Source organism: Daphnia magna, linkage group LG4 (assembly GCF_020631705.1).
Source record: "Daphnia magna isolate NIES linkage group LG4, ASM2063170v1.1, whole genome shotgun sequence".
NCBI classification, from domain to species: domain Eukaryota; kingdom Metazoa; phylum Arthropoda; class Branchiopoda; order Diplostraca; family Daphniidae; genus Daphnia; species Daphnia magna.
In genome coordinates, this window is record NC_059185.1 from 9006383 (window position 1) to 9071049 (window position 64667).

Below are 64667 nucleotides of genomic sequence, written 5' to 3' on the forward strand. Positions count from 1 at the left end.
TTTATAAGAAGACTGTTCTGTTCTCGGTGTGTATCACCGGAATAAAACGCTGACAACAACGGTTCTGAAAACTTGTGAACTATTTATTTCAATCATTTCAGTTGGGAATTTAGTGGACGGTTTTACCTAGGAAATGTCCAGGTTTAGACCAATATGAAAGGGGTGTATGACACGCAGTTTCTTGGCAAATAACAAAACATGTTTTTTAATGGGAATAATGCGTTAAAGTAACTCGCACCCTTTTTACACTAGAAATAAAGGGATTTAAATGAGTGCATCACACCACACCACTTTGAACCCAAAAAGCTTTACTAGGGAAAGAACAAAACACTTGTTTTATTCGTTTCATCGATCAAGCGCACAATTGTAATCAACCGACTGAAGCAAAAAAAAAATTATGGAATGAAATTGATTTTTGACTTTCTGTTTTATTTCATACGCCCATTCCGAGTAGAAGGAGCGTAACAGAAAATCGAGCATCGACGCCAACAGCACAAAAATCGGGGCTCAAAAGCTCCAGGTGAGCGCCATATGGTCGATATTGCCCCTTATGTTTTTCTTCTTCGTTTATTTGCTGTCCGTGTAGTTGGCACGGGGAATTTTTTAGTTTCTGTCTACATGTGTTACACATTTTCTGCTGTTTTAGAACCCAGCCAACTCTCCCCAACTCATTTATAGTTGGTGTGTGTATGTTCCACTTGATAGAAGCGCCAAGGCCAAAAAGGAGAAATAATCGATTCATCTGCCAGTGGAGGTTTTGATAGGTAGATAGATGTACAGGGGTGAGTTCCTATAGAAAACGCCTGTAGACACAACAACACGGTGTTGTTGTTGTGAATAGAAAAAAAAAATGAAGATAACACGACCGCGGGATTTTATTTCGTACCACTCCATGGCGCGCGCTCGATTGTATATGGAGAGGTCCAATCAGATGGAAATCAAATATGCATACACTTTCAGAAAATCTATAGAAAAAAACATTTTTAACGTGCTTATTGTTTAATATTGGATCAAATTCCTTTGAATTAATTGAATGGAAAAAAGGTTCGGAGGACCTTGTGTTCATCAGAGACATTACGTTCTTCCACCGTTTTTAAAGCTATCAGAATATTTCCTCTTTTCTTTCCCAAATTTCTACCTTTACGTTTATAGTTACTCTTTTATTATTCCAATTTATTTAGTTTTAAGAAACCCACATGATAAAGTAGAATACTTGGCCATAAGGTTGTTTCCATTTTTATTTTTCCCTGTATTGTGTCCCCTATGTCTTCGCGTGTAGTAATGTCGTCAATACCATTTCTACTGCTATTATTTCTTTACTATCTACACACGCGCGCATTTCAAACAACTGTATGTGATTGCGCTGAACCATCAAATATGGGAATTATTCAATTTTCCGATGCTGACTGCAAGCCGAAAGTGAATACTACGAGTGCTGTTCCAGTGAGATATGTTGTCTACAGTGATGAACGCGCCGCAGTGAAATTTCCGGATTTTATTTGTGCAAAATGGAGAAATATTCACCATGGGACTATGAACTTTTTCGGTCAAACAGTGATCGTGCCTGAGAAAATTCCTATCGACACAACAGCTTCTGAGTGCTATAACATGATCAAAATTAAAAGTTGCGGAGGATATGAAATTATTCTTTCGGACGATAAACATGTATTTTCGCATGAACCTCGATCTGACGCGGTTACTGGATGCGAACCGTCGATCGGGAAACTCTCAATTGTGCGCTTGAACAAGTACAGTATCCTGCACAAAAATCCGAACACCGATTTAATTTTTTAATGCCACCTATTGGCGGGGTAAAGGGTTCTTTGTTTGTTTTTCTTTAAGAGGGAGGGTAGATGGACACATAGGGATGGACACATAGGGCAGGGTTGGGTAAGTCTAGACATTTTTTTATGCCTTAAGGTATTACGCTTTAAGGCAAGTACAAGTCGGGACCTTTTTGCAACCCCCAGGGTGGTGTGTTTTTTTTACGACAGTTGGAAATGTTGGACTTAGGCTGTGTAATATTCCTTACCCAAATTAATTAGATAGCTGCCTGTGCACAATGATGTAAATACCGATGGCATATGTGTAGAGGCTCTGATTGCGATGCCGTAGATCATTGTTCAATTCCCAATACGGAATTGCGTAAATATTTGGTATCGTTATAACATTCTTCAATCGAATTTGTAGGGAATATTAATTACTTCAAAACGAAGGGATTTATTATTTTTTAAAATATAAAATAAAAAAAAAGCACATATTGCTCGATAAAAATGTTTTTCATATATAATCGAGAATTTCTCGTAAGGGAACCACAATTATTCAACACATCATCTGGAATTGATCACCGATCAGCAGCATCACATTCAGAAACGCTACACCTACGCCATTGACAACGACATAAATGTTCACAGGCAGCTGAAACATAAGCTAAATTATTTCGGTAAGAAACATTACTAAGCCCAAGCCCTAAATTTCCAATTGTCGTTTAAAAAAAACACATCACCCTGGGGGTTCCAAAAATGTCCCGACCTGTAACGTAGGTGTGTTGCCTTAAAGCGTAATACCTTAAGGCATAAAAAAATGTCTAGACTTACCCAACCCTGCCCTGACGTGTCCATCACCCCGTCTACCCTCCCCTTAAAGAAAAACAAACAAAAAACCAACTACAGTAGCGGTCCACGAAGTGGGACAAGTCGTGCGAGGGGAGAAGCTTCCCACTTTGCCGGTTTGTCCCACTTCGTGGCACCCTTAAGAACAATACAAGAAGGGTCTTGCAACTGCTAGAGAGATGTGACCTTGTTGCCCTCAGCACTGTTCCCGTGGCCCAATATTTGTTGCTGAACCCGATACATGAAGTTTATCATTAAGAAAGTGTGTACGTACGCACTTTCTGTTTCTCTTATTCTTCACAGCAAAATATTACGTATATTACATCAATAGAAGAAGATTACAAATAAAAAAACATTTTCTAGGTTTAATCGTAATAACATAGAACACATGAAGTAGACTAGAAATCACAAAATTTTGATTGAATTTCACAATGAATTTTTAAATATGATTGGCGAGTTATCTCAATAATTAAAGGGTTTTTAACTCGGCAATGATTTCCATCATATATTTAGGGCAGAAAACCGGTTAAAAAGGGTTTGAAGTTTAAACCCCCGCGCAAGTTCAAAGAATACAAGGCTAAAGGGGTCTTTTTGGTGCAGGCTCCACCCCTTCCCACTTTGTAGGAATTCCCACTTTGCGAGCCTCCCACTTCGTGGACCGCTACTGTACCTTGCCAATAGGTGGCTTTAAAAAATTAAATCGGTGTTCTGATTTTTGTGCAGGATACTGTACAACTGTTTCAACAAGTGGAAGATGAAGATTTTCCAACACCGATGGGAAAAGCTTCCGCAACCGCTGAAACCTTATCTAACAACCACTTAACTTTAGTTTGGGATACAACATAAACCCATAAGATTCAACATGAACTACGTACAGTTGAATTTGGAACCGGAACTCTTATGATAAAAAAACGGAAAAAGAAAAATATTTCCGCTTTTTGGACGACGATCGTCAACTAGATTTTCATTTGACTCTTCAACCGTCAATTTCGTTGATTTGGAGTACACCTTGTACTCCAAATCAACGAAATTGCAACAACCAAAAAATGACTTTTACAATCGTCGACCAATTCAAATTAATTTTGGTAACGTGGCACATCGTCGATAAGTCTCTACCACTCACCGCCGAGTCGGCGGCCATCAAGGAAAAGGCCCCACCAAGCGTCACTATGGAAACCACCTCGCCATTTAGTTGCCCAGATTTGGATAGATCGGCTAATAAACAATATATTCAAGATCCTGCTATTGATCGTGATAATGAATTAGCGCGTATGTTACAAACAATTGAATTTGATGTTCGCAAAGCTACAAGGTGTACTCCAAATCAATGAAATTGCAACAACCAAAAAATGACTTTTAAAATCGTCGACCAATTCAAATTAATTTTGGTAACGTGGCACATCGTCGATAAGTCTCTACCACTCACCGCCGAGTCGGCGGCCATCAAGGAAAAGGCCCCACCAAGCGTCACTATGGAAACCACCTCGCCATTTAGTTGCCCAGATTTGGATAGATCGGCTAATAAACAATATATTCAAGATCCTGCTATTGATCGTGATAATGAATTAGCGCGTATGTTACAAACAATTGAATTTGATGTTCACAAAGCTAAAAATGAACGAGCAATTATCACCGCCCAATATAATGGTTGGCTCGCCGCTTCACTATTGAAATTACCTCGGTGCGCAAAGTTACAAGCTTTTGGACATACCGCCGTAGTGATTCAGTGTTAAGTCGTGAACGCCACATTTGAAACCGTGATCACGCCTTTTGGACCACAACCGAAATTTAACAATTATACCATTAATCTTGATGGCTGGGAATTAGTGAAATTTTCCCCATGCTATTGTACAAATGGTTTCGTCCATTTCAACGATAAACTTTACGCCTTTCGCAACAACACTTGGACAAGGATCGACCCAAATATTGTACTGCCAGAGCGTACATTGGCTCATTCTTTCCGCTATGAAGACTTGAAATCCTTCGACTATGACCATCGCAGCAATCCAGCCTATAACGACAATTTACTTAACCACATGAACGTTGTAGCCGACATCATAGCCGCCATGAATGAACAATCACCTGCTGATTTTCCATTGAATCATCGTCCTCATGCAGCTGATGTTCTATTGACAGCAGCGAGAGTCGAGAGATATACCAACTGGTGGGAGATCATCAAAATCTCTTTGGTTATCGCCATCATTTCCATTTTTTCCCTCATCGTTTTACGCTGCTGCTGCTGCTGCTGTCTCGGTCTCTTCGGTTTTTGCTTTCCTCCAATTGAAGAAGTTAAAACTTTTCATCACGACCGTACCGCTACTCATGCAGTTTGATTACGAGACGTAATCTTGCACCGCCCGGAGCGATGTAGCGAAGGCCTAAAAATATATTTGATCGTGATCAAATATATTTACTGCTAACAGCCGCCAGCTTTCACAGAATATGGTTTCAATTTGAATCTTAGTTCCATTAGAAAATAAACAATGAAATACGCTATATGCGATGCGAAAATGAAAATAATCAGATTTTTTTTTATATCTTGTGTGCCCCTCATCGCATTGGCGCAGCAACAGCCCGAATCTTGCAGTGCCTCTGGTGGTGACATCGCCAGTTTTGATTTTGCCGTAAAAATGTTGAGGGGGGTAAACTTCGGGGTATAGAGAAGGGTTCTTTTAATTGGTTTGACTGTAAATCATACTTCAGATTAGTATAGAGTGAAGAATTGTGCATCTTTTAGCACAAAGAAAAAGATTTTAGCTTTATTTTTAGTATTTTTTGTATATTTTTGAAAACGCCGTATTTAACACGGCGCATATGGGGGAAAACGGGGTGTACCTAATAAAGTGAACGATACCGTAGCGCCGTGGGGGTTAATCCTACGACGACTTCATGTGTATAAAAAATGTAGATCATCATTAGACCTACTCAGGTAAAAAAGGAAAAAAATCTAGCCCAAGCGGTTCAAGAGTTATTGCATTTTTTCTAAGACACGTAGTGCCATAAGAATGCACTGAAAAAAGGGGGGTGTACCTAATAGTTTGGTGGGTACTGTATGCTTCAGCTTTCCGGTAGGGGTTGATAGGGAAAATGTTTAGTAATTTTTCCATTTTTCTATTGATTTTGTGTTTTACACAACACAGGGATTACGAATAATTCAATTAGCCGGATGTGTTGGTTAAAATACCTTAATTTTATATAGCCCTTCCGCATACACCATGAACTATTTCATAATACTTGTAGAATTTATGGTTTTTTTTAATGCTTCGTCTAACCCCACTAATCCTCGAGAATCACAACAAACAGTGTTGGGCGAAACTCTTAAGCAAGGCTATAAAAACAGCGAAGAAACGGTTAGACAAAATATTTAAAAAAGACACCCTAAAATCTACAAATATTATGAAATTATTTGTTGTGTATAAAAAATGGACTATATAAAATTCAGCCATTTTAAACAAAAAATGCGGCTACGTAAATTATTCGCAATCCTTGTGAGTGAAGCACGTAACCAGAAGTAATGGAAAACTTGCTGAAAAATATTCCATAAACCCCTAGCAGCAAGCTCAAGCATAGCTTTTCCGATTCTTCGCAGCCTTGTGTTCTTTGCTTCGTATTCTGTAGTTAAAATAAATGAAGGTCGTTTTTCTGTTGTCATAAACTGCTGTAACATAAAATTGAAATTCAACTAGCTTTTCAAGAAACTTGTTCATGCAATAGTTTTCCAAAAGTTTTTGGATTTGATTTGGATTTGATTTGGATTTGCAGTTTTTGCAATGACTTGATTTTTTAATTTAAGCCTTTGATTTGATTTAGATTTATCTTTCTGTTTTATTTGCTGATTTGTTTGAACCATTAAAACACCAAATCATATACACTGTATGATAAGTTAAAAAATTAAGAATATAATAACAATAATAATATAACCAGAGCTCAAAGAAGCTCACAGATTTGGGAGCGCACTCAGAGCTATCTGCTCCCACTCCCAAAAACGAGCGGCTTGCGCTCACCACTGCACTCATAATTTTTTAAAAAACTTGAACAGTTGACAGTTAACATTTTTTTAAAGTGTTTTCTTTAGAAAATGAGAATTTAAATACACCGCATTTCTGAATACTTGAACTCTACACCAAGAGTTAATTTATTTGGACTAAAAGGACTAGTTTTCCTATTTCTAGAGCAATGACCATTCTGTTTCAAGAAAACCAATCGATCAAAATTCCCGTCTGATAAATTTGCTTTGGTACGAAAATCAACCCAGCCGAGCTAAAGAGACGTTATCCCTGAGAGATTTTCCTTGGGAAAGATTGAAGGCTATCCCGTGGTTATGGGCCCCAAAATGTTTATTGTTTCTCCAGGGGTTCCAGCCGGGTTTTGATTGGTTGTCAATTGGAGGGAATTATCGCGTGTAAACTGGGGAATTTTTCGTTTTTATTTATTTTTTATTCGATTCGCCGTATTAAACTACGTGTCTGGGCAAATTTTCAAGTCTGTTGGTGTTTTTCTTTATTTTGTATATTTATTTATTCGGTCGAAATTCAAAATTTTGAGGTTCCCGCCGGTTTGTGATTGGCTGCAAAATTGGGGGGAATTATCGCATGTAAACTGGGGAACTTTTCGTTTTCATTTATTTCTTATTCGATTCGCCGTATTAAACTACGTGTTTGAGCAGAATTCCAAATCTGTTGGTGTTTGTGTTCATTTTATATATTTATTTATTCGGTCGAAATTCAAATTTTTGAGGTTTCCGCTGGTTTGTGATTGGCTGCAAAATTGGGGGGGAATTATCGCGTGTAAACTGGGGAGCTTTCTCGTTTTCATTTATTTCTTATTCGATTTGCCGTATTAAACTACGTGTCTGAGCAGAATTTGAAATCTGTTGGTGTTTGTGTTCATTTTATAACTTTTATTTTGTGTTTGACTGTTTGTTTACAAATATCGTAGGCGGCTGCCGTTTGTCATTTGTTCTGGAGAAACTGCACCTTAGGAGGAAACAAAAGAAGGTGGTATTCCGTTATCCCCCAGTAGCAGTAGCCATCTAGGGAATTTCGGTGGTACGGAGATTTTCAAACTAGGGTGGTACGGAGAGTGTTTTATTTCGAACGTTAAATAAAACACTCTCCGTACACCCCCCGAGACCAGGCTGCTAGAGAGAGGAAAAACGGTGAGCGAAGCGAGGGGTCGCATTTAGGGGTCGGCCCCGGTTCTCAAAAACCCGGTTTACCCGCGGTTTGTCGCCAAAAAAAGTCGCCCATGAGCGATGCGGGTAGTCTATTTGCCACTGTGGGTAGGCTGGGAGGATTTGATGGGCAAACCGGGTATACCCACCACCATCTTGGAAAATGGCGGCTTGCAAAGCCCCAAGTTAAATTAAAAGGAAGGGTAGCAAAAAAATTTTTGTGGTGGGAAATTCAAAGGGCGTCACTTGATTTCAGGGTAAAACTCGGGTAATCGGGTAGGAAATCGGGGATAACCGGGTTTTGAACCCGGACAATGAAAACGGTTTTCGAAATTGTGTTACCCACATGATACCCGGGTAGGTAGTGGGCACAAAGTCTTAGGAACCGTTACCCACCGGATCCAATTTTTTTGCCGAGAAGACCTACCCATTCGCCCAAATACCTACCCATTAGACACGGGGCCGAGCCCTAGTCACATTTTCAACTTGGCAACACACCAACGGTTCGCCCAACGCAGCCGCACATAAATCTCGAAGGCCGACACCCAGGGCCGACACCCAGTGGCGTTTTTTCTACATGAATATCTCTTTAATGGTTGGGTTGCGATTGAGATCCTCAAGAACACCGTAACTGTAAATGATATAGCGATCCATTTCGTATTTTTTTGTTGAGGATTTCCTTTTCAACCCATCCAAGAACCGGCTTTTTTTCCTTGGTGGTGAAACAGTTTCACTAAGACCAGACTTTACAATAGCTCACCGACTAACGAGCGTCGCTCTCGCTTTCGCTCATTTAGGAACATTCGAGCGTCGCTTGCTCATTCGCTCGGCAAAAATTTAACGAGGGATAGCTTGTGCTTGTGCTTGCAAAATCGCTCAAAAAATCTTTGAAGATATTAATTAAACAATAAAAAATTTCTTTTTTTTTTGTGTATTTCCACACACTTCAGTACGGCAATTAAGCAAAACTATGATGTTGAGGGATTCGTTTTCCAGTTATGGCACACATTTCGATTTAGTTTCATAAACGTGAGCTTATCAAAGTTGCTGTCACAGAGAAGTGATTTTTTACCAGTGAAAATAAGGCCAGCAGTGCTGAGAAGGTTCTCACATGCGGCTGAAGAGGGAAAATGACAAGGGGTTCGACACTCAAAAAATACCCACACGCATGTCCCTAAAAAAAATATAAAAACGCGCGAAACGGTTTTTTCCTCCCTCTTTTACCAGATTTTCTTATTGTTTTCTTGCCTCCAAAAATTTCCATAACCACTTTTTGTCTTCCAAATTCCCAGCTTCTTCCCCAAAAAGTGGAAAATAACTTTTTATTCTCCATTTTTACTTTTTTTCGCTTTTCCCCCTATTTTTCACTTTTCTAATTTTTTTGTTTTAAAATAAGAGACCAGCTGAAGTGTAGTGAGTCGGAATAGTTTATTTAGTCCCTTGATAATGTCATGTCCTTGAGAAAATTTGATAGTTGGTTAACTGTTGCATTGGTAAAAAACAATTGTTTTGAACCTTGGGCATCAAACGTAAATGTTGGAGAAGGACAACTACAAATATACGAAACACAAGGGTGAAAACCATGATGGACATGTACTTCGATTAATTTTCCCGAAAATATAGATTGATTTATATCTAGTTTATACCATATGCAGAGTACCCCAACCTCATGGTCTTTTTGATCAACTATCCATTCAAACATGGAAATAGATTTTTTAGTGCTGTTAAAGTATGCAAAAGAGAGAACTCGCCCCAAAAAAAAACCATTCCCTTCCAAATTCCGAAAAAGACACCAGTCTCCAATTTGTACAACTTTTCGAGTTGAAACAGAAGTTATTTTTAATTTTCTTCTTTCGGAAAAATTTGCCAACTGCATGACTCGTAAAGTGCGATCATTGCTTAATCGCCGAACTGAATTTTCACAAAACCACACGACCGCGCTTTTTTTAACGACAATTTGCGATCCATTATTACAAATGATACTAGCAAAAGCGCTAGACTCAAGCTGGCGAGAAACCAAATGAGAAAAATCTCTTAGCTGGGCCATTCCAAGAGACTTCAGTACATCTATGTCATATTCATCACCCGCGTCAGGACATGGCTGGACGTTTTCCTCGACCGCTGTTTCTTCTGCACCGGAGTCATCCAACTCCAACAGCAAGTTGCTATCAATCAATGCTGCAGGGTGTTCCTTATCTTTTCGAGACACATTGATTCGTTGAACTAGTTCTTGATTGAACATAAATTTCTTTTTTCCTCTCATTTTCACACCTAAAAATCCAATCATATAAGAATATTACAAAATGTTTTATTGTCTCGAGAATTTTTTTACCTAATAATTGAAACTGATGGTCAACATCTACCATGGCCTTGCGAATTATACGTTCGATTTCCTCATCGGAGGGTAAATGAGAAGGAAGATTGAAAGAAATATTTTTGCCATCGTCTTGGCTCTGGTCTTCAAAAGCATGAGTAAACCTCGGGAAATAAACTCCATCGTTTTCTCCTTCTCCCAGAAGTTGGTTTGCGGCATCCGCTCTCTCGCTACGACTGAAAAAACCTTTTCCACTTAAATTTACTTGGGTCGATTCTGTTGAAGTCAACGACCGGACAAGTCGAAAAAAAGATTCGCAGCTCTGACTCCCAAAATGCCACGGCCGAAACAGATGAGGAGTTCCATTCTCTCTTAGTCTCCTTGATATGAGGACTAAGGAGTGGGCATTTATCTCAACACACATGTACGCGTTGAGGGTGATGAAATTAATATCTAGTTTGTATCCGTTTTCTTGAAGCCAATGTCGCCAATACCGTAAAGCGAGACAAGAATACCATATTCCATATATTCTGTCTAGTGGTGATAAGCTTTTATCCAAATAACTTGCTGTTATTAGTCTCATTAGCTTAAGATAGAAGCACGTTACTTCTGAACCTGATGAAATAATATACATACAACAAGATATATAGTTGACGTCAGACCATTCACAATTTTCTATTTTCTAACTATGATTTTATAAAAAAGTTATACCTGCTACTTTGTCGCACAGAATATCAGTGACACAAGGGTCACACAGTCTTCTTACAGCATCGTAATTCATTTTGTCGTGCAAATTTAGATCACCATTTTTTAAGTGGTGCTGCCCTTTGGTAACTTCTGTTAAGAGTTGTTCAAGGTCAGACACCGAAGCAATCCCTTTACCTATTGTGAGAAATGTAGCTCGGTCTCTTTTCAGTAACCGCGTTCGAAATTTTGCGCCTGTATGCGAACAATTGAAAATAAGCTCCGTCTGCATTATAAATACTAAGAAAATGTTCGGCGTTCGGAATTGTACCTATGTGAACTGTGTCTTGTACTGGCACTGCACTGTTTATTACATCGGCGGCGAAAAAATCCCATTGTCGTTTCAGTAGCCAACCCGTTTCGTCAGCTATTTGTTGTGCTGCATAAAGAGAAAATACTTGCCATCACATTATTTTACTTTTCTTAAAATAACTACTTATATACCGTACCGCTTCTGCCTTTTTTTTGTCGTGAGAGACGGGGGGAAGCGCACCTAAATTCAAAACTTGGCGCATCATTTTCATTTCTCTACTGTCTCCGTCTGCGGAATATGTAAGCATTCGGATTCCCAACTTGTTTAGTTCGGCTTCAATATAATTAGCCCTGTGCTTAACATCGTCTGCCGTAAATCTGTTGTTTGAACAGAAAGAAGCAATCCGGATAGCCGGGATTTGCTCATCCATGGTTTGCGCCATAACAGTGATAACCACAGCTGCACGTTCATATTTTTCGAATAAATTAACAATATCCTCGGCGGTCCTGACAGAAGAAGCTAGCGAATCGGGAAATCCTGCGAATATTTAGTTTTAATGAAAACATTCATAATACATAGAAAAGAACAGAAAATTAATACCATTGCATCGCAGCGGAAGACTAAATCCAATGACTCTGTTTGTCCTTTTATCGTATTCTCTCTGTCCGACGATGGCTGTTCCGTCTTCCGCAATGGAAACGACTGGTGGCAGTCTATGTTTATCCAAAATTTCTTTAAGTAACGCAACATTTACTTCTCCTTCGGGTACTGATTTGTGAAACGAGGATAATTTTCTCTCAATAGTTCTGCAACTAGGAAATATTCCTTCAAAATTAGCACTTAACACTTCATAAAATTTACGACCACCCTGAATATAACTGTACATGGCAAAATGTAATAGTCCAATATCCTTGTCGTAACGATATCCACCAGGTTTTTTTTAATTTGAACGCTAGCTTGAATGTTCAAGCGTTGAAGCAATGTTCTTCTTGAGCTTGAGTCTTTTGATTGCGTTTTCTGGACAGAGTACGACTCACTACTGCTGTCCGTTACTGAAAACCTGGCTCTCATTAGAAGGCAAGTTAGAAGGTTCCGACCCGACAGTTTCTGATGAAGATGCTCCGGAGCAAAGTCTATTAGGTTGTGATTGTGAAATTTGGGCTTGATTACTTTGACCACTGGTTCCTGGGGTTGCCCCATGACTTGTAGCATCATGACCGTGCTTCCTTTTGTGGAAATTATTGATGTGATTCACATAAGCAGAAAATTTCCAGCCGACATGTTTGTCACCATTTACGTTAAACGGCGCTATTTTACACGTAGAACAAGTAATTTTAGGCTGTTCGCTTTCATGATTGTCAATCGTCCATTTAATAGACGGTAAATCCCACGTATCACGAAGTTTGCTTTTTGAAATCCAATTGAATAAGTATTCCTGTAACGATTTTCCCTTTCGTCTTATCACGCGTGTAGTATTTTGTGTTTCTTCAAGTGTTCCTTCTAACGTAACGTTTGTCATATCACTTTGGCCTTCTGAAACATTTGCAGCACGACTTACGACTCGCATCACAGAATCTATGGGAAGAACATTAGTAGGGCTAACTTCTTGTAATCCTCCATTCACAGGCATATCAGCCAAGCCATCAGCACTGTTATTTTTTTTCTCCCTGACTCTGATGAACTGAAGGTAGACACTCTCTTTCTTTTGCGTCCTGATGACGGTAAAATGTCATAGGAAAAGTTTTCTTGACTTCGCGCTGTTATTTTTTGAGCAGTGTCAACAACATCAGCAATTAAAGCTTTTTCTCCTGGCATAAAACTAAACTTCGAAGGAATTTTTGCAAACATTTCTCCAAAAATGCTGACTTTCTCAGCTTCGGGTAAGTCAGCAACGTAATCTACATCAGCAAGGATTGTTCTTACAAAATGTTCTAATTCAGCACAATCGGGATTTATTCGAGCCAAAGTACGAAAAGAACTATAACCGAGCTTTAATAATATGCACTTGATTTTTGGGGTAACATTTATGTCAAATTCTGTATGCAGAATAGAAAAAACACAGTTTTCCCCCATTTTCGTCACTCTTGGCACTAGATCGCAGATACAGGTGTTCAGAACCGCACGACAAAGTAGTCTACATTCAACTGAAACAAACCAAATATGCGAAAATTCTACTTTTTTCCGAAAAGATTCATTTTTTTCACTTTTTTCAATTTTTTTTCACTTTTTTACCTCTTACTTCTCAAAGTGACGAAAAATAAATTTTTAGTCGCCACTTCCCCTTTTTTTCTCATTTGGACTATATCATATTGGGGCGTTTCAAGCATCTTTTTCTTCTCTTTTATTTGTAGAACTGATTCCCGCGCATCAAATTTTTTCATTTTCTAGTCCTTTTTTGAGTGTCGAACCCCTTGGAAAATGACGAGTTTCGTTCTCTGCATAAAAATTAAACAACCACAATATTAGAAATTGTATAATTAGTATTTCTAGTATCTATTTACATGTAAGTCGATTTGATTGTGAGAAATCTTTTTAACTGACCGACGTCCCCGACGCCTTTATTCAAACAAGGAATGTGCTCTTCAAGCTCGTTAGAATTTGCCGATGATGTACAGTATCCTGCACAAAAATCCGAACACCGATTTAATTTTTTAAAGCCACCTATTGGCGGGGTAGTGGATTTTTTGTTTGTTTTTCTTTAAGGGGGAGGGTAGACGGGGTGATGGACACGACAGGGTAGGGTTGGATAAGTCTAGACATTTTAAAAAGGTGCCTTAAGGTATTACCCTTTAAGGCAAGTTACAGATCGGGACATTTTTGCAACCCCCAGGGTGGTGTGTTTTTTTAAACGAAAGTTGGAAATTTAGAGCTTGGGCTTGGTAATGTTGCTTACCAAAAAAATTTAGCTTATTTTCCAGCTGCCTGTAAATCTTTATATCGTGGTCAATGGCGTAGGTGTAGCGTTTCTGAATGTGATGGTGGAGATCGGTGTTCGATCCCAGATGAGGTGATGAGTTAATATGAATAACTTACTAGAACTTCTCGTTTATATATAAAACAAATTTTCATCGAGCAACATGTTCTTTTTTTGTTTATTAAATAATTTTAAAAATAATAATCTCCTTCGTTCTAGAGAAATTATTCCCAGCAAATTCGAATAAAGAATATTATAACAATACCAAATATTTTGCAATTCCTTATTGGGAATCGAACACTGATCTACGGCGTCGCAATCAGAGGCTCTACACATATGCCATCGGTATCGATATAATTATGCACAGGCAGCTATATAATTAATTTGGGTAAGGAGTATTACACAGCCTTAGTCCAACATTTCCAACTGTCGTTTAAAAAAACACACCACCCTGGGGGTTGCAAAAATGTCCCGACCTGTTACTTGCCTTAAAGCGTAATACCTTAAGGCATTAAAAAAATGTCTAGACTTACCCAACCCTGCCCTATGTGTTTATCACTCCGTCTACCCTCCCTCTTAAAGAAAAACAAACAAAAAACCCTTTACCCCGCCAATAGGTGGCTTTAAAAAATTAAATCGGTGTTCGGATTTTTGTGCAGGATACTGTACGTTCTTTGTAGGCATCCAGAAAGCTTCTTTTCTTCTCACTATTTTCATTCTACTCGACATTAGCAGAAGCACTACCGTCATCTTAAGAAAAACTTGTGTTGCTTCTAGAAGTAAATAATAGGAATGTTAAAATGAATAAAAAATTACTATTCAATTGATCAGCACTAGAAGTTTAGAACTTACAAGACAGAAAAAGATCTATTGTTATTATTAAGACAGATTTAGCTATATTTTTATCGATATCAGACCTTTCATCGCAGTCAAGAAGCCTGGTTTTTTGGGACTCTTTGGTCAACTTGCTGTTAACCCGAAGAACAAATCTCCATCCTTTTTTTGTCAACCTTTTAGACAAGGAGTATCATCAAAAGAAAACGCTTCTCATTGAATCTCTTCAAGCGGCCAAATATTTTTCAACAACAGCTGATTGGACAGCTCACCAAAGAAGTTTTCTCGGCATGACTGTGCATTGGATTGGTGAGGACTTGGGGCGTAGAAGCGCTTGCCTGGTGGTCATAGAAAACCGCGACAGCCATAAATATTAAGTTCTCGGCCATGCGATCGAAAATATTATCTCTGAATTCAAGATCTCTAGTATAACTACAGAAACAACGACCGATAATGGAAGTAATTTTGACAAGTCCTTTGACCTTTTTGATCGAAAAACCTCCAACTTGGAATCGGAATCTGATGGACAGACTGATGGTGGTGACAACGTTTCTGAAGACAAATTTGGCGAGGAAATGCAGTTCATAAATTTGGGTGACATAATTGAAGATGCTCGCAATGATCTTCAGCGTTTTCAATTTACTGATAAAAAACCAAAAATTCTGGTGGTGTGGACTGCAACGTGCGTAAAACCATCGAATGAAGGATTCAACTTCGTTTTTAATTCGACGATCGTCATCAGAGACGCAAAGAAGACCAAACCATACGTTTAATAACCCCACCTGTTTTATACACTGCATGGATTCTTTCTTTGCAGGCGCTTCGATAAAAAGCATAATTTTAAAATATTATTTTTTAAAAATTGTGCTATTTAGAGTAATCTTAAAATAATACCTGCGCAAATTGAACCCAGCATCTGCAACTTCTTGCGTTTGGAAAAATTGGTGGCATCATCTCTATTATTGCTTATTCGAAATCTGAAATTACTTTTTCAACTTCAAAGTGATCGCTATCGGTAGTCTTTTAAATATACTCCATAATGGGACCCGGTTAATCGTGTACGCTTACTGTGTACCACGTACTTGTACATCGTAGAATACGATCGTAGAATGACTCCCCCCACCCCTCTTGGGCGGGGCTTAGCTACGTGGAATCGATCTTTTTTTCCCGGTATATCGTGGAATAAGATCGTGTACCACTATCTACATTGTAGCAGACAAGGTAAACAAAGTTTCAAGTTTTAACGCGTGTGTTTTGAAAAAGTGATACGTTATTTTAATTTAGAATAAATGATTAGTTTTTATTTCTATTCATAAATCAAATTGTTTATGGTTAGATGTCAGGGCGTAAAAGCAAGAGAAGACAATTTCTCAAGTATGAAACATTACAATTACATTATTTAAAATTACTAAACTTTTCCTTTACCTAGGAGTCTGATGTATGCAGAAGGAACCTTCATCGCCCCCCACTGAGTGTGATTTATCCACTCAGAACTCCAACATGCAGCCGTAGCCTGCCATACTGAAAATTCAACTTTGACAGAAGAAGTGAATACTTTGCTGCTCGACAAAGCCACCCTACAGGACCAAGTAAAGAAGTAAGAAGAGATGAACCAAACTTTGGTGGGCCAAAAGATTGAATCGGTTCAGGTAATTTATACATTAAATTTATTGCTTGGGTTTAATTTAAAACATTAGTTAGCATTAGTAATCGATGGAATGTCTACGCAAAGCATTTAAGGAGGGAGACGAGTTTATAGCCAATGTAGCCAAATCCTACAATGATATGGGAGAAACACCTTTGCTGGTGGCAATAAAAAACAGAACTTCCAGAACAGTCAAATTCTTGGTTAACAAACTGAAAGTTTCTGTCATCGAAGTTGGTCCATTTACATGGGAAAATGTTGATTATACAGATGTGCCTCCACTGTTTGCTGCTGTTATATCTAATCAGCTACCTATAATTAACTTTCTGGTTGACAGCGAACAATATAATCCTCCAGTTGATTTATCTCAACATCCTCTGATCTTGAGTAGCCAAACCACTAGACTGCAAAAAATTAGCATATTGGAGCTGATAGGTGCAGCCTATATTTTTGTTGGAACCAGGGCTTCGTTTTTGCACGGATATTCTTGCTGGATGCGAGCGTTTCTTTTGCGCCAATCTACAACTGACGGTGGTTCGATAATTCCAAAAAGTCCATTGCAGCTCTAAAACCGAGGTGGAACTGCAATGAATAATTTGAATAATTTGTAAGACATAAATATTTATCAATTTTGAAATCAGGTTGCTACTGGGTGAAAGGGAGAAATTTTTGTTGCACTCAACTCGTACATTCGTGGAATTCAATGGTATTTTACGAAGATCTGCAGACTAGACGGAAGGTTGTCGATAGGAAGTCGATGCTTATTGATGACTCTAGCACAGAAACACGATAGGGGACGTATAGCCTGTAGAAAGCCATTCAGTAGTGACTGGAACTCGACATCGGGATATACTGCGTGCATCTCCAAGAATTTGATACATTCCAGAGCAGTTTCACCCTGCTCGTTAATTTGGTCTTCATGGTATCCGGCCTCTAGAAATGCCTGAACAGTGGTGCTGAAGTGTCGACCGTGAAGTGGGTTCCATCTTGTATCATTCCACGGGAAAAGCGCACACTCTTGTAGGGCCAGTAATGAAGAGGACTATTCCGTTTTTCGTCCACGTAGTTGGGATTTACCCCCATCTGCAGCAGCAGCTTAATCATTTCAAACGTTGAGTCGGGTTTAATCCGGACGGTACAAGCTTTTAGAAGAAAGTTCGATTTCTCATTCTGCCACTGTCCGTAAAGATAAACATGTTGTGCAATTAGTTAAAACACAGTTACTTTTTATAGAAATATCAGTGTTGCAGGCCGAAAGGGACCGGTTGGCGTACCTGCTGAGCGTCGTGGATGTTAAGTAAACCCTTGCACTACATTTTTACCTTAAAATCACATTAAAGTGCATTAAGTATGTATTTTAAGAAATTTCATAGGTATAGTTACTATATATATAATATATATATATAATACATATATTTATTATATATAGCGCCCCTAGTGACCGAAGGCGATATTAACATTTTCACTCTCGAAGTGTATAGGGGGTAAACTTCAAGGGATAGGAAAGGTTTCCTAATAAAATAATTTTTTATGAAAACAAGAAATAACGCTGTTAAATAAAGAACGCCGGATTTTTTAAGTGCAAAAAAAATATTTTTGCGTAGTTTAAATTATTTTTTTATTTATGAAAAACACAGTTTTAACGTTACGCTTGTGGGGGGGAGCTCGTGTACTTAATCGATGAACGAGTGTTTAGGAGCTCGGGGGTTACTCCTAGAAAAAAGTCTAGTGTGAGTGATTTGTAGCTCTATGGTTCTACTGATCAGCAAAAAAAAAATCTAGCTCTAGCCGTCAAATAGTTATTTGAGTTATTTGAGGGACACACGTAGCACCATTAGAATTCATGGAAATAGAGGGGGTGTTCTTATACATTTGGTGGGTACTGTAAATATATTATAAATATAATTATATATTGTATGATATATTATATATAGGCCATAAATTATTATGTATATTATGGGAAAAAATTAACTATTAGTTCAACATTTATATATATATATATATTTGTTTTCTTTGGTACATAAAAAACATATTAAATAGATACTTACAGTATTTATTATATTCGTAATATGGCTATCTTAATTACAATTATTCTGTATTCGTATGAGACTTTCCCAAGGTCATACAAGCCATGTTAACAGAAGGAAGCAGCTCAAGTTTCCGGAGAAGGTTTGTGTCGATTTCAACCTCGTAGGCATTAATTCGTTCGTCGTGGCTTATTCAATTTTTAGCTCGAGCTGATTTCTGTGTGTTCCCCACTTGTTCCAGGTCTCAAGAAGCATCTACTGCTTGCATTTTCGGGTTGGATCCCGCTGCCTCAATCAGTTCACCATGAACTCGCGCTGGAGGTTCCTTGGATTGTTCTTTGGCTGTGATCAACACAAACTTCGTCGTTCGAAAGTGAGGTTTTTCCATCTTCTCTACTTTCCTGGCATTTCCATGAGAGTATTTGGGATTTACGACCTAATCTTCTCCATCGTAAATGACGAGAATTTGGTTTGGGTAGTCGGGATGCTCGTATGCATGTTTTAAAAACCCAGTTGTAAAGGAATCGTTGAGTTTCTTCTCGTGCAATTCGCAATTTAAAATAATATATAAAATTTTTTATTTTGTTTACAGTATTTTTTAACTCGCCGCCACGAGTACCCATCCATCCTCCAGTCATATTTATATTTATTATGTCTCCACTTAATGATGAATTTTGCTTCTATTGATTTTAAATATATGTCATTCATAATACAACAGAAAAGCAATTTTTTACACAAACATTACGGGGTAACTACGTAATGTCAAAAATATATGTAATATATCAAGCACTGATATGTTAAATCATATTATAAAACTATATAACATATATTAGATAATATACCCATTACATATTTTTGTTTTTGTTTTTTTTTATTACAAGGCCTACTCATACTTGAGTGTTGCCTGTGCTCATAAACTATACATGCATGTTATCACGCCTAAGATAGAATTTGAGACATAGCTTTAGTAAATATAGTAAATTTTGATATGTATAGAAGCAGGGGTTTTTCTTTGGATTTTCTTTGTTAAAAATTTTACGAAATCGGATTGAAACGATAGTTGGAGGGTATTATTGAACTTCAAGGCGGATAAGTAAGAAATGATAGTATGGTTGATTTTGAAAAAAAAACAAATTACCAATAAAACAAGCATGAAACAAAAACAACTACAAATAGCTATTGAGAAGAGAAAGAAAAGATACACAAGAAACACCAAAATAATTTCAGCAATTCGAATAATTCCTAACAGAATAGGGTAGAGAGAGAGAGAAACAAAACAAATACAACGGGTCGGGTAACAGTTATAAACGCTCTTCCACCTCGGCCTCATAATAGTCAACCGACCTTCCAATTCGACTACGCGTTGAGTCAAGGCTTTTATGGTTGCCCTGGTTTGACGCAAACAAACGAACAGACTTGCTCCCAAACCAAAGAATAAAATCGCTATAACTGCTATTAATTCGAACGGGTACCGAACTGTTTCGGGTTGCCCCGCGCCCCGTCTAGCTTTCTCTTCTTCCTCAATGATACGCAGATGCTCCCTCATGAGGGCTACGCGACCTTGAATCATCGCACGGCGCGTCAGTATCGACTGGCTATTCTGGGTTCTTGTCCCCCCCCCCTCCCTTTCTAGTATAGTCTCACTAGCCTCGGGCGCTTTCAAAACTTGCCCTACCTTTTCAAGCTCAGTGACGCGTTGTTCAGTGAATACTTGACATTCTCCCTGAAGCTTGCTTGAAAAATCCAATTATCCATGTGTGCGGTACACGACATTGGAACTTCAAAGACATCAAAAGGTTTTCTTCTAATTAATGTGTTAACCTTTTCACGACTTTGCGGGCAAGTTATCGTTATTTTTGTATCTTCAGTAGTTGAATAACCCCACCTCCTATGGCCTAGATATACAGTTTGTTGGCCAAGCTAAGGTGAAACATGAGTCCTGCACTGGGTATGACTACGGGCCTCGTCCTTTACAAACAAAGACATTGCACACCCGGGTTCCCTGTGTTTCCGATTAATGGCGCTACTTATCGAACAAATTAAAGTCGGTGACATTAAACAACGAAATGCATCGTCCACTGATAACTCTACAAAGGCTTGTCTATCAGTTTCTACGGCTAGGAGTGGTGGAAGAGGATAAAATTGTGCACCTTGCGTGGCATTGTCTATGGGGCGCGGCAAACAGATTACTTTATAGAGTGTAAAACGAAAAGGAAACTAAAAAACAGGTAAATGAATAAAAATTCTAAGACCATTATTAACCGCAGCCACGACTACTTTAGCTTGGTGTACTTTTTCCAGATATCGCCCTTCTGAATGGATGGACTCAAGGACGATCCTGACGGCAGGACAGATTTAATTTCTTTCAGGGCGGCTTGAACTTGCAGCGAGGGAAAAAGGGTAGCTGGTAGACGTTCCATAGCCATAGCAGCCAAACCAACGGCAAAATTATCCATCACCTCTTCGATCCATCCCACGGCAGGCCCAATTTGACGGAACGCATCTCCAACTTTCGTGGTAGCAATCCATTGCCTTTCGATCTCTTTCACCACCCCGTCCATTTTGTTGTCCATTTTCCAGACCTCTCGTTCGATTTTTGCAAAAGCCGTCTGTAGCTCGGCTACGGCGTCGCCACTTGCCTTAGTTTCCCACAGCGTCTCGTTAATGAGAGAAGCATGAACTTCCAGGGCATGCGCAATGGATGTTGTCTCCGTCGAAAGCTTGTTGATCTGGCCGTTCACTTGTTCAAGATCTTCTTGGGTAGAGACCCCAAAAAGCCAGTTAAGAAGTCGACCTCCTCCATTCACTAGGCCACGTTTCACTCTGGACTCTTGCACACCGACGGCTGTTTTTAGTTCATTCCAGCGCTGATGAACCTTCCGCAATTTCAACAATTCTTCTTGTTCCTGTTCTTTCACATGTTGTTGCAATGTCTGTTTAAACTGTGACTTAACTCCGTCGTAGTGATCTGACATGCCATTCACTCGAATGTCCATGTCTTAACAGCACAAATTTCACTAAAAAATCTGCCACCTCTGACACATCTGCTGAAGGTAGAGCTCGAGTCTCCGCCCACTTGGTGACGTAATCTACGGCTACAATAATACTTTTATTCCCACTCTTGGACAGTGGAAAAGGTCCCAGAATATCCATCCCCAGTCTCTCGAATGGACGTTCACTCCTTCGAATTTCTATAAACCCCACTGGTCGCTGGTAGACTGGTTTTCGGGACTGGAACTCCCGACACGCCCGCACAAAATCACGCACGTCCTCGGCCAAGGCCCACCAGTAGTATCTACCCCTCACTTTGTCAAGAGTACAAGTAAAACCTAGGTGGCCGGCGGTAATGTCATAATGGCAAGAGCGCATTTTCTCGTTCTTAAAGGATTGAGGCACACATACCCTTAGTAGGAGGCCGTCATCAACGACCTTGGTCTGGAACAGCAGACCATCCTTAAGGCGATACTCGCTGTATTTCCTTCCTTTCTCCAGCCCCGCGAAGACTTGGTCCCACTCCACTTGCTGCGCCTGCTGAAACTCACTCTTACTTTCAGTGTCAATACTGAAGGCAGCTAGAGTACAATACAGCTGTTCGTCGAGCTCCTGCGGTGCGTCGACCGGATAGCGGGAAAACACATCTGCCTCCGTATGTAGTCTTCCATTGCGGTGTATGATCCGTAGTAGAAATTCCTGAAGCTGTAGGCTCCAGCGAGCTAAACGTCCGGCTAGATCCTTCTGGGTGAGTAGCCAACACAGAGCGTGGTGATCGGTCACCACCAAAGTATCCATTCCCCATATGTAACTCCGAAATTTCTTGACGGCAAAAACCAAAGCGAGACACTCTTTCTCCGTTATCGAGTAATTCGACTCACTTGGAGACAAGAGGCGACTCGCGTAGGCCAGGGGCCTCTCAATGTTATTTACGCCTTGTAGTAACACCGCTCCCAAACCGTAGTCACAGGCGTCAGGGTGTATCTCGAACGGTCTTGTAAAATCGGGATAGGCCAAAGTGGCCGCACTCACTAGAGCCTGCTTCATCAGCTCAAAGCTGACTTCTTGCGACTCTTCCCACACGAAGCAACCATCCTTTTTAAACATGTCCGTCAGGGTTTTGGCTGTGTGTGCAAACTGAGGAATGAACCGGCGATAATACGAGCAAAGCCCCACAAAACTACGTACGCACTTCAACTGTTCACTCGGCTTACATAGGGTGGACGGAGAAGGAAAGTTTTCAACCGCATTAATTTTTTCTGGGTCAGGCCTAACTCCATCCCACTAAAGACGTGGCCCAAAGCCTTGACTTCGCTGGCCCCAAACTGACACTTCACCAACTTAATTTTCAACCCGGCCTTCCGCAGGGCGGTCAACACTTGTCGCACCAAGTGTTCCTCCGCATCAGCCACGTAGATGCTGATGTCGTCCAGGTAAACGAGGCAAATCGTCCATTTCAGCCCGGTTAAAACCAAATCCAACATGCGTTAGAACGTCCCCGGTGCGAAGGCCAACCCGAAGGGCATAACCAGAAACTGATAAAGCCCGTCGGGGGTGACAACCGCCGTCTTGTTTTTATCCTCTTCGTTTAGTGTCACTTGCCAGTCCCCACTCTCCAGATCTTGCGTCGAGAAGATGCTAGCGTTCCCCATCCGAGACAACGTCTCTTCGATCCTCGGCAAAGGGTAAGCATCCTTTACGGATATGGCGTTGAAGCGGCTATAGTCGACACAAAAACGCCAACTTCCATCCTTTTTCTTCACTAAGACCACAGGTGATGCCCACGGGCTTGTTGAACGTTCAATTACACTTCCGCTCAGCATTTCGTCCACTTGTTTCTGCACAATAGCCCTCTCTTTCCAAGCACTCTTGTAGGGAGACTGTTGTACCGGCGTGGCTGTACCAGTATTTATACGATGCCTTAATCTTGCACACCCCCAGTTCTCCCTCCTTCAAAGCAAAACTAGTGTCAAATTCCTCAAGTAGCTCAACCATCTTCTCCACATCAGCAGGGGGAAGCGTCGATGCTACTTGAGCCCGAAAAGCTTGACGAGGAATAGAGGTCACTCTCGGCGTAGAATCTGAGTCCCTTATTGACTCAGCTGAGTCCTCCCCAACATCGTCGCCCAGTGAATCTGGCGTTTCCCCTTCATCCACTTCGACAATGGAGGGTTCCACAGCCTCCATCTGCCCCAAGACGGCCCCCTCCCTTAGGTAGGCGCGCCGATTGGTTAAGTTAACCATCAACACTTGTCCTAACGGTTGATCCGAAGACCCCAGCACTTTATCCGCCGTCAGCCCCTTGGCTCGAGCCAGATGTTCCGAAGGTTCAATCATCCACGTTGCTTCATTGAGAGTCGTGGCTTCTATCTCCACCGGAACAATGGCTCTGGGCGGAAGCATTCTAGCCGTCTTCGTGACCAATCTAGGTGCTTTCACGGCCTCCAGTTCTTCGATTACGTTCACCGGTAACGCTCCGAGCAATAATTTAGCGCCATTTGGGACGTAATTTATTGGGAGCCGCTTGAACTGGCTCAAAAAGTCATTGCCCAGCAGTAACTCGATCCCTCTCATTTCCAATAGAATTACTTTTCCACGGGCCTCCATTCCTCTATGCTCGATTTCTAGCTCGAGGGCTCCTAGCGGGGAAGCTCTCTGGCCGTTTACCATGACTACAGACGGTCCTTCCTATCTCATACGACGAGCTCCTAGTTTCTCTTGCAAGCTCGGAGACGCCACCGACATCACCGCTCCGGTGTCAATCACGGCCTTGATCCTTATTCCTCGGCACACTAACTCTTCGGTTATCAGGCAGGAAGATTCAATAAGCAGTACGGCCGCCTCTCCTGAGTCGTCTTCGTCGGCCGACCCCATGCCCACGGTATTCCGGTCATCTTCTTCGGAGTCCCGTCGCCTAGCCTGCCAGGTCTTTCCATCTTCCTTGCGCCGATCGTTTCTCCATCTGTTCTCTCCCTCGTCTCGACGATCACTCCGCTGAACGCCCTTCCCATCTTCTTTCGGGGCCGTACTTTTCTGGTCTTGGCCCTTCTCCGCCCTACAGAAACGAGCAATGTGCCCCGCTTTGGCACAATTATGACAGATAGGCTTCCCATCCAAAGTCCGAGATGCGAACGACACATTATTTTGAGGTCGTTCCAAGTTTCCCCGTCCACCCTCCGGCCTGGGAGATTTTGACACGCCTTTTAACTTGGCGGGCTCAGCTTTAAATTCCAGCAACAGGTCTCTCAATTCGGTCCCAGCTTCCTCCTTTGGAGGAGGTAACCCCTTCATTGGTCCCAACACGCTCACAGCCCATTTGGGTCGAATAGCTAACTCCGACGCTTCCGTGTGCAGCTGCACCGCAGTCAAGAATTCCGCTGTAGTTCTCGGGCTAGTCATCCATATCTTCTCGACAAGGGTAGGCTTCAAACCACGAAACAGATAGTGCACTTTTGCCTCTTCCAACATCCCTGGGTCTACCCTCCGACACAAATCGATGACGTCGTAGATGTATTCCACCCCTGATTCGTCTATCCCCTGCTTCCGCTGTCATAACTTTGCCTCTTGATAGCGGCCATAATGTTGCGGCTGAAAGGCGCGAAGAAATCTCGTTCGTAGTCCATCCACCCCAGGCACAGCCACCATCCCCGGTGCTGCTGCCACTGCCGGTGTATCCCGCCACACCGCCGGCGCTCCCGAGCAGAGAAACCATTTCCTAGCTTCCCCATTCAGCTGCATCCCAAAATTCTCGGCCATTTCAGCTGCTCCCCAGCGGTTATAGAGAGCCGTACTCTTATAACGCTCTAGCCAATCCACTGCATCCTCATTCTTCCTCCCGTAGAAGATCGGAGGAGTCCGGTACTTCAATTGGGGGGCAGGTGGTCGTTGGGCCATGACTACTGGTGACGCGGCCAGAGAACCCGCTGAACTGCCTGACGACTCACTCGCAAGCTCCTCTTCGTCTACCGAATCTGCAAGTGATGAATCTCTCGAGGATATGGGTCGGCTTCTCCAACCGTGCCAATCCGAGCCCTCCTGACTGGTGCCCTCTTCCGGCTCGGAATTCGCTCTGAGCCCTACCGCGTCCTTTCGTAGGTCGCCGGAATACCACTGAAGTGACTCCGTGTAGTAGGCCCCTTCTATCCCCGCTTCCACCAAGTTGCCTACTCTCGGCCCTACTACCTAGCAGGGGTGGATAGGTAGTGGATCGCTCTCTTGCGCCCGCCTCTTCTCCCGAGTCGTCTGGATCCACAACCGTCCGTTCCCCTAGACCGCTGTCTCTCGGCCTCCGCTGTTGCAAGAACCTCCGATAATTGCACCCCCGATTCGCCCTCTCTCCAGAACTCCCGACCGTATTCCCTGATTCAGCTCCGTGGCTCGTGGCGGGGTGACTTATCGCTAGAGAGGTTTGCGTCCCAGTACTAACACAAACTTTGGTCGTAACCTCCGGTTGAGCTTCCGTTACGTTGGCCCCCCTACGTTCCATTACTTCGCCGTTGGGTGACGCTTCAATCACCCTTAACCGTTTACTTTGCCGCAGTGGACCAGTACTCATCTACACCCGATCATTCAGGATCGACGAACGGGTTAAAATAGGTCTACTGGGGGAGTAGACCTATTATAACCCGCATAAAACAAGACAAGATCCGCTCTCTTACTTGAGTTGTGGACGTTCAAACGAATAAGAAGCTCGGCCAGGCCTGTGGTCCTATACCCAAGCAATTTAAGGTACCAATACTCGCTGGTCACACCTTCCAAGCACCTCTCAACAGCACCTGCCTCCTAATTTCTTACTCTCTCACTTCGTCCCCTAACAACTCAGAATCAAGCCCAATGATCTTACCTTATTTTACCAGGAAGGTCTACCCTGCATCTCCACCATGTAACGAGTTATCGCCGATGGGTTTGGAGAATCAATATCGGTGTATTCAATCTTTTCAACACTCAAGCACTACACAAAGTAAACATAACTGTTCTATCTAACTACTGGCCACGAAGGTCTACACTACAGTCCCATTTATAGTCTTTCAGACGTGGGAAAGAGTCAGTCGGCGAATCCGATGCATCAGCAATCGGATGACACTCGAATGACACTTCCGTCGGTCGTTTGTCTATCCGTTACAGCTATAACGGATGGCGAGAGTTCTCTTACAATGATGCGTGAACGTTACAATATTATTCATAAAAGTACATGGCGATGAAAATCCAATGGCTTGTTTTACTTTCTGCTTCACGGTTTCATTGATCAAGGAAGTTGCTACTTTCATGACATATTGCCAATTAACTCGAGTTAGTTTTTGTTCGTTAGCATGTTTAGAACAAAATCTGCACCAAGGTATTGTAAATCAACATCTGGTTTTGCTAATTCAACATGTGTAGAAGCCCGTTCACAGTCTAAAAAATTAAAACTTCTGCTTAATAAACGGTTAACTTAACTTAACTTACACTAACTTACCAATTTCAATAGCTGAGTTGTTACAAATATCTGTTGCTGTCAACGTTTCAGTGACTTTGAATTGTTCAATCACAGGCACATAAAAAAACTGGGGTGGAATGTTTGTAAATGACGATACAATCCACCGAATAATTTGAAGTTGGTCAAGTGAAGACATTCATTGCTAAATAAACAAGGACTTGTGAAGTTTTCATCTTGTCTGTGGTATAACAGTGTATTCACATTGAATACAAGTATATTCCATGCAGTTTACATATAGAAGTAAAAACTCATGGTATAACAGTGTATTCACATTGAATAGAAGTATATTTGATGCTGTTTACATATAGAAGTAAAAACTCATGGTATAACAGTGTATTCACATTGAATACAAGTATATTTGAGGCTGTTTACATATAGAAATTAAAACTCGTGGTTAACGGTGTATTCACATTGAATACAAGTATATTTGATGCTGTTTACATATAGAAGTAAAAACTCATGGTATAACAGTGTATTCACATTGAATACAAGTATATTTGATGCTGTTTACACATACAAGTACAAATTCATGGTATAACAGTGTATTAACATTGAATAAAGTATATTTGATGCAGTATACATATAGAAGTAAAAACTCAGGGTATAACAGTGTATTCACATTAAATACAAGTATATTCCATGCAGTTTACATATAGAAGTAAAAACTCATGGTATAACAGTGTATTCATATTGAATTCAGGTATATTTCATGCAGTTTACATATACAATTAAAACTCATGGTATAACAGTGTATTCACATTAAATCCAAGTATATTTGAGGCTGTTTACATATAGAAATAAAAACTCATGGTATAACAGTGTATTCACATTTAATACAAACATATTTCATGCTGTTTACAAATAGAAGTAAAAATTGATGGTATAACAGTGTATTCACATTGAATACAAGTATATTTGATGCTGTTTACATATAGAAGTAAAAACTCATGGTATAACAGTGTATTCACATTGAATACAAGTATATTTGATGCTGTTTACATATAGAAGTAAAAACTCATGGTATAACAGTGTATTCAAATTGAATACAAGTATATTTGATGCTGTTTACATATAGAAGTAAGAACTCATGGTATAACAGTGTATTCACATTGAATTAAAGTATATTTGATGCGGTTTACATATAGAAGTAAAAACTCATGGTATAACAGTGTATTCACATTGAATACAAGTATATTTGATGCAGAATACATATAGAAGTAAAAACTCATGGTATAACAGTGTATTCACATTGAATACAAGTATATTTGATGCAGTATACATATAGAATTAAAAACTCATGGTATAACAATGTATTCACATTGAATACAAGTATATTTGATGCTGTTTACATATAGAAATAAAAACTCATGGTATAACAGTGTATTCAAATTGAATACAAGTATATTTGATGCTGTTTACATATAGAAGTAAAAACTCATGGTATAACAGTGTATTCACATTGAATTAAAGTATATTTGATGCTGTTTACATATAGAAGTAAAAAATCATGGTATAACAGTGTATTCACATTGAATACAAGTATATTTGATGCATAATACATATAGAAGTAAAAACTCATGGTATAACAGTGTTGACACATTGAATACCAGTATATTTGATGCTGTTAACTTATAGAAGTAAAAACTCATGGTATAATAGTGTATTCACATTGAATAAAAGTATATTTGATGCTGTTTACATATAGAAGTAAAAAATCATGGTATAACAGTGTATTCACATTGAATACAAGTATATTTGAGGCTGTTAACATATAGAAATAAAAACTCGTGGTATAAAGGTGTATTCACATTGAATACAAGTATATTTATGCTGTTTACATATACAGTACCCACACAAAGTTTGGAAACACGACGAGTTTTTCCGCGCTTTTAACACGGCGGCTTACGGGCCAAAGTGTCTGCCTTTTTTACGCGATAACTCACGTTTGAGTTATCGCAAAGCAAATCCAAAAAAATCCTCTTGTTGAGGAAAGAATTTCCCTTTCACCATGAATTTTTGAAATGTTTGTGAATAGAAGTTTAGCCCCAAAGTCATAGGTATAAAGTTTGGAAACATCGGCGCGCTCGCCATATGTTTCCATGCTAAAGTGTATGTTACTGAAAAAATTATTAAAAATTCCAATTTATGAATTTTTACTTGAAACTTTTACAAACGGTAGACGACATAGTCGTCTACATTTTGACAAAGTTTCAATTTTTTTTGATGAAAGGCTAATTTTGCCGATTTAAAAAAAAAAAATGCCGATCAATCTTTCGTGGCGAGGGGATGAAATCCTAGCCAGGGGGAAGAATGGAAGGGAAAAGCAAAAGGGGAAGAAAGGGGGAACAGAATTTCCGACGTACATTTTATTAAAAAAATCGGCCAAAATCAGCCTTTCTTAAAAAAAATTTAAACTTTGTCAAAATGTAGACGACTATGTCGTCTACCGTTTGTAAAAGTTTCAAGTAAAAATTCGTAAATTGGAATTTTTAATAATTTTTTCAGTAACATACACTTTAGCATGGAAACATATGGCGAGCGCGCCGATGTTTCCAAACTTTATACGTATGACTTTGGGGCTAAACTTCTATTCACAAACATTTCAAAAAATTCATGGTGAAAGGAAATTCTTTCCTCAACAAGAGGATTTTTTTGGATTTGCTTTGCGATAACTCAAACGTGAGTTATCGCGTAAAAAAGGCAGACACTTCGGCCCGTAAGCCGCCGTGTTAAAAGCGCGGAAACACTCGTCGTGTTTCCAAACTTTGTGTGGGTGCTGTAGAAGTAAAAACTCGTGGTATAACAGTGTATTAACATTGAATTAAAGTATATTTAATGCTGTTTACATATAGAAGTAAAAACTCATGGTATAACAGTGTATTCACATTAAATAAAAGTATATTTGATGCTGTTTACATATAGAAGTAAAAACTCATGGTATAACAGTGTATTCACATTGAATAGAAGTATATTTGAGGCTGTTTACATATAGAAATAAAAACTCGTGGTATAACGGTGTATTCACATTGAATACAAGTATATTTATGCTGTTTATATATAGAAGTAAAAACTCGTGGTATAACAGTGTATTCACATTAAATAAAAGTATATTTGATGCTGTTTACATATAGAAGTAAAAACTCATGGTATAACAGTGTATTCACATTAAATTAAAGTATATTTGATGCTGTTTACATATAGAAGTAAAAACTCATGGTATAACAGTGTATTCACATTGAATACAAGTATATTTGATGCAGTATACATATAGAAGTAAATACTCATGGTATAACAGTGTATTCACATTGAATACAAGTATATTTGATGCTGTTTACATATAGAAGTAAAAACTCATGGTATAACAGTGTATTCACATTGAATACAAGTATATTTGATGCTGTTTACATATAGAAATAAAAACTCGTGGTATAACAGTGTATTCACATAGAATACAACTATATTTGATGCTGTTTACATATAGAAGTAAAAAATCATGGTATAACAGTGTATTCACATTGAATACAAGTATATTTGAGGCTGTTTACATATAGAAATAAAAACTCGTGGTATAACGGTGTATTCACATTGAATACAAGTATATTTATGCTGTTTACATATAGAAGTAAAAACTCGTGGTATAGCAGTGTATTCACATTAAATAAAAGTAGATTTGATGCTGTTTACATATAGAAGTAAAAACTCGTGGTATAACAGTGTATTAACATTGTATACAAGTATATTTGATGCAGTATACATATAGAAGTAAAAATTCATGGTATAACAGTGTTTCACATTGAATAAAAGTATATTTTATGCTGTTTACATATAGAAGTAAAAACTCATGGTATAAAAGTGTACTCACATATATAAAAGTATATTTGATGCAGTAGACATATAGAAGTAAAAACTCATGGTATAACAGTGTATTCACATTGGCTTCGGCGATCTTGTCGGAATTCAGATCATCATTCGACGTGGAGTCGCTGCGCAGCAGCAGAGCAGCTTCTCGTTTCAGAGTGTTAAGTTGAATGCTTCGGGCGATGAGTTTAGACAAAGCGGATGACAACGGGTGGCAAGAACTTATAGCAACGTCCAGCTGTTGCACATTGACCGCCTGTATTTCTTCGTTTTCTTTAGCCTTAATGCTTTGCTGATCGAATGGCTGTGGAGTGTACGACACGTTGAAAAGAACATCTGGCCCTCGAATCCAGCGGCAATTTGTCCCAAAGTCTTTCGGAACGATTCCTCGGGTACAATCGTCGGCGGGATGGTCGCTGCTGCGAATATAGTGCCATTGATCATCCGTCGAGTGCTGTAGAATCTCATTTGTCCGTTTGTTTACAAATGATGGACGACCGGGGTGAGAGGCGCGAAGCTGATACAAAACAATTTGTGAGTCCGTATGAAACTCAACTGAGGAAAACGAAAGTCGAAGCTCCTGTTTCATGATTAACGACAGGTTGACGGTCAATACTGCCGCTTTCAACTCCAGTCGGGGGATGGTTGTCGGCTTGAGGGGGGCCAGGCGACCTTTGGCCATGACGAAGCTGACATGAATTTTATCACCGAATCGTACGCGCAGGTAGGCGACCGCTCCGAAGGCGACGGGCGAAGCATCGGCAAAAATGACCAACACAAAATCGGAGCCTACGAGGGGAAAGTTGGCGGGTCGGAAGCATCGTTTTACAGAAACAAGGCGCAATTTTTCGAGGCTTGAGGTCCATTGCTTCCACTTTGACAAAATTTCGATTGACAAAGGCTGGTCCCACCCACGAACATCCGGTGTATCTTTCGCCAGTTTTTGTGTCTGTTGAAATAACAGTTTAGCGCCGGTAATGGCCGGAAGACAAATGCCGAGAGGGTCGAATGTGAGAGAAATTGCGGACAATAATTCTCGTTTTGTAGTAACCGTTGGCATTGATTTTATTCTGATGCCGTAAGAGTCCGAGTTAAGATCCCACACCATACCAAGAAGATATTCCACAGGTAGCGCGTCTTTATTCAAGTCAACGGTGTTTGAAGTTCGCTGATTTCCTGGGATGGTTGCCAAGACTTGCCGGGATGACGACGCGAAGCTTGTCAGACTAAAACCGGCGGACGCGAGAGACTGCGTTACTTGCTTTGCGAAATTTATTGCTTCGTCGTTAGTTTCGAATGAGTTGCTCAAATTGTCGGAATAAAAATTGTCTTTCAATTCATCGGCGACCTGCGGAAATTGTACGTTTGCGTTGACTGCATGCTGTAAAGTGAATATTGCGGCAGAGGAGGAACAAACAGCTCCAAATACCAGGGTTGCGAATTGGTAGGTTGTGATTGGTGCGTTACTGCCAAATTCGCGATAGACAAATCGTTGTAAGACCTGATGTTTTTCGGCCACACCAACTTAGTGGTAAAACGCAGTGATGTCAGCGGTGAGTGCGACGAGAAACTGACGAGCGCGGAGAAGGATGCCGACTAGCGACGGGATGAACGGCGGGCCACGCAAAAGATAATGGTTAAGCGACACACCTCTGTAAAGCGCAGCGCAGTCGAAGACAACTCGAATTTTTTCGGGTTTGTTCGGGTTAAGGACGTAGAAGTGAGGAAGATACCAAACCATACCTTCCGGCTTGTTTATGTCCGACCAGTTGACGGCGACCACGGTTCCTGACGATATAAGATTCTCGACAATGGTTACGTATTTTGCGGCGGTCTCGCGCATATGTGGCTCTAACATTCGGCGTTCGAGGCCAGAGAAACGGGAAACTGCTTGTCCTCTGTTGTTTGGTATGACCGGTCTGTCTTGACGAAGCGGAAGATCTACTTGGTAACCACATCCAATAAATTTTATCGATCGCTGTAAGATGCTCAACATCTGCTCGTCTTCGTTGGCCGCTGGATTTGTTTTCGCGGCTTTTGCCACGACGCCGAAGGTTTCAGTTAAATGGAAACGGTCAACTACTTCTGATAGAAAGGGTTCTTGTCGGACGAAACCTAAGTTCACGCTGCTTTTGTTGCTCGGTACGGCGACTAGACACAACGGTATTTTGCCCACTACAGCCCAGCCAAAACACGTTTGCAAAGCGGTAGGGCCGGTTTCACCATCATTTGGGGCAGCAGTGTTTAGCCTTCGAAGAGATGGTAACATGTCCATCCCCACAAGAATTTCTACTTTGGAAGAGTCTATGGCAGGTAAGTCGATGTCGGCTAAATGTTCCCATCGTTTCTTGATGCCAGGCCAGTTAATTTTGCGTTGCGAAAGATTAATGCTGGGGACAACAAACGCTTCGCGAACGTCGAACGCTTGCGATCCGTCGATCGATTTGAGTTTGAATGCTACGATGTTCGAATCCATTAACACAGAGTTGTTAAACGAGCCGAAGCAAATGCTGGCTGAAGGACCTTTCAACTTAAGCAAATTCGCTAGGTTTCGCGATATGAGAGTAGCTTCGCTGCCTTGGTCAAGAATCGCGAAGGTTGTTTGAGCCGAATTGTTCATTTCCACTACGAGTTTGACAATAGCTAATAGGACTGGGCGGATATTGGCTGTTGGTGCCTTTACCATTAATATAGTATGGTTTTTACCTTGGTTTCGCGATGAGGAGGGAAACTGTCGCTCGGCTCCGTGAAGCAGCGAATGATGCGGGCCCTGGCACTCCTAGCATTTCGATTCGGTTGAGTTGCATTTCCGTCCATAGTGGCCGCGGACGAGACACTTGAAGCAGTGATTGTTGGTGGCACACAGCGATGCGCGGGCATTCACCAACATTCGTTTAAACACGTTGCACATCTCTAACCTGTGGGTCGGACTTTCTTTGCAGGCCGGGCAGTCAGAAAGGGTGGTAACGTTTGATAAGGATCCTGCGAGAACGGTCGGTCCGCGGTTATTGTAGTTGCTGCTTCCGGGTGTGTAGCTGCCCAACTGACGGTTGCTATTTGAAGGCTGAACGGGGTTTTTAACAGCGTTCATTGCGTTGGATGACGATAGCTTTCCGCCACGAAGTTCTTCAGCGCTGAGCACGCGATCGATCCATTTGTCGAAATCTTTTAAGGTGGCCATTCTGTCTAAACCATAAGCATATTTTCCCCAGTCTGTTTGTAAGTTGATCGGCAATTTGGTATGAAGTAAGTTGGTGACGGTGTTGAACATCATGACGTGGCTTTCATCTACGCTTGACATGGCGTCGCGTACTGCAGCGGCCAAATTAAAGAGTGCGTTAAAGTCCCCGATTCTGAATGAAGGGAGCTGCTGCATATGCTGATCGTGTGCTTGTATGTTAAGGTGCGGGCTTCCATATTTTTTTCTAGCTCGGCCCAAGCCGATTGAAAAGTGTACGCACCCGTGAAAATATGAGTGACACGACGCTGGATGTCTTCCTTCAAACTTTCTTGAAGCCCCAGAAGTTTCAGCGATTCGGGCATATTTACATCTTGGATCGTTGCTCTTATACCGTGGGCGTATTTAAGCCATTTACGGGGGTCTCCATTGAATTTTGCCACGTCTAGCTTCAGCCAATGATGCGACGGGGCAAAATTAGGTTGCGTCGGTGGAGTCGAGTTAACGACAGCTGGCAGAAGCGGAAGGTTAACCAAATCATTCATCGGGACGTTGCTTGGTAAGTTGGGTGTGGACGATAATTGCGGTGATCCAATTGCACTACCACAGCTCTCGATCAAGTGATTTTCGTACTGAATTTCAAGTTCCAGGTCTTCTCGTTCCCGCGCGTTTTTGAGCTCTAGATCTTTGAGTTCACGATCCTGTTTTATTTTTGCTTGCTTCAATCGAAATTCAAGATCGATTTTGCGTTGTTTTGCTGCTGTGTGAAGGTCAAAATTTACGTGATTTAAGGTGTCGTGCTGCGTGTCGTTCGATCGATCGTCTTGGTTCGGCTGTGGTGGGCCGTTTGGCTGTTACGGCTCTGGTACGATGCTCACAATGTCGATCTCTTGATTAGGTTGAGGAATTGATACATTTTGACTGAACTCACGGACCACGGTGTTGGAAATATTCCATGCGCGTCGAGGGGCTGTTCTTTGTAAGGCGGCAGCGACTGCTTGAGCACATGCGGCTTGCAGATTGTTGATGCTTTCTAAGTAGGTGGCTGCTGCGTGCAGTTCACCATCGTCAAGTTGTGCGGCGGACACGTATCGTTCGTGAATGTGAACGAGATTACTGTGCGCCAGTTCGAAAGTTGGCATGAATGCTTCGAATCTTCTCGCGTGGCGTTGATGTTTATTAACTCTCTTGCTTGCCGCAGAAGGTTCGTGTGTCTACGCTGCTTGGAATTTGTTCGCATGCCGAATAGGGCGGGCGGGTCAACAACGTTTTCGTCGGCCATGCTTCGATTAAGCCGTAAGCTTGCTCGAGAGTTCGATTGGGGTTCGAGCTAAGCGTGAAAGGATGACCACCGAATCAAATGTCCAAATCCAAATAGTTCGAATGGGAAAACTTGGATTTTATTTGATTCAACTTGGTCTTTATTTACGACGTCTGTAAACGAAGGTGACTTGTTATTAGGGTAATGGTAACGAAAAGTTATTTTAAATTTACGGGACACTGTATGCAGTGCAGTTCGAGACTGATGCTGCAAGAATTTTTATGGCGCAATTTTTCTCGAAAAGTTGCAGTTCGACAAAGGTTTCGAATAGGTGGCGACACTGGTGACGAGATTAATATCTGGCCAGGCCACTAAGTCTACGATAAGCAAAGTACAATTAGTTGATGGCCTAAATTATTGAAACAGCGTTAAATAAATACTTAAGTTGTTCGAGACAAAGACTATCAGGCATACAAGTTCGATATTGGGATTTCTTAGTCGGGCAGCTGTATAGTCAATAATGAGTGGTCAGTGCGAGAAATCTGTAAACGCGTAAAAAAAAGAAAGATTGGTTATTGACATCTCACTCTTGCTGGAGGTTATAGTATAGAACAACTGGATAATCAAATACACGAGACAGATAGTGGGGCGATTTGGGATGGTAGTTTTGATCAAGGCGTAATACATGCTCGGTGGCAGCGATATTGTACAAAAAACTGAGACCGAATTAGTTCGAATTGTGGGGGTTCGATGTTCGTCGTGTTTGTTTTGATATGTTCGAGTTCGTTCGAATTGTTCGAAAAGTTAAAGAAAAGCTTACTTGTTGGCTGCACTGAAAAAATGGCCGCCACACGCCGGTGACAGACTTCGATAGGTTCCCTGTATTATTCGTAATAGGGTTTCGGCACCGTGTAAAATACGCCCACTCTGCTGGGGAAGGTAATAATTACCAACACGGGTTGAAGAGGCAGAATTTCCAGATTTTATTTCTTGAGAAAAGACACTCACGAAAATTACACACTTTCGACTTTCAATCCTTTTTTCGACGTCAATGCCCCTCCGCCGTCGACTGCTTCTTTTCTCTTGCCCCCCTATCGCCTCCTGGTGACGGTACACCACAAACAGTGTATTAACATTGAATACAAGTATATTTGAAGCAGTATACATAAAGAAGTAAAAACTCATGGTATAACAGTGTATTCATCTTGAATAAAAGTAAATGTGATGCTGTTTACATATAGAAATAAAAGCTCATGGTAAAACAGTGTATTCACATTGAATACAAGTATATTTGATGCTTTTTACATATAGAAATAAAAACTCATGGTATAACAGTGTATTCACATTGAATACAAGTATATTTGATGCTGTTTACATATAGAAGTAAAAATTCATGGTATAACAGTGTATTCAAATTGAAAACAAGTATATTTGATGCTTTTTACATATAGAAGTAAAAACTCATGGTATAACAGTGTATTCACATATATAAAAGTATATTTGATGCAGTAGACATTTAGAAATAAAAACTCATGGTATAACAGTGTATTCACGTTGAATTCAAGTATATTTGATGCAGTATACATATGGAAGTAAAAACTCATGGTATAACAGTGTATTCATGTTGAATAAAAGTATATTTGATACTGTTTACATATAGAAGTAAAAAATCATGGTATAACAGTGTATTCACATTGAATACAAGTATATTTGATGCTGTTTACATATAGAAATAAAAACCCATGGTATAACAGTGTATTCACATTGAATACAAGTATATTTGATGCTGTTTACATATAGAAGTAAAAACTCATGGTATAACAGTCTATTCACATTGAATACAAGTATATTTGATGCAGTATACATATTGAAGTAAAAACTCATGGTATAACAGTGTATTTACATTGAATACAAGTATATTTGATCCTGTTTACATATAGAAGTAGAAACTTATGGTATAACAGTGTATTCACATTGAATAAAAGTATATTTGATGCTGTTTACATATAGAAGTTAAAACTTATGGTATAAGAGTGTATTCACATTGAATAAAAGTATATTTGATGCTGTTTACATATAGAAGTAAAAACTCATGGTATAACAGTGTATTCACATTGAATACAAGTATATTTGATACTGTATACATATAGAAGTAGAAACTCATGGTATAACAGTGTATTCTTATTGAATACAAGTATATTTGATGCTGTTTACATATAGAAGTAAAAACTCATGGTATAACAGTGTATTCACATATATAAAAGTATATTTGATGCAGTAGACATATAGAAGTAAAAACTCATGGTATAACAGTGTATTCACATTGAATACAAGTATATTTGATTCTGTGTACATGTAGAAATATAAACTCATGGAATCACAATGTATTAACATTGAATACAAGTATATTTGATTCTCTTTACATGTAGAAGTATAAACTCATAATATAACTTTGTATTCACATTGCATACAATTATATTTAATCCTGTTTACATATAGAAGTATAAACTCATGGTATCACAGTGTATTCACATTCAGTAAAAGAATATTTGATTCTGTTTACATGTGGAAGTATAAACTCATAATATCACAGTGTGTTCACATTGGATACAAGTATATTTGAATGTGTTTACATGTTGAAGTATAAACTCATAATATCACAGTGTATTCACATTGAATACAAGTATATTTGATCCTGTTTACATATAGAAGTAAAATATCATGGTATAACAGTGTATTCACATTCAATACAAGTTTATTTGATTCTGTTTACATTTGGAAGTATAAGGTCATAATATCACAGTGTATTTACATTGAATACAAGTTTATTTGATTCTGTTTACATATAGAAGTATAAACTCATAGTATCACAGTGTATTCACATTGAAAACAAGTATATTTGATTCTGTTTACATGTGGAAGTATAAACTCATAATATTACAGTGTATTCACATAGAATACATTTATATTTGATCTTGTTTACACATAGAAGTAAAAACTCATGGTATCACAGTGTATTCACATTGAATACAAGTATATTTTATTCTGTTTACTTATAGAAGTATAAACTCATAATTTCACAGTGTATTCACCTTGAATAGAAGTATATTTGATCCTGTTTACATGTGGAAGTATAAACTCATAATATCACAGATTATTTACATTGAATACAAGTATATTTTATTCTGTTTACATGTAGAAGTATAAACTCATAATTTCACAGTGTATTCACCTTGAATACAAGTATATTTGATTCTGTTTACATATAGAAGTAAAAACTCAAGGTATCACAGTGTATTCACATTAAATACATGTATATTTGATCCTGTTTACATATAGAAGTAAAAACTCGTGGTATTACTGTGTATTTACATTGAATACTAGTATATTTGATCCTATTTACATATCGAAGTAAAAACTCATGGTATCACAATGTATTCAAAATAAATACAAGTATATTTGATCCTGTTTACATATAGAAGTAAAAACTCATTGTATCACAGTGTATTCACATTGAATACAAGTCTATTTTAATCTGTATACATATGGAAGTATAAACTCATAATATCACTGTTTATTCACATTGAATACAAGTCTATTTGATTCTGTTTACATGTAGAAGTATAAACTCATAATATCACAGTGTATTCACATTGAATACAAGTATATTTGATTCTGGTTACATATAGAAGTATAAACTCATAATATAACAGCGTATTCACATTGAATACAATTTTATTTGATCCTGTTTTCATAAAGAAGTATAAACTCATGGTATCACAGTGTATTCACATTGCATACAAGTATATTTGATTCTGTTTACATATAGAAGTAAAAACTCATGGTATCACAGTGTATTCACATTGAATACAAGTATATTTGATTCTGTTTACATGTAGAAGTATAAACCCATAATATCACTGTGTATTCACATTAAATACAAGTATATTTGCCTGTTTACATATAGAAGTAAAAACTCATGGTATTAAAGTGAATTGACATTGACTACTAGTATATTTGATCCTATTTACATAAAGAAGTAAAAACTCATGGTATCACAGTGTATTCAAATTGAATACAAGTATATTTGATTTTGTTTAAATGTAGAAGTATAAATTCATAATATCACACTGTATTCACATTGAATACAAGTCTATTTGATTCTGTTTATATGTAGAAGTATAAACTCATAATATCACAGTGTATTCACATTGAATACAAGTCTATTTGATTCTGTTTTCATGTAGAGGTATAAACTCATGGTATCACAGTGTATTCACATTAAATACAAGTATATTAGATTCTGTTTACATGTAGAAGTATAAACTCATAATATAACAGTGTATTCACATTGAATACAAGAATATTTGATCCTGTTTACATAAAGAAGTAAAAACTTATCGTATCACAGTGTATTCACATTGAATTCAAGTATATTTGATTCTGTTTACATGTAGAAGTATAAACTCATAATATAACAGTGTATTCACATTGAATACAAGTATATTTGATTCTGTTTACATGTGGAAGTATAAACTCATAATATCACAGTGTATTCAAATTGAATACAATTCAATTATTTGATTCTGTTTACACGTAGAAGTATAAACTCGTAATATCACAGTGTATTCACATTGAATAAAAGTATATTTGATTCTGTTTACAGATAGAAGTATAAACTCATGGTATAACAGAGTATTCAGATTGCATACAAGTATATTTAATTCTGTTTACATGTAGAAGTAAAAAGTCATGGTATCACAGTGTTTTCAAAATGATACAGGTATAGTTGATCCTGTTTACATATAGAAGTATAAACTCATAATATCACAGTGTATTCACATTAAATACAAGTCTATTTGATTCTGTTTACATATAGAAGTATAAATTCTTAATATAACACTGTATTCACATTCAATACAATTTTATTTGATCCTATTTACATATAGAAGTAAAAACTCATGGTATCACAGTGTATTCACATTGAATACAAGTATATTTGCCTGTCTACATATAGAAGTAAAAACTCAAGGTATTACAAAGTATTCACACTAATACGAGTATATTTGATCCTATTTACATATAGAAGTAAAAACTCATGGTATTACAGTGTATTCACATTGAATACTAGTATATTTCATCCCATTTACATATAGAAGTAAAAACTCATGGTATCACATTTTTTCTTTTTTTTCTTTCTTTTTTTTTTTCCAATCTCCACTCCCTTTCCCGAGGAGAAATTTCCCTCTCCTTCTCCCTTTATTTTTTTAGCCTAATTTTTCATAAATTCATATTTCCTCAGTTTATAATCCACAGTTACATATTTCGAAAAAAAAAATTTAATTTTTTTTTTTTTTTTTTTTTTTTTTTTTTTTTTTTTTTTTATTTTAAAAATTTTTTTATTTTTTTTTCCTTTTTTATTTTTCAAACATATTTTCATTTTTTTTTTTTCTTTTTTTAAACCATTTCAATCTTTATTTTTTCTATGAACTTTTCCTTTTTTTTACTAAAAATTTCATTTGTTACGAAAGTCGTTTTCACATCACAACTATCGTTAATTTGAAAATGAACACATTTCCGTGCTTTTGCCATTTTTTTTTGTTTTTTCCTCTTTTTTGGTTTTTGAGTTTAAAGGCTTTTTCTCCCTTTTAGTTTTTTGGGTTTTACCTTTCCCCTTTTTCAATTTACAAATTTTATTTGTTTGGGAAAAAAAAAAATGTATATATTTTATAAATTAATTTTTTTTTTTATTATTTTTTTTTAAAAATTTTTTTTTTTTTTTAAAAAAAAAAAAAAATAATTTTAAATTTTGAGTTTAACGGGGGGGACGCGACGCGCTGCTCAAGCCGGCCAGAAGGGTGGTCAGAGCGGGGAGGCTGCACGCACTCATGGGAGAGGGGTGAGTGAAGGGGGGTTTCCTGGGCCATACCATACGCTCCTATGTTTTCCCGTTTTCCTATCAGCAACCAGTGGTGTAGTGGTCAGCAACTCGGACTGTGATTCCCAAAAGTCGATGTTCGAATATCGGCCAAGTCGAAATAGAATTCTGTTTACAAAATATTTTTAAAAATTAATAGCTCAACAGCATAAAGCGGTGTGGAACTACCCTGGTGAAATGGATCGTTTTTTTTAATTGATCAAATATAAATATACAGCACGAAAAGAAAATTTCTATTATAGTTTAATACCAAATGTGGTTTTGAAGATTTCCATCTATCGGTGATAGTGGCGTCACTAGCGTGGTTCAATAGCGTCATGAAGATGGCGTCATCTGCTCATCGTCAACTTCAGCGTTTATTTTACAAATAAAAAATAGAAATCTTATAAAAAAATATAAATAGCTTCAACATGTGTACATTTTATTATTATATGACAATCCGTTTTACCAAGAAAAAAAAATTTTTTTTGCTCCCTCGTTTTTTTCCTTTTTTCGACCCACAGCCATCTAGCGCTCGCAGTTGTACTAATTAATGACTGAAGATAGCCTAAGCAGTGAGCACGTACAAAATAAAGAGACTAATTAAGCACATGTTCTGCATATTTTTTTTCGTTAGTATTAACTTAATTAATTAGTGATGGAAACTGAACAATTGAAGGCTAAGTATGGTAATTCTTTGAATGATTGTTATTGTATTCATTATGTAATGTTTCTTTCTTTTTTTCAGCTCTAATTCTTCGTCTGCAAGCTCAATTACTGGAGCAAAACAGAAAATTTAGAGGAAACATTAATCCATTAACACAGAGTTGTTAAACGAGCCGAAGCAAATGCTGGCTGAAGGACCTTTCAACTTAAGCAAATTCGCTAGGTTTCGCGATATGAGAGTAGCTTCGCTGCCTTGGTCAAGAATCGCGAAGGTTGTTTGAGCCGAATTGTTCATTTCCACTACGAGTTTGACAATAGCTAATAGGACTGGGCGGATATTGGCTGTTGGTGCCTTTACCATTAATATAGTATGGTTTTTACCTTGGTTTCGCGATGAGGAGGGAAACTGTCGCTCGGCTCCGTGAAGCAGCGAATGATGCGGGCCCTGGCACTCCTTGCATTTCGATTCGGTTGAGTTGCATTTCCGTCCATAGTGGCCGCGGACGAGACACTTGAAGCAGTGATTGTTGGTGGCACACAGCGATGCGCGGGCATTCACCAACATTCGTTTAAACACGTTGCACATCTCTAACCTGTGGGTCGGACTTTCTTTGCAGGCCGGGCAGTCAGAAAGGGTGGTAACGTTTGATAAGGATCCTGCGAGAACGGTCGGTCCGCGGTTATTGTAGTTGCTGCTTCCGGGTGTGTAGCTGCCCAACTGACGGTTGCTATTTGAAGGCTGAACGGGGTTTTTAACAGCGTTCATTGCGTTGGATGACGATAGCTTTCCGCCACGAAGTTCTTCAGCGCTGAGCACGCGATCGATCCATTTGTCGAAATCTTTTAAGGTGGCCATTCTGTCTAAACCATAAGCATATTTTCCCCAGTCTGTTTGTAAGTTGATCGGCAATTTGGTATGAAGTAAGTTGGTGACGGTGTTGAACATCATGACGTGGCTTTCATCTACGCTTGACATGGCGTCGCGTACTGCAGCGGCCAAATTAAAGAGTGCGTTAAAGTCCCCGATTCTGAATGAAGGGAGCTGCTGCATATGCTGATCGTGTGCTTGTATGTTAAGGTGCGGGCTTCCATATTTTTTTCTAGCTCGGCCCAAGCCGATTGAAAAGTGTACGCACCCGTGAAAATATGAGTGACACGACGCTGGATGTCTTCCTTCAAACTTTCTTGAAGCCCCAGAAGTTTCAGCGATTCGGGCATATTTACATCTTGGATCGTTGCTCTTATACCGTGGGCGTATTTAAGCCATTTACGGGGGTCTCCATTGAATTTTGCCACGTCTAGCTTCAGCCAATGATGCGACGGGGCAAAATTAGGTTGCGTCGGTGGAGTCGAGTTAACGACAGCTGGCAGAAGCGGAAGGTTAACCAAATCATTCATCGGGACGTTGCTTGGTAAGTTGGGTGTGGACGATAATTGCGGTGATCCAATTGCACTACCACAGCTCTCGATCAAGTGATTTTCGTACTGAATTTCAAGTTCCAGGTCTTCTCGTTCCCGCGCGTTTTTGAGCTCTAGATCTTTGAGTTCACGATCCTGTTTTATTTTTGCTTGCTTCAATCGAAATTCAAGATCGATTTTGCGTTGTTTTGCTGCTGTGTGAAGGTCAAAATTTACGTGATTTAAGGTGTCGTGCTGCGTGTCGTTCGATCGATCGTCTTGGTTCGGCTGTGGTGGGCCGTTTGGCTGTTACGGCTCTGGTACGATGCTCACAATGTCGATCTCTTGATTAGGTTGAGGAATTGATACATTTTGACTGAACTCACGGACCACGGTGTTGGAAATATTCCATGCGCGTCGAGGGGCTGTTCTTTGTAAGGCGGCAGCGACTGCTTGAGCACATGCGGCTTGCAGATTGTTGATGCTTTCTAAGTAGGTGGCTGCTGCGTGCAGTTCACCATCGTCAAGTTGTGCGGCGGACACGTATCGTTCGTGAATGTGAACGAGATTACTGTGCGCCAGTTCGAAAGTTGGCATGAATGCTTCGAATCTTCTCGCGTGGCGTTGATGTTTATTAACTCTCTTGCTTGCCGCAGAAGGTTCGTGTGTCTACGCTGCTTGGAATTTGTTCGCATGCCGAATAGGGCGGGCGGGTCAACAACGTTTTCGTCGGCCATGCTTCGATTAAGCCGTAAGCTTGCTCGAGAGTTCGATTGGGGTTCGAGCTAAGCGTGAAAGGATGACCACCGAATCAAATGTCCAAATCCAAATAGTTCGAATGGGAAAACTTGGATTTTATTTGATTCAACTTGGTCTTTATTTACGGCGTCTGTAAACGAAGGTGACTTGTTATTAGGGTAATGGTAACGAAAAGTTATTTTAAATTTACGGGACACTGTATGCAGTGCAGTTCGAGACTGATGCTGCAAGAATTTTTATGGCGCAATTTTTCTCGAAAAGTTGCAGTTCGACAAAGGTTTCGAATAGGTGGCGACACTGGTGACGAGATTAATATCTGGCCAGGCCACTAAGTCTACGATAAGCAAAGTACAATTAGTTGATGGCCTAAATTATTGAAACAGCGTTAAATAAATACTTAAGTTGTTCGAGACAAAGACTATCAGGCATACAAGTTCGATATTGGGATTTCTTAGTCGGGCAGCTGTATAGTCAATAATGAGTGGTCAGTGCGAGAAATCTGTAAACGCGTAAAAAAAAGAAAGATTGGTTATTGACATCTCACTCTTGCTGGAGGTTATAGTATAGAACAACTGGATAATCAAATACACGAGACAGATAGTGGGGCGATTGGGATGGTAGTTTTGATCAAGGCGTAATACATGCTCGGTGGCAGCGATATTGTACAAAAAACTGAGACCGAATTAGTTCGAATTGTGTGGGGTTCGATGTTCGTCGTGTTTGTTTTGATATGTTCGAGTTCGTTCGAATTGTTCGAAAAGTTAAAGAAAAGCTTACTTGTTGGCTGCACTGAAAAAATGGCCGCCACACGCCGGTGACAGACTTCGATAGGTTCCCTGTATTATTCGTAATAGGGTTTCGGCACCATGTAAAATACGCCCACTCTGCTGGGGAAGGTAATAATTACCAACACGGGTTGAAGAGGCAGAATTTCCAGATTTTATTTCTTGAGAAAAGACACTCACGAAAATTACACACTTTCGACTTTCAATCCTTTTTCGACGTCAATGCCCCTCCGCCGTCGACTGCTTCTTTTCTCTTGCCCCCTATCGCCTCCTGGTGACGGTACACCACAAACAGTGTATTAACATTGAATACAAGTATATTTGAAGCAGTATACATAAAGAAGTAAAAACTCATGGTATAACAGTGTATTCATCTTGAATAAAAGTAAATGTGATGCTGTTTACATATAGAAATAAAAGCTCATGGTAAAACAGTGTATTCACATTGAATACAAGTATATTTGATGCTTTTTACATATAGAAATAAAAACTCATGGTATAACAGTGTATTCACATTGAATACAAGTATATTTGATGCTGTTTACATATAGAAGTAAAAATTCATGGTATAACAGTGTATTCAAATTGAAAACAAGTATATTTGATGCTTTTTACATATAGAAGTAAAAACTCATGGTATAACAGTGTATTCACATATATAAAAGTATATTTGATGCAGTAGACATTTAGAAATAAAAACTCATGGTATAACAGTGTATTCACGTTGAATACAAGTATATTTGATGCAGTATACATATGGAAGTAAAAACTCATGGTATAACAGTGTATTCATGTTGAATAAAAGTATATTTGATACTGTTTACATATAGAAGTAAAAAATCATGGTATAACAGTGTATTCACATTGAATACAAGTATATTTGATGCTGTTTACATATAGAAATAAAAACCCATGGTATAACAGTGTATTCACATTGAATACAAGTATATTTGATGCTGTTTACATATAGAAGTAAAAACTCATGGTATAACAGTCTATTCACATAAAATACAAGTATATTTGATGCAGTATACATATTGAAGTAAAAACTCATGGTATAACAGTGTATTTACATTGAATACAAGTATATTTGATCCTGTTTACATATAGAAGTAGAAACTTATGGTATAACAGTGTATTCACATTGAATAAAAGTATATTTGATGCTGTTTACATATAGAAGTTAAAACTTATGGTATAAGAGTGTATTCACATTGAATAAAAGTATATTTGATGCTGTTTACATATAGAAGTAAAAACTCATGGTATAACAGTGTATTCACATTGAATACAAGTATATTTGATACTGTATACATATAGAAGTAGAAACTCATGGTATAACAGTGTATTCTTATTGAATACAAGTATATTTGATGCTGTTTACATATAGAAGTAAAAACTCATGGTATAACAGTGTATTCACATATATAAAAGTATATTTGATGCAGTAGACATATAGAAGTAAAAACTCATGGTATAACAGTGTATTCACATTGAATACAAGTATATTTGATTCTGTGTACATGTAGAAATATAAACTCATGGAATCACAATGTATTAACATTGAATACAAGTATATTTGATTCTCTTTACATGTAGAAGTATAAACTCATAATATAACTTTGTATTCACATTGCATACAATTATATTTAATCCTGTTTACATATAGAAGTATAAACTCATGGTATCACAGTGTATTCACATTCAGTAAAAGAATATTTGATTCTGTTTACATGTGGAAGTATAAACTCATAATATCACAGTGTGTTCACATTGGATACAAGTATATTTGAATGTGTTTACATGTTGAAGTATAAACTCATAATATCACAGTGTATTCACATTGAATACAAGTATATTTGATCCTGTTTACATATAGAAGTAAAATATCATGGTATAACAGTGTATTCACATTCAATACAAGTTTATTTGATTCTGTTTACATTTGGAAGTATAAGGTCATAATATCACAGTGTATTTACATTGAATACAAGTTTATTTGATTCTGTTTACATATAGAAGTATAAACTCATAGTATCACAGTGTATTCACATTGAAAACAAGTATATTTGATTCTGTTTACATGTGGAAGTATAAACTCATAATATTACAGTGTATTCACATAGAATACATTTATATTTGATCTTGTTTACACATAGAAGTAAAAACTCATGGTATCACAGTGTATTCACATTGAATACAAGTATATTTTATTCTGTTTACTTATAGAAGTATAAACTCATAATTTCACAGTGTATTCACCTTGAATAGAAGTATATTTGATCCTGTTTACATGTGGAAGTGTAAACTCATAATATCACAGATTATTTACATTGAATACAAGTATATTTTATTCTGTTTACATGTAGAAGTATAAACTCATAATTTCACAGTGTATTCACCTTGAATACAAGTATATTTGATTCTGTTTACATATAGAAGTAAAAACTCAAGGTATCACAGTGTATTCACATTAAATACATGTATATTTGATCCTGTTTACATATAGAAGTAAAAACTCGTGGTATTACTGTGTATTTACATTGAATACTAGTATATTTGATCCTATTTACATATCGAAGTAAAAACTCATGGTATCACAATGTATTCAAAATAAATACAAGTATATTTGATCCTGTTTACATATAGAAGTAAAAACTCATTGTATCACAGTGTATTCACATTGAATACAAGTCTATTTTAATCTGTATACATATGGAAGTATAAACTCATAATATCACTGTTTATTCACATTGAATACAAGTCTATTTGATTCTGTTTACATGTAGAAGTATAAACTCATAATATCACAGTGTATTCACATTGAATACAAGTATATTTGATTCTGGTTACATATAGAAGTATAAACTCATAATATAACAGCGTATTCACATTGAATACAATTTTATTTGATCCTGTTTACATAAAGAAGTATAAACTCATGGTATCACAGTGTATTCACATTGCATACAAGTATATTTGATTCTGTTTACATATAGAAGTAAAAACTCATGGTATCACAGTGTATTCACATTGAATACAAGTATATTTGATTCTGTTTACATGTAGAAGTATAAACCCATAATATCACTGTGTATTCACATTAAATACAAGTATATTTGCCTGTTTACATATAGAAGAAAAAACTCATGGTATTACAGTGAATTGACATTGACTACTAGTATATTTGATCCTATTTACATAAAGAAGTAAAAACTCATGGTATCACAGTGTATTCAAATTGAATACAAGTATATTTGATTTTGTTTAAATGTAGAAGTATAAATTCATAATATCACACTGTATTCACATTGAATACAAGTCTATTTGATTCTGTTTATATGTAGAAGTATAAAATCATAATATCACAGTGTATTCACATTGAATACAAGTCTATTTGATTCTGTTTTCATGTAGAGGTATAAACTCATGGTATCACAGTGTATTCACATTAAATACAAGTATATTAGATTCTGTTTACATGTAGAAGTATAAACTCATAATATAACAGTGTATTCACATTGAATACAAGAATATTTGATCCTGTTTACATAAAGAAGTAAAAACTTATCGTATCACAGTGTATTCACATTGAATTCAAGTATATTTGATTCTGTTTACATGTAGAAGTATAAACTCATAATATAACAGTGTATTCACATTGAATACAAGTATATTTGATTCTGTTTACATGTGGAAGTATAAACTCATAATATCACAGTGTATTCAAATTGAATACAATTCTATTTGATTCTGTTTACACGTAGAAGTATAAACTCGTAATATCACAGTGTATTCACATTGAATAAAAGTATATTTGATTCTGTTTACAGATAGAAGTATATGTTGAATATGGTTGAATATAACAAGGCAACAAACTGGGAAGAGCGGCAACGCTGCACAGGGAGAGAAGGGGTAATCCAGAATTTTCTTGTAAGTAGACAAGACGGTGTGGCGTATGGTACTCTTGAGAGTAATACACAGATTCCTTTTGCTACAGTTTACTCAAAGTGTGTTAGTTGAACACCAACAGGTTATGGGCCCAGCTATACGCGTAGCTATATTTTTTTTCTTTCGTTCGTGTTTTTTTATAGTTCGGGAAAAGTGAATTGAACTGATCTTCGGCGATGGAAAAGGATGGACGCCGCCATGTTGGATGGTGCCTTGATGGCAGAAACTACGAATCATGGAAGTTCGGGATGAAATTGGCACTACAAAGTGATGAGCTCTGGGGAATTGTTGACGGGACTGAACAAAAACCTGATGTGGTAAGAAACAGTTATTATTCTTTGTTGTGTTTCTTGCTAGTTATGTGTTGATGGAAATTGGTGGCCAGCAAGGCCATGAGGCTATGTTGTCAGTATTTTTTTCTTTCCTTTGCTATGGTCTGAGTGAACATCTACAAGACAGTTTAGTGTTTTTCCATATCGTGATGATATGAGAGGGATTCCACATTATGACAATGTGAGAGGGATTCGGCATTGAGAGAATGTGAAGAACCGAGTAGAAAGCTGGTGCTTTTCCACATTGTGACAATGTGAGAGGGATTCCACATTATGACAATGTGAGAGGGATTCGGCATTGAGAGAATGTGAAGAACCGAGTAGAAAGCTGGTGCTTTTCCACATTGTGACAATGTGAGAGGGATTCCGCATTATGACCAGCCTTCTTTTTTTTTTTCTTTCCTCACTTCAGAGACGCAATGATGCCCAAGCCATTGTGAATGCAGCTGATATCACCAATTGGGAGAAGAAAAACACCAGGGCAATGCAGAACATATTCGGAGCCATTAAAGAAGAACAATCACGAATCCTGATGACCTGCAACTCAGCCAGAGAGATGTGGATCAAACTAGAATCTGAGTATGAAGAAGCTGCCGCTGATAGCATACCATTATTGTGGACCAAGTTTTATGGGTGCACCTTTAGGCAAGGCCAGAGTGTCTCAAGTTTTTTGACAGAACTAGAGCAAATTGCATTTCGTCTGAAGAGCCTCAACATAGCCATTGATGACGAACAAATAATGGCAAAAGTCCTCATGTCACTACCTGCAGAATTCCGTGTCTTTGGCTTTGCTTGGGAAAGTACACCCGTCGCTGAGAAGACTCTAAAAAGGCTCACGACCCGTCTCATTACACTCGACAAGAGCATGAGAAATGATGAAGAAAAACGATCAACTCCTGATGCAGCATTTCTCAGTAAGAATAAAAACGGCGCTGAACCACATGATGAAGAATCAAGAGAACGTGCTCTACCTGCCCAGTTCGATCGTGGAAAACGAGGCCATCCTTCTCATCAACAGTCTGGCGCAACGAAGGAATGCTGGGAGTGCAAATCGACGACGCATGTCAGAGCTCAATGTCGTAAATACAAAAGCCGGCGTGAAAAAGAGGAAGACGAAGCAGACAGGATTGTCGAACATAAGGATTTCCGACACAAGGATCGGTATCTTTTCCAGCATACTTTGTATTGAGGTCATTGTATTGTCTTCATGTCCTGTGTTTCCTCAGTTTGAGGGGAGGTGTTGAATATGGTTGAATATAACAAGGCAACAAACTGGGAAGAGCGGCAACGCTGCACAGGGAGAGAAGGGGTAATCCAGAATTTTCTTGTAAGTAGACAAGACGGTGTGGCGTATGGTACTCTTGAGAGTAATACACAGATTCCTTTTGCTACAGTTTACTCAAAGTGTGTTAGTTGAACACCAACAGTATAAACTCATGGTATAACAGAGTATTCAGATTGCATACAAGTATATTTAATTCTGTTTACATGTAGAAGTAAAAAGTCATGGTATCACAGTGTTTTCAAAATGATACAGGTATAGTTGATCCTGTTTACATATAGAAGTATAAACTCATAATATCACAGTGTATTCACATTAAATACAAGTCTATTTGATTCTGTTTACATATAGAAGTATAAATTCTTAATATAACACTGTATTCACATTCAATACAATTTTATTTGATCCTATTTACATATAGAAGTAAAAACTCATGGTATCACAGTGTATTCACATTGAATACAAGTATATTTGCCTGTCTACATATAGAAGTAAAAACTCAAGGTATTACAAAGTATTCACACTAATACGAGTATATTTGATCCTATTTACATATAGAAGTAAAAACTCATGGTATTACAGTGTATTCACATTGAATACTAGTATATTTCATCCCATTTACATATAGAAGTAAAAACTCATGGTATCACAGTGTATTCACATTGAATCCAAGTATATTTGATTCTGTTTACGGAAGCCGGAGATATAGGACCGGTGCAAATAGGCCACGACGAAATAGGCCCGGCAAATAGGACCAGACGAAATAGGACCCTACGAAATAGGACCACTTAAAAAATATTTTTAAAGCGGTCCTATTTCTCCGTTTAAGTGGGCCTAATTCTCCCTTTTATTTCTAAGTTCCATCACGTACTCTGAAATAATTTCAAAAAAATTCGACCTATTCTCCGTGAGAGAGAAGGCGGAATAATCTTCGATACTTCCGCCACCGTTTATATTCATTGCCGTAGCTCAAACCACGATGAGTGAAATTCACACATTGCCGTCTAGTTATTCATATGTCAGTTAACCGATTTCCGTCTTTATTTTTTCATGAACCTATTCCCCTTTTTTTTTACTATAAAGTTCATTTGTTACGAAAGTCGTTTTCACATCACAACTATCGTTAATTTGAAAAATGAACACATTTCCGTGCTTGCTTTGCCATTTTTTTCTTCCGTAGCTCTATCCCCTCTTCAGTGGCTCAGCCTTGAACGCATCTCCCCCCTTTAGCGGATCAGCCTTGAACGCGTCTCCCCTCTCTACCGATGCCAATGCCCATTGCTTGCGTGAAGTAGGAAATGAACATATTTTATGAAATAACTCTTACGGATTTATTTCAAACATTTTCATAAACAATTTTATGTTTTTTAAAGCAATAAAGGAAAATAACTTTTAAGTTTTGAGTTTAACGGGGCTGACGCGACGCGCTGCTCAAGCCGGCCAGAAGGGTGGTCGAGCGGGGGAGGCTGCACGCACTCATGGGAGAGGGGTGAGTGAAGGGGGGTTTCCCTGGGCCATACCATACGCTCCTATGTTTTCCCGTTTTCCTATCAGCAACCAGTGGTGTAGTGGTCAGCAACTCGGACTGTGATTCCCAAAAGTCGATGTTCGAATATCGGCCAAGTCGAAATAGAATTCTGTTTACAAAATATTTTTTAAAAATTAATAGCTCAACAGCATAAAGCGGTGTGGAACTACCCTGGTGAAATGGATCGTTTTTTTTAATTGATCAAATATAAATATACAGCACGAAAAGAAAATTTCTATTATAGTTTAATACCAAATGTGGTTTTGAAGATTTCCATCTATCGGTGATAGTGGCGTCACTAGCGTGGTTCAATAGCGTCATGAAGATGGCGTCATCTGCTCATCGTCAACTTCAGCGTTTATTTTACAAATAAAAAATAGAAATCTTATAAAAAAATATAAATAGCTTCAACATGTGTACATTTTATTATTATATGACAATCCGTTTTACCAAGAAAAAAAAATTTTTTTTGCTCCCTCGTTTTTTTTCTTTTTTCGACCCACAGCCATCTAGCGCTCGCAGTTGTACTAATTAATGACTGAAGATAGCCTAAGCAGTGAGCACGTACAAAATAAAGAGACTAATTAAGCACATGTTCTGCATATTTTTTTTCGTTAGTATTAACTTAATTAATTAGTGATGGAAACTGAACAATTGAAGGCTAAGTATGGTAATTCTTTGAATGATTGTTATTGTATTCATTATGTAATGTTTCTTTCTTTTTTTCAGCTCTAATTCTTCGTCTGCAAGCTCAATTACTGGAGCAAAACAGAAAATTTAGAGGAAACACTTTTCAACCAGTACATGATGTGCTACCGAATTCGTCCCTGACGGAAAGGGAAAATGAGCTGGCAGTGGGATTCAAGAAGTACGAAAAGGGTAAATATAATAAGAAAACTATTCTTGTTCAATGATTTGTTAAGAAATTGTTGTTATATTTCCAGGGAAAAATGGGCTTCCAGTTCTACAACGGAAACAAAAAGGAAAAGAAAATCTTAGTAAGCCTTGCAATCAGCTTTTCTGTTGCATGATGAAAAAATGGCATAGTTATTATATCTGTCCCATCGAACAAGACTTGGAGGAATTATCCAGAATGTCACTAGGTATTTGTTCAGTAAGCTACTATTGAGACTGGTCCATTAGAGAAATGTTAGCTGAATTAGAGAAGTATGAGATAATGAGAAAAAAGTTGCTCGTACATTTCATTAAACAATTTTAATTCCCTCTTTATTTTAGATTCTTCAAAGGACTGGATATCTGTGGAGGCTACTGCTTGTGTGTGAAGAGTGGAAAGTTCCTGAAACATTTTCAAAGTAATGTTCCCGATGGAAAATCTATCAAGGTAACTTAGTTGTAATGCAAAACTTACAAATAAACAAAATAAATGTCAGGTTATGATCTACGTCTAGTCCAAACAAAGTTTATTATCCTGTCCTGTCAAACTCAATAACTTTTTAAACAAATACGTACCTTTATGAGCTTCGGTCAACTTGTCAGCCCTAAGGGTTGCATCTTTTAACGGTGATTGATAATCTAGGATAAAGTTCTTTTCCTTGTCGAAAAACTCGTCAACCTCCTTTTATGTAGACCCAAGCAATATCTCTCAGTCGTTGTAGAAAACGATCTAACAGTTTCTCCTTTTTGTTTTTTCCTCGTACGGACAACTGTAATTATTCAAAAGCATTACTAGAGTTGATTCTGAAATTGATTGACAAGGTACACTCGTTCATTACATCTGGTTCGTATTCAAGAAAAACACGAAAGTTCGTATCAGCTCTGAATATGGGATGATTCTCCAGTCTGCTTAAGAAAACTTCATGCATAGCAACTGTTTTTTTTATGTGGCCAAAGCCTCCCTAGAAATTAGAAACAAAAAAAGATTAGGAAAAGAGACACAAGTGCATTCGAACTGAGGTATTACGCTTCTAGCTTTAGCTTCATCTTATTGAATTCCTTTGCCGTCATTGAACCCTCTCCTTCTCCAAGTTTCTGCAACTTCTCCCTAGAACTATCAAATTCTGGTCTGGGGGGTGGTGGTGGGATCTGTTACAGGATAGAAACTCAATAAACAGGATAGTAATTTAAAATCAGTGCTGGTAAGTCAGAATAACCTCGATGTTCATCTGATGTCTTTCTCTCTCTTTGATGGTACCATCAGAAGAGTTTTGCCACTTTCAACACATATTCCCTAGGGAGCCTTTATCTTACATGTTTTTAATCGGAAGAGTGCCTTGAAAGCAGTGGACTTCCAGAAAGGGATTCCTGTGCCCTATAACGTAACTTGATAGGATTCATTTCATAGTAGAGAAGTCATAGAGAGTGAAGAAGAAAATGGCCACTTACATCGAACAACACCTATTGAAGATTTATGATGCCTGCGAGTCAACCAAAATCTGCACAAAATCCAGCTCCACGAGCACCAACAACAACTATGGAATAAATACTTGAATAAAGGAATTGCTTTAAGCAACTGTTATGTAATTAGATACCTGCATCATGTGATGAATAACTGGCTGGATAATCATGGTGAATCTGATTACAGGAAAACAGAAAAGAGACAGGGTTAAACTAGTCTGTATTAAATATAAATAACAGTGTTAAAAACTAACCTTGCTGAATTAAGAATCTTTTAAGCGTCCATCGTAAGTGGAAGAGAATGATACAAATCCAATCAGAGCTGGTCTGGCATTAAGCTACAAATAAACTTTAGATCTTCAATTATAAAACTGCTAAAGATTTTTGTTGACAGCATTTCTGGTATAAATGTAACGAAGTTTTACCGATGCAAAATCCCAAAGAGTGAAATAATATCCAAGTTGTGTGTTATTAAGATGACGGATGACCACGCTATTGATGACTCGTCTGCTAAACGAGTGTGCATTTTCAATAATTAAAAATGGATTATATTCAATTAAAAATGGATAGATGTTAGAACACATTAAATAATTTTTTTTAAATTTTAAATAAAAAAAAATTTGTGTATTAAAGTTATTTGATAATTTTCATGTTGAAAATTAAACGCTGGTTAGTGATTAACACATGATGCCATCTTCATGACGCTATCAAACCACGACATTTTTACCGATAGATGGAAATCTTAGACAACTGGACTTCGGGACTGGTATTCAAAACTATATAGTAATTTTCGCTTCGTGCTTTAAAAAAATAAAATAATTTACAAAAATGTTTTAAACGACAAGCGTCGTGTAAAGCCCAACCGGTGATTTATTTAATGCAACATGTAGCCGCTTGGTATTGCAGGGCTTGATGCTGTTGTGCTATTTATTTTTCAAAATAATTTTTCTGAAATTTCTACTTTCACTTATCCGAGATTAGAACACCGGTTCTTCCGAATGGCAGCCCGGTTTGCTGAACAATGGCCACCCGTTGATATAAAAGCGAAAAATAAAACATGGCCGCGTATGGTATGGCCCAGGTAAACCCCCCTGCACTGACCCCTCTCCTACGGGTGCGGGCAGTCCCACCGCTCGACCACCCTTCTGGCCGGTTTGCCGGCTTGGGCAGCGCGTAAGCCCCGTAAAACTCAAAAGTAATTTTCGTTTCGTGCTTTAAAAACATTAAATTATTAATGAAAAGGTTTTAAATATATTGGAAAGAGTTATTTCATCAAATATGTTTCATTTCCTACTTCACCCGAGCACTGGCATTGGCATCGGTAGAGAGGGGAGACGCGTTCAAGACTGTTCCGCTAAAGGGGGGAGATGCGTTCAAGGCTGAGCCACTGAAGAGGGGATCGAGCTACGGAAGAAAAAAATGGCAAAGCAAGCACGGAAATTTGTTCATTTTTCAAATTAACGATAGTTGTGAAGTGAAAACGACTTTCGTAACAAATGAACTTTATAATAAAAAAAAGGGGAATAGGTTCATGAAAAAATAAAGACGGAAATCGGTTAACTAACATATGAATAACTAGACGGCAATGTGTGAATTTCACTCATCGTGGTTTGAGCTACGGCAATGAATATAAACGGTGGCGGAAGTATCCTAGATTATTCCGCCTTCTCTCTCACGGAAAATAGGTCGAATTTTTTGAATTTATTTCAGAGTACCTTATGGAACTTAGAAATAAAAGGGAGAAATAGGCCCACTTTGACGGAGAAATAGGACCGCTTTAAAAATATTTTTAAAGTGGTCCTATTTCGTAGGGTCCTATTTCGTCCGGTCCTGTTTGCCGGGCCTATTTCGTCGGGGACTATTTCTACTTTCTACCGGTCCTATATCTCCGCCAATCCTGTTTACATGTAGAAGTTTATACTTATGATATTACAGTGTATTCACATTGAATACATGTATATTTGATTCTGTTTACATGTAGAATATAAACTTAGAATATAACGGTGTATTCACATTTAATACAAGTATATTTGACTCGGTTTACATGTAGAAGAATATACTCATGCTATCACCATGTATTCACATTGAAACAAGTATATTTTATTCTATTTACATGTAAAAGTATAAACTCATATTAAAACAGTGTATCTACACTGAATACAAGTATATATGATCCTGTTTACAGATAGAAGTATAAACTCATGGTATCACAGTGTATTCACATTGAAAACAAGTATATTTGATTCTGTTTGCATGTGGAAGTATAAACTCATGGTATCACAGTGTATTCACATTGAATACAAGTATATTTGATTCTGTTTACATGTAGAAATATAAACTCATAATATAACAGTGTATTCGAATTGAATACAAGTATATTTGATGCTTTTTACATATAGAAGTAAAAACTCATGGTATTACATTGTATTCACATTGAACACTAGTATATTTTATTCTGTTTACATGTAGAAGTATAAACTCATAATATCACAGTGTATTCACATTGAATACAAGTATATCTAAATAAGTTTAAATGTAAAAGTATAAACTTATGGTATCACAGTGTATTCACATTGAATACAAGTATAGTTGATTTTGTTTACATGTAAAAGTATAAACTCATAATATAACAAGTGTATTCACATTGAATACAATTAAATTTGATCCTGTTTACATATAGAATAATAAACTCAAGTATCACAGTGTATTAACATTGAATACAAATATATTTGATTTTGTTTACATGTAAAAGTATAAACTCATAATATCACAGTGTTCACATTGAATACAAGTATATTTGATCCCGTTTACATATAGAAGTAAAAACTCACGGTATCACAGTGTATACACATTAAATACAAGTATATTTCGTTCTGTTTACACGTAGAAGTATAAACTCAAAATGTAACAGTGTATTCACATTGAATACAAGTATATTTGATCCTGTTTACATATAGAAGTAAAAAACACATGGTATCACAGTGTATTCACATTGAATACAAGTATATTTAATTCTGTTTATATGAAGAAGTATAAACTCATAATATAACAGTGTATTCATATTGAATACAAGTATATTTGATTCTATTTACATATAGAAGTAAAAACTCGTGGTATTAGAGTGTATTTACATTGAATACAAGTATATTTCATTCTGCTTATATTTGGAAGTATAAACTCATAATATAACAGTGTATTCACATTGAATACAAGTCTAGTAGATTCTGTTTACATGTAGAAGTATTAACTCATAATATCACAGTGTATTCACATTGAATACAAGTGTATTTGATCCTGTTTACATATAGAAGTTAAAACTCATGGTATTACATTATATTCACATTGAAAACAAGTATATTTGATTCTGTTTACATGTAGAAGTATAAACTCATAATATAATAGTGTATTCACATTAAATACAAGTATATTTGATTCTGTTTACATGTGGAAGTATAAAATTATAATGTAACAGTGTATTCATATTGAATGCAAGTATATTTGATCCTGTTTTCATATAGAAGTAAAAACACATGGTATCACAGTGTATTTACATTGTATACAAGTATATTGTATTCTGTTTACATGTGGAAGTATAAACTCATGTTATCACAGTGTATTCACATTGAATACAAGTATATTTGATTCTGTTTATATGTAGAAGTATAAAGTCATAATATCACAGTATATTCACATTAAATACATGTATATTTGATTCTGTTTATATGTAGAAGTAATACCTCGTGGTATCACAGTGCATTCACATTGAATACAATTATATTTGATCCTGTTTACATATAGAAGTGTAAACTCATAGTATCACAGTGTAACCAAATTGAATAGAAGTATATTTGATTCTGTTTACATGTAGAAGTATAAACTCATAATATCACAGTATATTCACATTAAATACACGTATGTTTGATTCGGTTTACATGTAGAAGCATAAACTCATGGTATCACAGTGTATTCACATTGAATACAAGTGTATTTGATCTTGTTTACATATAGAAGTATAAAATCATGGTATCACAGTGTATTACATTGAACACCAGTATATTTGATTATGCTTTCATGTAGAAGTATAAACTCATAATATAATAGTGTATTCACATTAGATACAAGTATATTTGATTCTGTTTACATGTAAAAGTATAAACTCACAACTCAACTCATACAGTCTGATATTATGAGTTTATACTACTACACGTAAACAGAATCAAATATACCTGTATTCAATATGAATACACTGTTATATCATGAGTTTTTACTTTTATATGTAAACAGAATCAAATATACTTGTATTCAATTTGAATACACTGTGATATTATGAGTTTATACTGCCACATGTAAACAGAATCAAATATACTTGTATTCAATGTGAATAAACTGTGATACCAAGAGTTTTTACCTCTTTATGTAAACAGGATCAAATATACTTGTATTCAATATGAATACACTGTTATATTATGAGTTTATACTTCTACATGTAATCAGAATCTAATATACTTGTATTCAATGTGAATACACTGTGATACCATGAGATTATAGTTCTACATGTAAACAGAATCAAATAGATTTGTATTCGATGTGAATACACTGTGATATTATGAGCTTATAATTCCACATGTAAACAGAATCAAATAAACTTGTATTCAATGTGAATACACCGTGATACCATGAGATTTTACATGAACATGTAAATAGGATCAAATATACTAGTATTTATTTTGAATACACTGTAATACCATGAGTTTTTATTTCTATATGTAAACAGGAAAATATACTTGTATTCAATGTGATTACACCGTGATATTATGGGTTTATACTTCTACATGTAAACAGAATTAAATATACTTGTATTCAATGTGAATAAAGTGTGATATTAAGAATTTATACTTCTACATGTAAAAAGAATCAAATATGCTTGTATTCAATGTAAATACACTGTGATACCATGAGTTTTTACTTCTATATGTAAACAGGATCAAATATACTTGTATTTAATGTGAATACACTGTGGACCATGAGTTTTTACTTCTAAATGTAAACTGCATGGAATATACTTGTATTCAATGTGAATACACTGTCATACCATGAGTTTTTACTTCTATATGTAAACTGCATGGAATATACTTGTATTCAATGTGAATACACTGTTATACCATGAGTTTTTACTTCTATATGTAAACAGGATTAAATATACATGTATTCAATGTGAATACACTGTTATACCATGAGTTTTTACTTCTATATGTAAACAGCATCAAATATACTTGTATTCAATGTGAATACACTGTTATACCATGAGTTTTTACTTCTATATGTAAACAGCATCATATATACTTGTATTCAATGTGAATACAATGTTATACCATGAGTTTTTAGTTCTATATGTAAACAGCATCAAATATACTTGTATTCAATGTGAATACACTGTTATACCATGAGTTTTTACTTCTATATGTAAACTGCGTGGAATATACTTGTATTCAATGTGAATACACTGTTATACCATGAGTTTTGAGTTTTTTATGTAAACAGCATCAAATATACTTGTATTCAATGTTAATACACTGTTATACCATGAGTTTTTATTTCTATATGTGAACTGAATGGAATATACTTGTATTCAATGTGAATACACTGTTATACCATGAGTTTTTACTTCTAAATGTAAACTGCATGGAATATACTTGTATTCAATGTGAATACACTGTTATACCATGAGTTTTTACTTCTATATGTAAACTGCATGGAATATACTTGTATTCAATGTGAATACACTGTTATACCATGTGTTTTTAGTTCTATATGTAAACTGCATGGAATATACTTGTATTCAATGTGAATACACTGTTATACCATGAGTTTTTAGCTCTTCATGTAAACGGCATCAAATATACTTGTATTCAATGTGAATACACTGTTTTACCATGAGTTTTTACTTCTATATGAGATCTGCATGGAATATACTTGTATTCAATGTGAATACACTGTTATACCATGAGTTTTTACTTCTAAATGTAAACTGCATGGAATATACTTGTATTCGATGTGAATACACTGTCATACCATGAGTTTTTACTTCTATATGTAAACTGCATGGAATATACTTGTATTCAATGTGAATACACTGTTATACCATGAGTTTTTACTTCTATATGTAAACAGGATTAAATATACATGTATTCAATGTGAATACACTGTTATACCATGAGTTTTTACTTCTATATGTAAACAGCATCAAATATACTTGTATTCAATGTGAATACACTGTTATACCATGAGTTTTTACTTCTATATGTAAACAGCATCAAATATACTTGTATTAAATGTAAATACACTGTTATACCATGAGTTTTTACTGCTATATGTAAACAGCATAAAATATACTTGTATTCAATGTGAATACACTGTTATACCATGAGTTTTTACTTCTATATGTAAACTGCATGGAATATACTTGTATTCAATGTGAATACACTGCTATACCATAATTTATTAGTTCTATATGTAAACAGCATCGAATATACTTGTATTCAATGTGAATACACTGTTATACCATGAGTTTTTACTTCTATATGTAAACTGCATGGAATGTACTCTTATTCAATGTGAATACGCTGTTATACCATAGGTTTTTACTTCTATATGTAAACTGCATGGAATATACTTGTATTCAATGTGAATACACTGTTATACCATAAGTTTTTACTTCTATATGTAAACTGCATGGAATATACTTGTATTCAATGTGAATACACTGTTATACCATGAGTTTTTACTTCTATATGTAACAGCATCAGATATACTTGTATTCAATGTGAATACACTTTTATACCATGAGTTTTTACTTCTATATGTAATCAGCATCAAATATACTTGTATTCAATGTGAATACACTGTTATACCATGAGTTTTTACTTCTATATGTAAACAGCATCATATATACTTGTATTCAATGTGAATACAATGTTATACCATGAGTTTTTAGTTCTATATGTAAACAGCATCAAATATACTTGTATTCAATGTGAATACACTGTTATACCATGAGTTTTTACTTCTATATGTAAACTGCATGGAATATACTTGTATTCAATGTGAATACACTGTTATACCATGAATTTATAGTTCTTTATGTAAACAGCATCAAATATACTTGTATTCAATGTTAATACACTGTTATACCATGAGTTTTTACTTCTATATGTGAACTGCATGGAATATACTTGTATTCAATGTGAATACACTGTTTTACCATGAGTTTTTACTTCTAAATGTAAACTGCATGGAATATACTTGTATTCAATGTGAATACACTGTTATACCATGCGTTTTTACTTCTATATGTAACAGCATCAGATATACTTGTATTCAATGTGAATACACTGTTATACCATAAGTTTTTACTTCTATATGTAAACAGCATCAAATATACTTGTATTCAATGTGAATACACTGTTATGCGATGAGTTTTTACTTCTATATGTAAACAGCATCATATATATTTGTATTCATTGTGAATACAATGTTATACCATTAGTTTTTAGTTCTATATGTAAACAGCATCAAATATACTTGTATTCAATGGGAATACAGTGTTATACCATGAGTTTTTACTTCTATATTAAAACTGCATGGAATATACTTGTATTCAATGTGAACACACTGTTATACTATGAGTTTTTACTTCTATATGTAAACTGCATGGAATATACTTGTATTAAATGTGAATACACTGTTATACCATGAGTTTTGACTTCTATATGTAAACAGCATCAGATATACTTGTATTCAATGTGAATACACTGTTATACAATGAGTTTTTACTTCGATATGTAAACAGCATCAAATATACTTGTATTCAATGTGAATACACTGTTATACCATGAGTTTTTACTTCTATATGTAAAAAGCATCAAATATACTTGTATTCAATGTGAATACACTGTTATACCATGAGTTTTTACTTCTATATGTAAACTGCATGGAATATACTGGTATTCAATGTGAATACACTGTTATACCATGAGTTTCTACTTCTATATGTAACAGCATCAGATATACTTGTATTCAATGTGAATACACTGTTATACCATGAGTTTTTACTTCTATGCAGTGGTTGAGTTTGCTTCTCAAAATGCAGTGGTGGTTGTTTCAGGTTTGCAAAAGGGAACGGTCTCTTAAAAGTGTTGGAACGCAGTCAGGGGAGGTGTTGAGAACAAAATGCAGTGGTGGTTGTTTGAGGGGTGAAAAAGGGAATGGTCTCTTAAAAGTGTTGAAACGCAGTCAGTGGAGCTGTTGCTAATACCATGAATTGTTGCTTTGTTTAAGGGATGCAAAAGGGAAGTTTCTCTTAAAGGTGGTGGAACACAGTCATTTGAGCTGTTGAGGACAAAGAATAGGTGGTTTTTGAGGGATGTAAAAGGGAACGTTTTTTATGGTGTTAGAATGCAGTCAAAGGAGCTGTCCAAACACAATGAATGGGTGGTTTGTTTAGGGAAGCAAAAGGAAACAGTCTCTCAAAAGTGTGTGAACGTAGTCAAGGGAGCTTTTGAGAACAAAATGCAGCTGTGGTTGTTTGAGGGGTGCAAAAGGGAACGGTCTCTTAAAAGTGTGGGAACGCAGTCATGAGAGCTGTTGAGAACAGTATCCAAAAGCTGTTGATTGAGGGCTGAAAAAGGGAACGGTCTCTTAAAATTGTTGGAACGCAGTCAGGTGAGCTGTTGAAAACAGAATGCAGTGGGTACTGTTTTAGGGGTGCAAAAGGGAACGGTCTCTTAAAAGTTTTGGAACACTGTCAGTGGAGCTGTTGAGAACAAAATGAAGAGGTGGTTGTTTGAGGGGTGCAAATGGGAACGGTCTCTGAAATGGGCTGCAATGCAGCAAAAGGGGCTGTTGAGAAGTCAAGGAATTGGTGGTTGTTTGAGGGATGCAAAAGGGAACGGTCCTTGAAAAGTGCTGGAACGCAGACAATGGGGCTGTTGACAACTTAAGGCAATGGTTGTTGTTTGAGGGACACAAAAGGGAACAGTCTCTCAATGGTGTTCGAACGCAGTCAATTGAGGTGTTGAGGACAAAGAACTGGTGGTTGTTTGAGGGCTGAAAAAGGGAACAGTCTCTCAAAGGGGTTGGAACGCAGTCAATGGGTCTTTTGAAAACTCAAAGAATAGGTTGTTGTTTGAGGGATGCAAAAGGGAACGGTTTCTGAAAGGTTTTGGAATGCAGTCAATGGAGCTAATCAGAATACAATGAATTGGTGGTTGTTTGAGGGATGCAAATGGGAACTGTCTCTGAAGGGTGGTGAAAAGCAGTCAAGGGAGCTGTTAGGAATACATAGTAATGTTGGTTGTTTCAGGGAATTAAAAGGGAACGGTCTCTCAATGGTGTTGGAATGCAGACAATGGAGCTAATCATAATACAATGAATTGGTGGTTGTTTGAGGGATTCAAAAGGGAACGGTCTCTTAATTTTGTTGGAACGCAGTCAAAGGAGCTGTCCAGAACACAAATTAATAGTGGTTGTTTGAGGGGTGCAAAAGGGAACGTACTCTGAAATTTGTTGGAATGCAGTCAAAGGAGATGTTAAGAAAAGAAAGATTATTTGGAATAATTTTATACGCGGAATAGTAGATGTGGAATTTTCCGCGTATTTTTTTCGAGCTATTTATAGTGGCAGTGGCAACTGAAAAAGACCTGCTGCAGGTTTCGCGACTTTTTCGCAGTTTTATTTTTTTTTAATACTTTAACATTTTATTATTATGTTTTGTTTATTGAGCTATATACGGATATTGTTTGCACATATCAATCAGAATTTTTTTCATCGAAAATAATATTTTAAAGAACAATTAAGAGACTTTTAAAAAGTTAGTCCCATAAGAGCCCATATAAAAGAAGCCTACATAGTTAAACACACTGCCAGCGTTGCCAATTTCAGCCATTCCAGTTTTCGTCCCATTTTTGCAGACGAGGGCTCTCTGAGTACGCCTACCATAGACTCCTATACCTTGCAAAAGTGAACGGTCTCTGAAGGGTGTTGAAACACAGTCAAAGCTGTCAACAACAAAATGAATTGGTGGTTGTTTGAGGGATGCAGAAGGGAACAGTCTCTGAAGATTGTTGGAACACAGTCAATGCAGCTGGTGAAAACAAAATGAATTGAGGCTTGTTTGAAGGATGCAAAAGGGAACGGTCTCTCAATGGTGTTGGAATGCAGTCAAAGGAGCTAATCAGAATACAATGAATTGGTGGATGTTTGAGTGATGCAAAAGGGAACGGTCTCTGAAGGGTGGTGAAAAGCAGTCAAAGGAGCTGTTAAGAATATATTGTAATGTTGGTTGTTTCAGGGAAGCAAAAGGGAACGGTCTCTCAAAGGTGTTGGAATGCAGTCAATGAAGCTAATCATAATGAAT

The 64667-nt window shown here is 37.5% G+C and overlaps 4 protein-coding genes, 3 long non-coding RNA genes and 2 pseudogenes across 21 annotated transcripts; 4 read left to right on the forward strand and 5 right to left on the reverse strand.

The window, feature by feature from the left end:
- Positions 1–9194: 9194 nt before the first annotated feature.
- On the reverse strand, positions 9195–13523 carry LOC123471204. Its single transcript, XM_045172227.1, has 7 exons — positions 13329–13523; positions 11697–13240; positions 11293–11633; positions 11115–11222; positions 10811–11038; positions 10118–10714; positions 9195–10056 (listed from the first exon to the last, which is right to left on the reverse strand). Exons 5-7 carry the CDS (start codon positions 10878–10880, stop codon positions 9218–9220), a joined length of 1506 nt encoding a protein of 501 aa, XP_045028162.1. The 5' UTR covers positions 10881–11038; positions 11115–11222; positions 11293–11633; positions 11697–13240; positions 13329–13523; the 3' UTR covers positions 9195–9217.
- A 2548-nt stretch (positions 13524–16071) lies between these two features.
- LOC123471087 lies at positions 16072–19231 on the forward strand. Of its 2 annotated transcripts, XR_006645036.1 has the most exons (5): positions 16072–16218; positions 16274–16493; positions 16546–17065; positions 17131–18658; positions 18758–19231. It is a non-coding gene; the product is annotated as an uncharacterized LOC123471087 (long non-coding RNA). The 2 variants fall into 2 exon arrangements; XR_006645035.1 differs by having other exon boundaries at positions 17131–19231.
- A 952-nt stretch (positions 19232–20183) lies between these two features.
- On the forward strand, positions 20184–27148 carry LOC123471088. Of its 4 annotated transcripts, none has more exons than XR_006645039.1 (4): positions 20184–20312; positions 20385–20744; positions 20818–26467; positions 26531–27148. It is a non-coding gene; the product is annotated as an uncharacterized LOC123471088 (long non-coding RNA). The 4 variants fall into 4 exon arrangements; XR_006645040.1 differs by having other exon boundaries at positions 20818–26235; positions 26364–27148; XR_006645038.1 differs by having other exon boundaries at positions 20385–20560; positions 20625–20744; positions 20818–27148.
- Positions 27149–32366: 5218 nt separating this feature from the next.
- LOC123471386 lies at positions 32367–33527 on the reverse strand. Its single transcript, XM_045172620.1, has one exon. The coding sequence runs from the start codon at positions 33525–33527 to the stop codon at positions 32367–32369; it is 1161 nt and encodes a 386-aa protein (XP_045028555.1).
- Positions 33528–33620: 93 nt separating this feature from the next.
- Positions 33621–35301, reverse strand: LOC123471387 (annotated as a pseudogene).
- Positions 35302–42082: 6781 nt separating this feature from the next.
- LOC116927536 lies at positions 42083–43998 on the reverse strand (annotated as a pseudogene).
- A 4702-nt stretch (positions 43999–48700) lies between these two features.
- LOC123471213 lies at positions 48701–50486 on the forward strand. 2 transcript variants are annotated; one of them, XM_045172234.1, is made up of 3 exons: positions 48701–48815; positions 48900–49073; positions 49501–50486. In XM_045172234.1, exons 2-3 carry the CDS (start codon positions 48933–48935, stop codon positions 50275–50277), a joined length of 918 nt encoding a protein of 305 aa, XP_045028169.1. In that variant the 5' UTR covers positions 48701–48815; positions 48900–48932; the 3' UTR covers positions 50278–50486. The 2 variants fall into 2 exon arrangements, with proteins under 2 accessions (XP_045028169.1, XP_045028170.1); XM_045172235.1 differs by having other exon boundaries at positions 48729–48778.
- Positions 50487–52419: 1933 nt separating this feature from the next.
- Positions 52420–53300, forward strand: LOC116927604. Of its 6 annotated transcripts, none has more exons than XR_006645690.1 (5): positions 52420–52568; positions 52628–52777; positions 52843–52896; positions 52972–53065; positions 53135–53300. XR_006645690.1 is itself a non-coding variant. In XM_045172456.1 (5 exons), exons 1-5 carry the CDS (start codon positions 52538–52540, stop codon positions 53179–53181), a joined length of 312 nt encoding a protein of 103 aa, XP_045028391.1. In that variant the 5' UTR covers positions 52427–52537; the 3' UTR covers positions 53182–53300. The 6 variants fall into 6 exon arrangements, 3 of the variants coding, with proteins under 3 accessions (XP_045028391.1, XP_032790523.1, XP_045028392.1); XM_045172456.1 differs by having other exon boundaries at positions 52427–52568; positions 52972–53001; XR_004396659.2 differs by having other exon boundaries at positions 52843–53065.
- Positions 53142–54788, reverse strand: LOC123471290. Of its 5 annotated transcripts, none has more exons than XR_006645692.1 (9): positions 54679–54788; positions 54508–54602; positions 54388–54430; positions 54242–54327; positions 54010–54167; positions 53820–53941; positions 53632–53754; positions 53369–53562; positions 53142–53232 (listed from the first exon to the last, which is right to left on the reverse strand). It is a non-coding gene; the product is annotated as an uncharacterized LOC123471290 (long non-coding RNA). The 5 variants fall into 5 exon arrangements; XR_006645694.1 differs by having other exon boundaries at positions 54010–54178; XR_006645696.1 differs by having other exon boundaries at positions 54508–54610; positions 54679–54770.
- Between the last annotated feature and the right edge of the window lie 9879 nt (positions 54789–64667).

What these genes read in the sequence shown, in the direction of transcription:
- LOC123471386 (XM_045172620.1), bottom strand. Translation starts at nt 33,527, where the DNA reads ATGGTAAAGGCACCAACAGCCAATATCCGCCCAGTCCTATTAGCTATT.
- LOC123471213 (XM_045172234.1), top strand. Translation starts at nt 48,933, where the DNA reads ATGGAAAAGGATGGACGCCGCCATGTTGGATGGTGCCTTGATGGCAGA. An exon ending in CTGAACAAAAACCTGATGTG is followed by an intron (nt 49,074 to 49,500) that starts GTAAGAAACAGT and finishes TCCTCACTTCAG; the next exon opens with AGACGCAATGATGCCCAAGC.
- LOC123471204 (XM_045172227.1), bottom strand. Translation starts at nt 10,880, where the DNA reads ATGAATTACGATGCTGTAAGAAGACTGTGTGACCCTTGTGTCACTGAT. An exon ending in TCTGTGCGACAAAGTAGCAG is followed by an intron (nt 10,715 to 10,810) that starts GTATAACTTTTT and finishes TTATTTCATCAG; the next exon opens with GTTCAGAAGTAACGTGCTTC. An exon ending in CCATCAGTTTCAATTATTAG is followed by an intron (nt 10,057 to 10,117) that starts GTAAAAAAATTC and finishes TTGGATTTTTAG; the next exon opens with GTGTGAAAATGAGAGGAAAA.
- LOC116927604 (XM_032934632.2), top strand. Translation starts at nt 52,538, where the DNA reads ATGGAAACTGAACAATTGAAGGCTAAGTATG. An exon ending in ACAATTGAAGGCTAAGTATG is followed by an intron (nt 52,569 to 52,627) that starts GTAATTCTTTGA and finishes TCTTTTTTTCAG; the next exon opens with CTCTAATTCTTCGTCTGCAA. An exon ending in ATTCAAGAAGTACGAAAAGG is followed by an intron (nt 52,778 to 52,842) that starts GTAAATATAATA and finishes TTATATTTCCAG; the next exon opens with GGAAAAATGGGCTTCCAGTT.